General features: G+C 48.1%; 1 protein-coding gene and 2 pseudogenes across 1 annotated transcript; 2 read left to right on the top strand and 1 right to left on the bottom strand.

Annotated features, from left to right (window-relative positions):
- Positions 1-3,882: 3,882 nt before the first annotated feature.
- On the bottom strand, positions 3,883-13,704 carry LOC110306282 (coiled-coil-helix-coiled-coil-helix domain-containing protein 2 pseudogene; annotated as a pseudogene).
- On the top strand, positions 13,671-33,307 carry Ramp3 (receptor activity modifying protein 3). The gene is made up of 3 exons (XM_021178454.3): positions 13,671-13,770; positions 30,608-30,740; positions 32,312-33,307. The coding sequence occupies exons 1-3, from the start codon at positions 13,716-13,718 to the stop codon at positions 32,565-32,567; spliced, it is 444 nt and encodes a 147-aa protein (XP_021034113.1). The 5' UTR covers positions 13,671-13,715; the 3' UTR covers positions 32,568-33,307.
- An 8,262-nt stretch (positions 33,308-41,569) lies between these two features.
- LOC110306285 (L-lactate dehydrogenase A chain pseudogene) lies at positions 41,570-42,698 on the top strand (annotated as a pseudogene).
- The last annotated feature ends 18,531 nt before the right edge of the window (positions 42,699-61,229 follow it).

The raw sequence follows: 61,229 nt of genomic DNA, 5'->3' as shown, positions 1-61,229 counted from the left end.
TGTTCCAGTCTGCTGAGAATATTCAGGGACTCTGCCACCCTCTACAGAACCAGCTCACTGTGCTTGATACAGAAAAACACATGGGTCAACAGTTAAGAGCACTTGTTGCTCTTGCTGAAGATGCAGGCTTGATTCCCAGAGCCCACATGGTAGCTGAGGATGGTCCTAGGTCCAGTTCTAGGGCACCTGCCTCCTCCTTCTGGTCTTTGTGGGCACTTACATGCAGGTAAAACATTCATAACCTTAAATTACAATTAATTAAATCTTTGAAAAATTATTAGTGCCCCCTCTTCCATTAAAAATTATCTTCAGGGCCTGGAAAGATGGCTCAGTTGTAAAGATTACTTGGTGATCTTGTAGAGGACCAAGTTTGTCTCCAGGGTTCAAATCTGTTGCCTCACAACTACCCGTAGTTCCAACTCTAGAGCAAAGGCCTTCTTCTGCTCTCTCTTCGCACCTGTATATACATGGTATACCTCACACATGCACACACACACACACAAACATGTCTTAATAAATATTAATAAGTTATAAATATTAACAAATACACATGAATAAAACATATTAATAATATTGAATATGTTGATATTTTATGTTTATATTAAATATAATAAATAGATAAATAAATAGTAAATGTTTTCTGTAGATGCTCAATGGCTCATGGCTGGTCCTCAGATGGAGAGATCAAGACTGGCTTGGTGAAGTGAAGATTGAGAAAAAGTGAAGGGTGAAAATGAAACCACAGCAACAAGAGGAAAAGATTGACATCAGAAGTTGAAGATGGTGGAAATTATGCCACTAGGAAGCAGCATATCTGCAGATGGCTGGCTCAGTGGTTAGAAGCTCTGGCTGCGTTTGCAGAGGACCTTGGCTTGGTCCCCAGCACCCACATGGTGGCTTACAACTATCTGTAACTCCAGTTCCTGGGGATCCACCAGTTGGTTCTTCTAGTCTCTTGCAGAAAGCCTGTATCATGACCCTAGAACACCAGTACAGGCTAGACACAGCACATTCTGATTTCCAGTGGATGTTAGAAAGTGAAAGGGGCTGGAGAGGTGGCTTAGTATATAACATTGGCTTCTCGTCCAGAGGAATGGGGTTTGATTCCCAACACCTACATGGTGGTATCCATGGGTTCCAGAGGATCCACTGCCCTTTTCTGGCCTCTGGGGGAACCAGGCAAAACACCCATACATGTTAAAAAAAAAAAAAAAAGAAAGAAAGAAAGAAAGAGAAAAAGACTCAGGAGAAGACGAGGACCGTAGAACCCCTGTGTAGTCTGGAGTCAGTGAAGCTAGAAGCTAGAAGCCAGAAAGTTCCCTGGATAGGGTTTTGTGTGTGTGTGTGTGTGTGAATCCCAGAGACCACTCTACAGCCCACTATTTAGACACTGCTGTTAGTACACTTGGGGCGTCCGAGTCTGCCCTCGGTCAGCCGCCTCTCCTCAGTAAACCAACCTAAAGGGCCAGCTTTAACAAAGGGGATTTATTCAAGGTAGCCACAATGGGAAGGACAAAGAGTCCCAGCAACCCTTCCCTCCCCAGGTCCATCCTCAGGGACTGAAGCTCGAGCCTCTGGCCAACGGTGAACACATCTGCGCAGTTCCCTAGAAGGAATGGCCCCGCCCACCATCAACTTTCCTTTGCTTCCTGGTATGAGAATAAACAAAGACCATTCAAATGAATACAGGGTCCAGCCACCTCCATCCAGTGACAGAGTCCCAGGCAGCCCGGGGAGATGACAGCAGCTGCTTGGGGAGGCTGGAGACAGTCTTCTCTGATTGGCCTAGAAAACAGGAAGCTGTTAGTTACCAGTCAAGCTGGTCAAGCTCTGGTTACTTGGGGTCGAGGAGTTGTTTGGTTTCATGCTCTTTGTTATATTGACGGTGTGGCCTCCTGCAAGTGTGCCTTCCAAGCCTGTGACTGGCCTGGGTGGAATCCCCTTCTCAGCCATGTTCTGAACATGGCTTGCATGATATACAGGCTCTTCCTGGGTTCTAATAAGTCAGAAGTCAGCCAGTTTGGATCAGTGGCTTGTTTGGGAACCATCTAGAAGCCAAGCTGCTGGTGAGATGAGAAAGACAGGAACGCGGAGGGCATCTTTAGCTTGCAACCCTGGAGAAGAGCTGCTGTTTCCTGCCTCCTTGTTGGGCAGGCCCAGGAAAGCAGGGCAGAAGTCAGGCCATCTTCTTGCCGGATAGCTCTTGCCAGGTGTTTCTTCTGCTGAGAATGACGAGCGGCCCTGACACCTCAAAGCCGCTTTGCTCTTTTGCACATGGATCTCAGACAAAGCCTCTGAGTTTGCCATATGAACTCAGGAAACCCAACCCAACCCAACCCAACCCAACCCAACCCAACCCAACCCAACCCAACCCAAACACCCAAACGGAGAGAAATTACAAAACGGCTAACAGCTCCCTCTGCTGGCCCATATGAGTTACTGCAGTTGCTTTTATCAAAAAACAGCTTCTGGGTCCCAGCACCAGCCTCCATCCACAGCAGAGCCAGGCTTTCTTCCAACCTTTCTAAGTCAAAGCCAAGTCCTGAGCTCCCAGTTCTTTTCCTTGCTTTCTCCATGATACGTGTCGTTCCTGTTGACCCAGCTTGTTCAGGCACACCGGTTTCCTGATGGCCCTCTCCTGCAGGAACCTCTCGCTGAGGTCAAGTGACTACATCTTTATGGCACTTTTTGTTTTGTTTTGTTTTGTTTTTTTTGAGAATATAGCTGAGATTGTGTGAATATCCTTGTTCTACCGAAAGCTGTGTGCATTTTAGCCAATGCTGGCGGCTCTCAGCTCACCTCTCCACACTCTGGACTGTTCTTGTTAGCTTTGTTCCCTTCTTCTGAGTATTTGCATGACTCCAGGCCTGGTGAGAATTTGGTGTTTCTGGGCTCTGGCCCCATTGGAACCAAAGCTGCTTCTCTTTCTAGGTTCCTCTGGAGCTGACAGTACAGTTTGTCCCCAGCTCATGGGGCTCCCCAGCTTGAGAGGTGCAGCTGGGGGACTGCCTTTTGATCTCCTTCTGCTTTAGAAATATATTTATATGTGTGTGAGTGTTGTGTGTGTGAGTGTGTATGTGTGAGTGTGTGCATGTGTATGTGAGTATGTATGTGTATTTGTGTGTGTGCATGTGTATGTGTGTGTAGGTATGTGAGTGAGCATGTATATGTGTGTGTATGAAAGTGTATGTGTGATTGTATTTGTGTATGAGTGTATATGTGTGTATGTGTGTGAGTGTGTGTATGAATGTGTATGTGTGTGTGAGTGTGTATGTGTGTATATGTGTATGAATGTGTATGTGTGTGTGATTGTATTTATGTGTCTATATGTGTGATTGTATTTGTGTGTGAGTGTGTATACCTGTGTGTATGTGTGTGAGTGTGTGCATGTGTGTATAAATGTATATGTGTGTGTGTGTGTGTGTGTATGTGTGTATAAGTGTATGAATGTGTATGTGTGTGTGATTGTATTTGTGTGTGTGTATGTGTGATTGTATTTGTGTGTGAATGTGTATACCTGTGTGTATGTATGAGTGTGTATGTGTGTGTGTGAGTGTGAAGGGGAGAGAACCTTCTAAAGCTGCTTCTCTTTTACTATGTGATTCCTAGGACTCTAACTCAGGTCACCAGGCCTGGTGTCTTTACTCTCAGAACCATCTCCCTGCCCCTCTCCCTGTTTTAGACAGGGTGTTTCTTTGTAGCCTGCGCTGGTCTCACATGCATGATCCCTCTGCTTCTGCTTCCCAAGTGCTGGCATGCAGGCTGGAGCATGAGTCTGGTTATTTATTTATTTATTTATTTATTATTTTTGTTTTTGTTTTTTGGTTTTTTTTAAACTCACAATCATAATACAGTTAGTTCAAGGAGGCCAAACACCGCAAGCCTCAGTAAGCATCCACAGTTAGATCTCTTTCATGGCCATTCCAAAGCACTGGAGCTGTTAGAAATAAGGGTCCACACTTGTACTATCAATTACACAGAACCAATTTTGCATCTCTTCAGCTTGAATTTCTTGGTTAGATTAAACCATTTGCAACTCTGCCCTGTCGCAAGCAGCTCGGTGAAGCCCTCCCAGAGCCTGACATCACTCTGGTTCTGAGCACACTCCAGAAACTGCTTGATCTCTAGAGAGCAAGGTCCAAAAGACTGCTGGTCCTGCCGCTGGGCTCCCTGAGGCTCCTGGTAAGTGATGGTGGGCTTTGCAGGTTCAGCATTACAGCCTCCCCTGAAGCCCCCAGTGATGGCGTGACCCAGGGTGTGCAGAGCCCACAGCCACACCGGCTGCAGTGGAAGCCATCTGGGCCATCAGGCCTGGCTGCTGGGGCACAGTGGCAGGTGAGCCAACTGGAGATGGTGCAGCTGCAGCTGCTGCTGGAGGCTGAGCTGCAGGTGCCCTTCTGGGAGCGTCCCTCATCTGAGGGACCTGGCTGGACTGGCTGGAGTAGTCACCCAGGAGGTGTGGCTTCTGCTTCCACATCTTGGAGTCTTAGATGCTTGCAGTCTCAGCGTTCAGTGAAGACAAACTGCCCTACTTTTTCAACTATAAATTAAACAAACAAACAAACAAACAAACAAACAAAACTAAGACTGGTCCAGGAAGTACTATCTGAATTGAAGTGAATTTTAAATGTCAAAGACAAAGCAAAATTTAAAGACATTGTGAAAGAGTGATGTAGAGTATCTCATTAAGGATTTTGCATACTGATTACACATTGGAGGAATACTCACCAAAAAGAGAAGGAAAGGTAGTCTTTCAGGTGTAATGAATTAGGTGATGTTTGGTTAAAACTTGAAATTTCAGATTCAGGGTTGCAACTCAACGGTAGAGAGCTTGCTTGGTACTTCCTGGACCTTGCATTTGCTGCAGAACAAATTTAAAATTTTACCTGTTATTTTGCTTTCTCCCATTGGTTGCAGGATTTATGTACACGTGTGCTAACCCAGAAGCCCACATCATAGTCTTCCCTGAGGGATGCTGAGGGAATCACCCGGGGCACCAACCTTTTTCAGGAGATGGAAAATCTGGGCCTGAAGGAACAGCTCCGAGCTTGCATTGTGCTGTTCATTCAGGCCTGCTGCATGACACTATTCCTGGGGAGATACGAACAATTGCCTACTGATTCCAGAAAGACGGAAGGAAGGGTATTACCAAAGTCCATCTTGATGAAGCAGTGAGTTCTATCATACTTACATGAGCAGAAATGACCCAAAGATAACTGCATCAGTACCAGCATAGGGGACAATTTACAAAAAGCTGGAAACCCGGAACACCCGCACAACCTGCAGGCAGCTCAAAAGCTTGGAGCGTGTCCTTTCCAGGTAGCCCAGTTGGTTTGGGCCTCTGCTCAGCAGCTCAGTTTATTGAGAGTGTGTTTCAGATCTTTACTGCTTATGTCTGCTTGGGGAGGGAGGGGTCAGCTTCAAGGGCTTCCCGGAGCTACTGAGTTGTTTAACATCTGAGCTTAGTGAGCTGCCTTGCAGGGTAGAATGTGTGTCATCTCCCCTTACAAAAATGGTTTTCAGTCTTAATGCTGCGACCCTTTGGTACAGTTCCTCATGGTATGCTGAACCCCGACCATAAAGTTAGTTTTGTTAATACTTCACAACTATAATTTTGCTACTGTTGGTACTTTCAGGTTGCTGACATCAGATAGGGGAAGGATCTGTTGAGGACCACAGGTAGGCTCCAGATGCCAGCTCTGACTCTGCACAGGCACCTGGCAGGAGCAGGGTCAGTAAGCTAAAGGTCATATTGTGTAGAGAAGGGAAAGAGGTCATGGGAGATGAAAGAAAGTGATTGCTAATTTTGTCCTAAGGCCAGTGAGGCTGTCTGCACACTTACATATTGTTAGCATTTCTTCTAGACTCTGCCCACAGTTTTGATGATCTCTAGTTCTGCTGAATTTATCATTCTTTTGAATCCTTTAACAGGCAGTTTCCCCTTGGAGGCATCATGGTGCCCCCTTGCCTTCTCCCTCTCCTTGTATCCCTGTATTGGTGTCTGTGTGTCAGCTAGGTCAGTTGCCCTTAAGTCTTTTAACTCTGCCTCCCGAGTAATGGGATTAAAGACACGCACACCACCACTTCTGGACCATCTTTACCAGTTTAGTAGTGTGTTTTATATAGTAAAAGTAAAAGGTATTGGAGATGTGTCTCAGCTGTTGGTAGGCTATGCAGTGCGAACTTTGGTTCCAGGTTGGAGGCCCAGTATAACACACACAGCGTTCCTCATCGTTCAGTGAGACTTGGCAACGTCTGAGAGCCACGTGAACACCTATCAGTTTTGAGGGCTGTGTGGGTGAGTACACTGGTCTTCTGTAGCATAAAGACATGCCAGCCAGAAACCCTGTAGCTAAAGACCTCCATAAATAAAAACAATATGAAAATAAAAAATAAAACTAACACAGTGGAGAGCCCCAAGAATCCAGTTGATTAGGCTGAAGAATTTCTGAGCTTGAAGGCAGATCTTTTGAAATAACACACAGGCACACACACATGCCCAGGACACAGGAAAAAAGGATAAAGAGCCTTTGAGCTTGGATACCTTCCTCCTCCTCCTCCTTCTCCTTTTTCTTCCTGGAACTCACTCTGTAGACCAGGCTGGCCTCAAACCCAGAAACCCACCTGCCTCTGCCTCCCAAGTGCTGGGATTAAAGGCGTGTGCCACCACTGCCCGGCCCAGGTTTGTTTTTCAGGACCCTCTTGGTGGCTCACAACTTTCTGGAACTCATAGTTGCAAGGGGATCTGACATCCTCTTCTGGTGGGCACAGGTACTGCATGCACGTGGTACACTGTCATACATGTAGACAATTCAACCAGATACATAAGTTAGAAATGAAGAAACCTACAACTAACATAAAGAGTGGTCTAGAAGGAGGAGGGACATGGCATAGAAAACCTATTCAGTGACCTAACTGCTGAAAACTATTTTTGGGGAATGACAAGATACCAAGAAGCTTTAGGGGACCTGCAACAGATTCAATAAGAAAGATCCTCTTTGAGGCCTGTCATTGCTGAAAGCATGATGAGAAGAGACTCATCAAGTAGCAAGCTGAAGACTCATATGTGACAGAATCCTCACAAAGAGCAGACTGCTCAGCAGAAACCTTACAGGAAGGGAGTGGGGTGATGCATTCCTTCCATGCATCCATCCATCCATCCGTGTATCCATCCATGTATCCATCTATGCATCCATCCATCCATCCATCCATCCATCCATCCATCCATCCATCCATCCGTGTATCCATCTATGCATCCATCCATCCATCCATCCATCCATCCATCCATCCATCCATCCATCCATCCGTGTATCCATCCATCCATGCATCCATCCATCCATCCATCCATCCATCTATCAATTGAAGGGTCTCATGAGGTATCCTTGGATGGTCTGGAACTCTTGATATAGACCAGGCTGGCCTTGAACTCAAACTCACAGAGATCTACCCGCTTTTGCCTCCTGAGTGGGATTAAAGGTGTACACCATATGATATATTCATTCCAGATAATACAAATTACTAAAATTAAGACACAAAGTCAGAAAACTGGTAAACAGGATGGAATAAGGAATAAAAGGCTCCTAGCAAAGAAAATCCTGAGGCTAGGGGGTGTCCATACTGAGTCTGCCCAAACTTTAAAAGAAGAACTGACATAAAATCTTTTATTGTTTTTTAAAGATTTATTTATTTATTTTATGTATGTGAGTACACTGTAGCTGAACAGATGGTTGTGAGCCTTCATGTGGTTGTTGGGAATTGAATTTTTAGGACCTCTGCTCGCTCTAGTCGGCCCTGCTCGCTCCGGCCCAACACTGTAGCTGTCTTCAGATGTGCCAGAAGAGGGCATCAGATCTCATGGTGGTTGTGAGCCACCATGTGGTTGCTGGGATTTGAACTCAGGACCTTTGGAAGAGCAGTCAGTGCTCTTACCCACTGAACCATCTCACCAGCCCGGCATAAAATCTTTTAAAGGCTTTCCAAAGATCTAAACCACAGGAGGAAGCCCTTCCAAACACTTTTATATGACATCAGCATTGCTTTGATTCCCAAAACCAGACATACAGAGAAAAAGAGAAAACTACAGACCAACCTCCCTTATAAGCATGATATCAATAAATCACTAGATACACAATGTGATTCACAATAATACAAAGAAGCTTCTAAAGCTCTTTGTCTCTGTCTCCCCCTCTCTCTGTGTGTGTGTCTCTCTCTCTGTCTCTCTCTCTCTCTCTCCCCCTCTCTCTGTGTCGCTCTCTCTCTCTCTCCCTCTCTCTCTGTGTCTCTCTCTCTGTCTGTCTCTGTCTCTGTGTCTGTCTGTCTGTCTGTCTGTCTGTCTCTCTCTTTGTGTGTGTGTGTAAAATGCTTCAAGACTTTGCTCTAGGAAAAGGCTTTTTCATTATGACCCCAAACACAAGAAACAAAAGTAATTTGACAGAGGAGGAGATAATATTAAATTAGCAAAAGGGACTAATTCAGAGAATCGGAGAAAATATCTCCTATTATCTTTCAAGGGATTAATTTCAGGAATTACGGAACTCAACAGCAAAATTCAAATAGCATGATTTAAAAATAGACAAGTGACCTGAATAAAAGACATTGTTTTCCAAAAAAAAGATAGACAATTAGCCAAAAAGTGTAAAAACATCCCAAATTATAAACAAACAAACAAACAAATACCAGCCCCCCCCCTGCTGTTTTAATATCTGATGTTTGCTAGTATGTTAGAAAGGACAGACTCCATGCTTTCTGTGGGAATGTGAATTAGTTCAGCCGTGGAAAGCTGCCTGGATCTTCCTCAAAAAGCTAGAAATGAGCTATCGCATGATCCAACGATTCCGCTCGTGGGCCTGTCCAGCAGAACTGCAAGCAGTCAGACGAAGGGAGCTTGCACTTGTATGCTCACCCATCACTTTTTACAGCAGTCAGGATAAGGAATCAGTCACCAACGCAGAAATAAAGGAAATTTGGTTTATCTATCCAACAGACTAGTATTCAGCTACAGGAGGGTGAGGTCCTGCAGCTCCAGCAGCAGGGATGGAACGGTGTGTGTGTGTGTGTGTGTGTGTGTGTGTGTGTGTGTGTGTGTGACACTAAGCAGAATAATGTTGCTCTCAGAGAACTAGAGACTAGACTAGTGTTTCCTAGAGTGGCTGGCTAATGTGTGTGTGTGTGCACATGGATGGCAGAGATCTAGTTTGCTTGTCTGTGGCTGTGGTAAACACCATGACTAACAGCAACACGGGCGGGAGCGGGGAGGGGGAGGAGGAGGAGAGGGAGGGTTTATTTCATTTTACAAGATTACAGTCCACCATCAAGAGAAGTCAAGGCAGAAGCTCAGGCAGGAGCATGAGGCAGAAACCACGGAGGAACACTGCTCAGTAGCTTGCTCAGTGCCTTGATTCTTATGTCACCGAGGCACACCTGCCCAGGGGTGGCATCAGTCACAGTGTGCTGGGCTCTTCCACACCAGTCAGCAAGAAAATGCTCCACGGACAAGTCCACAGGCCATTCTGATGGAGGCAGCTCAATCCCTCAGCCAAGAGTCCCTCTTCCCTGGCGTGTCCAGGTTCTGACATTTACGAAACTATGAGGGACAGGAAGGATAAGCTTTCTAATGCTCTACTACAATTTTAAGGGATGCTTATTTTATAGGCATGAGTATTTTGTCTGCATGTACATGCCTGGTGCTTGCAGAGGTCAAAAGAGGGTGTCGGATCCCCTGGAACTGGATCTGGTGGGTGCTGGGAACAAACCCACCTCCTCTGCAAGAGCAGCCAGCACTCTTAACCACTGAGCCATCTCTCCAGTCTCTTCAAAACGTTTTATAGCATAGAATTACTGTGATTGACAGTGATTTAAAATGAATACTTTAATGTAGTCAGTAGAGTGGGTTGAAAAGGTTCTCAACAGAAAGAAAGGATGTCTGTCTGAGACAATAGGCCGGTTCCCTGACTGGGTATGCATCGTATTGAAGAGCCTCATTGGACCTTATAAATATATATTATTACTATGCATTAATTAAAATACATTTTAAAAAGAAGACAAAATTGGATAGTGAGTTGTAGGCTGGGTCAGAAACATTCCTTTATGTAATTCTCCCTTCTGCAGATATGTTAAGTTTACCTCAGACTGAGTTACTTAAATGTTGTTCCAGAAGGGGGCGCCAAATCATCAGGAATGCCTCTGAGGCAGTCTCGTTGGATGGGAGAAGAAACTTTGTAATCTCTGATGCATCTTGAGTGTGTGTGTGTGTGGTGTGATAGGTGTGGTTAGTATATCTGTGTGTGGTTTGTGTATGTGTCTCATATGTGTGTGGTTGTGTGTATTATGTGTAAATGTGTATGTGTGTTGTATATGTGTGTACATACATACATACGTGCGTGCTGTATGTGCAACGTGCATGTGTGTGTGTGCACACGCGCACGCACACATTGCATGCACATGTGCCTCTGTGTGCAGCTATATGGCAGAAGTGTCCAGTTCAGGGAGAGGGCCAGGCAAGATACTGTGCATTTCTGTCAGGTGGAAATGGGGTGCTATCTGATCACAATGTCCTCTTAGAAACCGAGCGTGGAGGGGAACTCCTTAAACATTTAAGAGGAAGATTAATTGACTGGCCACAGTGCCTTGAATTGGGAAGTTGGTCTAAGGGCTTGTGAACGATGTCGGGGTAAGAGAACCCTAGAGCACAAGATGCAGGCTCTAGACGGCTCAGCCTGACGAGCCTGAGAATATAGATGCGTGCACACATGTGTGGGAAGAGTGGCCATTCCTGTTGTAGATGGAAAAACAGCAAAGATCAACAGCTGGACTCCTTGGCAACCTCACTGGCGGGCTGAGAGGTGTACGAGGGATGCAGTGGCTATTGTGGGGCCTCCTGACCCACGGTGGCTCCAGGAGTTCCAAGGCTCATCAATTAATATGCTCTTGTCCTCAGAGTGATGGGCCCAGCACATGGCCAGCATTCCTGACTTTTACAGAGCATCCAGCTCACGGACATTCTGACTTTAGGCACCAGCTGAGTGGTCTCACTCCAGCCCCATGCTTCACTTCCTCAGGTGCTGTTCTGCCAGGACAACCCATCTTCATCTCTAGGGTGTTCATCACCTCACCTGCTGAAAACCCTAGGGCAGGGGAATTTGTCCTGCCCTAGTGTGTGGGGCAGGTTGGGTTGGCATTGCTCAAGCCCTATCCTCAACCATGTTCCTGTCGGGTCTGGACCATCAGGTAAGCTCTCTACCCTAGGGATGCCATACACAGCTTGGGTTTTCCCCCAAGCCAGCCCTACTGAGTGCTGAGCAAGGAAATCAGTGCTCCACGTTATTCATCACTTACTGCCACTGAGTCTGAGAGTCACAGCCATCAGAGACAGATGCCTGCTTCAGGCCAGGAGTCAGGATCTTGTGGAAGAGCAATGGGAGTCTGTGACAGCCATGAGTCCCTTGTCATGTCCCCAGAGGCTTCTCCACAGTGGCTGCTATCTTCCAAGAGGGAATTCTGTCTCTCAGCCCCGTATCCCTATGGTTACAGGATCTCTGTGGTGGGCAGACTGCCAAAGGCAGCTTGGCTCTGACCAGCCCTGGCTCACACTGTCCTGGGTAGCTTGCTTGACACCGCTAGGGTCCCAGGGGTCAGTCAGTCATTATGTAGAATAGAGAGCAGGATCTGGACAGGTCTGGAGAGAGGAGCTGTGACTCTGAGTGGAGGAGACAGTTCTGTACAGATGGCCACACGTGCAGCCTAGCCAGGGCACGGGGCTGGGAGGGAGGGGAATGGGAAGAGCGGGCGGTCCCTACGTCAGGAAGGCTGAATGGTGGCTGTGGCACTGACCTCCCTTTGGTACCGTCCTTCCTCACAACTTGTGTTAGGTGAACCTGCAGTAGTAGAACCTGTCACTGGGAGGCCATGGGCTGAGAAGGAAGGCGAAGGCTCTGCTTTGAAGGTGTGACATAGACTGCGGTTCAGCAGGATTAGAGGCCCTTGGGGCATACCAGGGGCATGGGCAGCCCTGTGTAGCTGAGGTGTTGGGACTCACCTCTGTGGACTGAGTGAGGTTTCTCCACAGCAGAGCCAGTGAGCACATCCTGCACTCAGCTGCCCGAGTGGTGCCCACCCGAGGCGTGTGTTCGTCATTGCTGACGACAGCCAAGGTGGTACAGAGTCTGCCTTCCCGTTTCTGACTTCAGGTTGTGGGACAATCAACCCTCTATAAGAGCGACCTGCTGGCTTAACCTTTTTGTCCTGATTAGCGCCCCCTCCCCTTAGCACAGGGGCAGGGATTATGGCCTAGATGTTGGCCCCTCTTGAAGGAGGATGACTGACCAAGTTAAATCAGTTTTACTTTTAATTAGACTCCTTTGTTGTTGCTGCAGCAAGCCCAGGCTTCCTAGGTTCTCTTTGCTAACTGGTTTTTAAAAATGCTATTTTTTTTAATCTTTAAGATTTCTTTGGTTTATATGTATGGGTGTGCACAATTGCGTGCGGCACCCTCAGAGGCCAGAACGAACTGGGTCTCATGGAGCTGGCGTTACAGATGATCACGTGCTACCTCCACTACCTGTGGGAACCAAATCCAGGTCCCCTGTAAGTGCCCTTAACCACTGTGACATCTCCTCAGCCCCACAGTAGTTACAGGTTTTTGTTTGTTTATTTGCTTGTTTGTTTTTGTTTCTCGCTTCGACCAGAATTTTCTCAGTGAAAATTCACAGAAAGTTGTAGTGAGCCTTTCCAGGTCAGGAAAGGTGAGCTGGGCTCAGTGATGGGGCGTGGGAGACGGAAGTGCTTGTTTAGGTGGGGAAAGCCATCTTCCCAGGTCTGGGCCTTAGCTCTCAGACCAGCATGTGCTTTCCTGAGGGACAATAAGCTTTGGAGGACAAAGGGGTCTGCTTTTCTCTTTCTGAGGAATGGTCCCAACATTGGGAACAGGAAGGTGTCCTGGGCTTGAGGGACAGATGTATTCTATGGTGGGAGAAATTGAGGCCTTTTCTTTTCTTTCTACCTGCTGATTCCAGAAGCCAGGTCCTTGGAGGCCCCGGTCACTGACCTGCCTGCCCTCAGATAGCTTCAGACTTAGCCATTTGTGTTTGCATGTGTGCACACCCAAGCTCCCCTCCCCAGTGCCTCAGTCTGGAAGAATGCCTCCCTGCCCCCATCTGCTCAGCAACCCACTTCATGCCCTTCCCTGTCCCTTGGAGACAGGAAGGACTCTCAAACTTGTCTCTGCTTAAATTTATGTGCCTGGCTTAGAGGGGTCCCACAGGGACCTGCAAGGATGAACCCTGGCTTTCTCTGAGTTCAGCCTCTTGTCTGTCTTCTGCCTGGCTCCCCTCTATCAACCTGTACTACATACCTCCCTTCATTTCTCCAGCTTGCTTCCCAGTTTGACACTGAGGTTAATCCGGCTCATCCCCGGTCCAAACCTGCAGTCTTCCGGTTAGAACCCCTTCCCCATTCCCGCCACGCTGGACTGGCTCTCGCACCCGACTGCACTTTCCCTTCCTCTGTTCCAGTCCATATCCCAACGTGACCCCCACCTCCTGCCCCCACCACCTGCCCCTCCAGAGAGAAGCTGAGGATTCTAGGCAACGGCCGGAGTCAGGGGCGGGGTGGGGGCGTGGCCTGGGTTGGGGCTCTCCGAGGTCCCGCCCTGGTTCCGCCCCAAGCCTCTTACCTCCGAATGTCGCTGTTGCTGCAAGCCGGCTGCATCTTAGTTGGCCATGAAGACCCCAGCACAGCGGCTGCACCTTCTCCCACTGTTGTTGCTGCTTTGTGGTAAGGAGACATTTGGGTCGGGGTACTCCATCTCCTCGGGTCCTTGGGACCCACGCGGACTCTCTCCTTCCCGCGTCCAGCCTAGGCTGCGCTCTTTTTTTCCCCCCCAGAGTTTGGAAAGGACACAGGCACGCTGACTCCAGTACATCCTGCAGGTTTTGTGGAGGGTCTTCATAACTCCTCCAACCTTAGAAGTGCCGAAGGAAAAGGCTTTGAGCTGCAAGGGATGCACAGTTCCCTGTGGGGTAGTGATATTCTGGGGTCCAGGGAAAGGTCTTTGGTGAGATAGTGAGCTTCTTTCCCATCCTGCCCTGGGCACATGGCACACAGGTGCAGGTAGCTAGAATCCTTTTCCAGTGAGAAAATCGGACTCAGGGAGAAACATTGCTTTCACAAGATAGAAATGGGATAAATATTAAGCTTGTTTTGAAAGGGGTGTGGAGGGCATAAAGTTAGTAGGGAGACATATTAAAGGAGCCTGAGGGAGTTTAATGGGGTGGGGAGAGTAGGAGTGGATATGCTCAAAATACTTTGTATATATATGTAAAATTTCAAAGAATAAAAATATTAGAAAAGAAATACTACAAAAGAAAAAAAAAGTGCAGTATCTTACTGAAGAAGTTACCCAAGGATAAATAAGAGGATACATGTATGTATACGTGTATGTGTATATGCTTGTGTACACACATGTATGCATGTACCTGTGCCTCTGGGTGTGCCTGTGTGTGCATGCGTGTGCATGCGTGCCTGTGGAAGGGTTTGATGGGAGAGGGCTTGCTGGGCAAGGCCCGTGCCTGGCCAGAACTGTGAGGGAAGCTGTTGGCAGGAGGGGGCTCTGTCCTCCAGGTGGAGGGGCTCTGTCCTCCAGGGCCATGGCCCCGAGCTTTCCTTACTCTCCTGGTTCAGCCTCCTTGGCTGTAAGATGAAGTTGGACCTGTTTGTAGTGTCTTCCTCAGTGTTGATGACTTGGGATGCGGTCTGGGAGTTGGGACAGAGGTGGGCCAGACTCAACAATTAGTTCTCTCTCTTTGAAGAGGTCTCTGCTTACAGAGTGAAGCCATGTTTCGTGTTCTACAGTGGGCACTCAGGGTGGGGTAGAGTTTTATGTTGAAGGCTGGGACTGTGACCACCTCCAGAAGGCAGTGAGCTGTTTTGGGATTTCAGCAAGCCTCCAGTGCAAGGCTCCCCTGGTGAGGAGTGTGGTTTCTAGAGGAAGGAGGTCCAGAGTTTATCTGGAAGGAACCATGTCTCTCCTGACTGTTTCTAGTATGGAACCGGGAAGCAACACAGACAGAAACCTCATGAAATTGTAGCAATCCTGGTCCCCAATGGCTACCTCCCCATCCTACCATGGAAGTCCCCACAGTCCCCAACAGCCACCTCCCCATTCTACTGTGGAAGTCCCCACTGTCCTCCTCACCCAGGGGACCAGGCTTCTTAGTGGCTGGTCAGGTTCAGCCTTCTCACAGACCTGGCTGCCGTGAGTCTGGCCAGCCCAGGAGTCAGAGATGAAACATATACTGTCACACGCAGTCTGGCCAAGGTGGGGTCTGAGCTCTGCAAGGGAGGAGCTGAGCGTCCTAGCTCCTAGGAACGCTGACTGCCACCTGTGCTTTGTTGACACTGTGATGCCTGGAACTCTAGATTCTGAGCCTAGTCACTGTAGAGAACAGCATCAGGAGAGCCTTCGTTTCCAAACAATAAAGGTCTCGGCCTCTGGGGCTTCCTTGAAATTCTAACGTACTCTACAGGGACACTTTGATGCTACTCAGGGTCTTGGGATCAGGAGTCCAGCAGGTAGCCACCTGTTGGCTCTTAACTTCAGTTTCCCTGTTGTCGGCCTGAGTGCAGCTGTGGAGTGCTGCTGTACTGACTGGTTTGAGTCAGTTGAGTTTGGCCCAGTCACTCTGTGGTGGAGTCAAAATGCTCATGGAAAAGCAGAGGTCACTCCTGGTACATGTGTTCCTATCACCATGAGTAAGAGCACCCGGGATCTGTGTGTGCACGCATGTGTGCACGTGTGTGCCCGCATGTGTGTCCGGGAATGTGAACACGGTGCCCCAATTTTTATCATGAGTTATATAGTAATGTGCTCTGCCACTGTGTCACCTGTCACACTCACCTTGAGCCAAGCAGGTGGCAAGCAGTGCTGGAGACCTAAGGTCCTGAAGAAGGTGGTTTGTTAAACAGAATCTTTAGTACTGGAGCTGCCTTGTAGGTCATTTGGCCCATTTCCCGTATGGGGATTCAGGTGAAGGGAGAGAACTGCCCTGAGTATAAGCTCAGGGCACAGAACAGCCTAGAGACCGCAGCCCCCAGGGCCAGCGTCCATGGCCTTTGCGCCCTAGAAACCGCAGCCCCCAGTGCCAACCATCCACACCTTTGCGCCCTAGTCTGTTCATGCTTATTTCCACAGAGGATGAAAGCGCCTGGGTTCATTTCCAGATGACTGAAGACAAAGGGCCGTTCTCTAGGAAATGCATCTGTCTGGCTGTTTATCATCTCTCGGCATCTGGAAGTCACTGAGACAAAAGATGCCCAGGGCTGAGTGTTCTTTGTTTCAGAACGGAGCCATCCAGAATGGATTTCTACATTGATTTAGTTCCTGAGAACTTTACAGGTCAGCCAGTAGCTTGAGTGGTGGTGACCCACTTTCATGGAGCCCCAGGGGTCAAAAAGTCAGCAGGTCTGCTTGAGGGTGGCACTCGGTCCTCAATGGCACCTCACACCTGCATGGGACAGACTCTTGCTGGGTCATGCCCTGAGGGGCTCAGGGGTAAACAAGGCTTCTGGGAACAGGCAAAGATTCTAGCGGTCACTGGAATCTGGGGATCCTTGGAGATCCTGGGATTGTCAGAGATCTGGGGCACATGGAGATTTTGGGGTGCATGTAGATTCTGGAGCATCTGAACATTATGGGGGCACGGAGGGGTCCAGGGCACATAGGGGTTTTGGTGGTGTGGGGTTTCTGGGGCACATGGAAGTTCTGGAGTATGTGGGGCTTCTGGGGCACATCAAAATGCTGGAAAAATGTGAAAACTGGGGCACATGGGGGTTAAGGCGGAGCTGGGCGGCAGGAGTATGGTGAGAGACTCCCCACCCCTTCTTAGGTAGCTGGGTTCATATGGCTGAGGGTGGTAAAGTTATGGAGGAAGGACTGACCAAGATCTGGGATTCTGACCGACCTGGTGTGTGTGATGGAGGTGTGTGTGTGTGTGTGTGTATGTGTGTGTGTGTGTGAGATGGAGGTGTGTATGTGTGTGTGTGTGATGGAGGTGTGTGTGAGATGGAGGTGTGTATGTGTGTGTGTGAGATGGAGGTGTGTATGTGTGTGTGTGAGATGGAGGTGTGTGTGTGATGGAGGTGTGTGTGTGTGATGGAGGTGTGTATGTGTGTGTGTGAGATGGAGGTGTGTATGTGTGTGTGTGTGATGGAGGTGTGTGTGAGATGGAGGTGTGTATGTGTGTGTGTGTGATGGAGGTGTGTATGTGTGTGTGTGATGGAGGTGTGTGTGTGATGGAGGTGTGTGTGAGATGGAGGTGTGTATGTGTGTGTGTGTGATGGAGGTGTGTGTGTGAGATGGAGGTGTGTATGTGTGTGTGTGTGATGGAGGTGTGTGTGAGATGGAGGTGTGTATGTGTGTGTGTGATGGAGGTGTGTGTGTGATGGAGGTGTGTGTGAGATGGAGGTGTGTATGTGTGTGTGTGTGTGAGATGGAGGTGTGTATGTGTGTGTGTGTGATGGAGGTGTGCGTGTGTGTGATGGAGGTGTGTATGTGTGTGTGTGTGATGGAGGTGTGTGTGAGATGGAGGTGTGTGTGTGTGAGATGGAGGTGTGTGTGTGTGTGAGATGGAGGTGTGTGTGTGTGATGGAGGTGTGTGTGTGTGTGATGGAGGTGTGTGTGTGTGTGATGGGGGTGTGTATGTGTGTGTGTGTGATGGAGGTGTGTGTGAGATGGAGGTGTGTATGTGTGTGTGTGAGATGGAGGTGTGTATGTGTGTGTGTGTGATGGAGGTGTGTGTGTGATGGAGGTGTGTGTGTGAGATGGAGGTGTGTATGTGTGTGTGTGTGATGGAGGTGTGTGTGAGATGGAGGTGTGTATGTGTGTGTGTGTGATGGAGGTGTGTGTGAGATGGAGGTGTGTATGTGTGTGTGTGTGATGGAGGTGTGTGTGAGATAGAGGTGTGTATGTGTGTGTGTGTGTGTGTGATGGAGGTGTGTATGTGTGTGTGTGTGATGGAGGTGTGTGTGAGATGGAGGTGTGTATGTGTGTGTGTGTGATGGAGGTGTGTGTGAGATGGAGGTGTGTATGTGTGTGTGTGTGATGGAGGTGTGTGTGAGATGGAGGTGTGTATGTGTGTGTGTGTGATGGAGGTGTGTGTGTGTGTGTGATGGAGGTGTGTGTGTGTGTGATGGAGGTGTGTATGAGATGGAGGTGTGTATGTGTGTGTATGTGATGGAGGTGTGTGTGAGATGGAGGTGTGTATGTGTGTGTGTGTGATGGAGGTGTGTATGTGTGTGTGTGATGGAGGTGTGTGTGAGATGGAGGTGTGTATGTGTGTGTGTGTGATGGAGGTGTGTGTGAGATGGAGGTGTGTGTGTGTGTGTGAGATGGAGGTGTGTGTGTGTGTGTGTGATGGAGGTGTGGAGGAAATCTGTCATCTTTCATCTGCCTCCTAGGATTCTGATTCTCTTTGACTTCCAGGGTGAAGAGAAGAAAAGGAAGATGGAGAGGGAAGATGATCAAGGGGCATAATGGAAAAGGAAGTGGGGGAGGGGGAGAGGGGAGGGAGCCTTGGTGGTCTGGCAGCTGGTCGGCTGGGCAGGCTGACGGGGCTGTTTAGGCCCAGGTCCAGGAGGACAAGAGTGGGAATGTGGGTCACTAGAGCGTGTGACTGGTGGGGCTTGTCTGGCTGGCATCTATCTGTTCAGTTGTTGGGTGGAGGTCGGGTACCTCTGCTACAGTACTGAGAGGATCCCAGCAGGGACCGACAAAGCCTGATCTGGGAATGAAGAGATGGTAAGCATTGAGTGACCTTCAGAGCCCAGGGTAGGGAGATGCAACATGGAACAAGGAGGCCTGTGGGAGAAAGGAACATAGTGTGTCTTCACCATCATCTGCCTGCATACAGTCCCTAAGGGACGATCCTGGCATGAACCAGGGCCACCTTTCCACCTCTGCCCTATCAGGCGTGGCAAGTGCTGCTGAGCAGGGGACAGCTGGCACCTCAGATGCCCCTAGCTCAGACACTCACTCTGTGTTTGGTCATGGGTGAGCAGCTTTACTTCTGGGGTTTGGCCTTCCTATCATCTAACTCAAGGGGGCAAGAAGAATAATGCTTTCTTGAGATTGACTGAGAGAGGAAGGTGAGGAATAGGCCCTTGGTCCAGAAACATTGAGGCTCAGTGGTCAAGTGTGTAGAGGCCCAAGTGACTGGACAGGGGGTTGCTCTCTGCTCTTTTATGCCTTACACCTACATCATGGCCCGAGTATGATCCGAGTATGTTGGCGGAGAATGAGCTTGGCATGAGGCTTGCACACCTGAACGCACATGCACTCTCTCTTGCTCATTCTTAGCTTGCTGTGTACATTACAGTAGACACATTGGGGATTTTAACAAACAGGGACCCTCCAGTCCTCACCTCACCCATTCAGCAGGCCTGGGATGTGGCCTGGATGGCTTTAGTGTGACACCCTGTCAGCTGTTCCGTTCTATATCATGTGCTTATCCTCAGAGATAGAATTATCTGGAAGGATTGGGTTTAGAGCTCTTAGCTTTTGTGTTTCTGAGTGGGCCCATTATGGGGGCCCCCACTTAAATCAGGGAGGAGAATCTTTGCCTCACCTTCCAAAGGCTGTCTTTCTTTCTGATCTTGGTTGTCAACTTGACACACCTGGGACGAAGGAGCCACAGCTGAGGAATGGCTTCCATCAGACTGACCTGTCTTGATCACCAATTGATGTAGGAGGACCTAGCCCACCATGAGCTGTGCCACCCTTGGATAGGTGGGCCTCGGGTGTATGAATGAGGTCACTAGCCAGCAGAGGAAGCAAGCCATGAGCAGCTTTCTCCATGGTTTCTGCCTCCAGGTTCCTTGCTGCTGTCCCTTCCCCGTGAGCTCAACTGAACCATTTCCTCCTCTAAAGTTGGTTTTGGACGGTGATTAGCACAGCAACAGACCAGCAAACTAGGACACCTGTGTAATTATTCCCTTTGAAGTACTTCAGAGCCTAGAGGCAGGTTAAAGGAGAACTTGGTGTCAGCACCCTGAGGTGCACAGAGAAGACAGCAGTGTGAGGGAACAGTCTGCAGCCTCGGGCCCTGTAGGGGTGACTGAGGTTGGGAGCAGAGACTCTGTGGGAGCAGAGAATAGGAAGCTGGGCTCCAGTGGTATAAAGTCTTTCTTTTTTCTTTTGTCTTTTATCGAGACAGGATTTCTCTGTGTAGTCCTAGAACTTTCTCTGTAGACCAGGCTGGCCTCAAATTCACAGAGATCAGCTTTCTTCTGCCTCCGGAGTGCTGGTATTAAAGGTGTGTACCACCGCCTTCCTGGCTCAGCTCTCAAAGGAGGTTTTGTAAGTAGACGCCTATGAAAACATCAGAGTTATCTAAATCTTGATGTATTTTTTCAAATTCTGTTTCTGGGGACACAGAGATGGCTCAGAAGTTAAAAGTTAAGAGAGCTTCCTGCTCCTCTAGAGGACCTGAATTCCATTCTCGGCACCCACATGAGAGCAGCTCAAAATCCCTGGTGATTGATTTTGGAGGATCCAAGACCTGGCCTCTGAGGGCACCTAGACACAGGTAGCATATGCTCATACAGACACAACACATGCCTGTAAAATATAAAATACAATCTTTATATAAATCCATTTCTTCTTTAAATTATGAAGAGAAAAGCATCAGATTCCTGCCCCCTTCGTTTTTCGTATTTTTCGTGTATTTTGATGCTATTGGTAGAAAGATGATGCTTCGGACTGTTGAATCCTCTTATTGAATTGAGTCCTTATTGTGTCTTAGCTGGGCTTCTATAGCTGTGATAAAATACTATGAACATAAGGCACTTGGGGTGAGAAGGGTTTATATATTTGTCCTAATCATGAGGGGAAGTCAAGGCAAGACCTCAAGGCAGGAGTCTGAAGGCAGGAACTAAGGCAGAGACCATGGAGGGATGCTGCCTCCTGACCTTTTGCTCAGCTTGCTTTCTTATAGGCAGAACCTTTTCCTGCCCAGGGTTGGCATCACCCACTGTGGGCTGAGCCTTACCACATCAGTCAAGAAAATGCTCCACAGCTTGCCCGCACATCAATCTAATGGAGATATTTTCTCACCTGAGGTTTCCTCTTTCCAGGTGACCTTGGCTTGGGTCAAGTTGACAAAAACCAACTACGATGGTTGTTAAAGGTCTTCTTGATCTCTGGAGATAAATTTTGTTGCAAAGTATCCCTTGTCTGATAGAACTTCTGGAACTAGAATTATGGTGGATTGTGACCTACAACGTGGGTGTTGGGAATTGAACCCAGGTCCTCTGGAAGAAGAACCAGTGCTTTTCACTACTAAGCCATCTCTTCAGCTCTCTACCCTGTCTTTTTGAGGCATGGCTTCTCACTGAAACCACTATTTGGTTAGACTGATTGGCCAGCAATATCCAGAAACTCACCTTTCCCAGCTGTAGTGCCAGGGTTACAGGTGCACAAGACCATTCCCCACCCCCACTCTTTGTTTCTTTCTTTTTTCCTTCGTTTGTTCTTTGAGATAGGCTCTCTCTCTCTCTCTAACTCTGGCTATCCTGGAACTCACTGTGTGGCCCAGGCTGGCCTTGAACTCACAGAGATCTACCTGCTCTTGTCTCCCAAGTGCTGGGATCAAAGACATGCCATTCCACCTGGCTTCCCATGCCGGGCTTCTCTGTGGCTGCTGAGGATCCAAACTCAGCTTCTCATGTCTGCATGGCAGATGCTCTGCCAGCTGAGCCAGCTTCCCTGTCCTCCTCCCCCCCTTCACTTCCTGTGTGCACACAGGAAGTGTATATGGAGGTCAGAGGTTAATATGGAGTGTCTCTCCTAGTTGCTTCTTTCCCTGAGACTGAATGAATGGCTGGCAACGCTGAGGGATCTTCCTGTGTCCACATCCCAACTCTGGGAGCATAGGCACAGGTCACTGTGATGCTTTTTAAAAAAGATTTATTTTATGTCTAAAGTTGTATATATGTGGGTATGTGTGTGAAGAGGCTACTGGGGTGCCTTAGCTGGAGTTACGAGCAGTCCTGGGCTGCCACATGTAGGTGCTGAGAACTGAACTCTCAGGCCCTCTGCAAGAGCAGCATGTGAGTCCAACTGTTGAGATGTTGAGCCATCTCTCTAGTCACTTGCTTAAAAAAAGAAAAAAAGAAGAAAAAAAAAAAAGGCCAAAAAACCCATTGGTGCTGAGGGTCTGAGGACTGAAACTGGTCTTCACGCTGACTCCATAGCACTTTGCTGAGTCAACTTTCCAGCCTGTTCTTGCTGAGTCATCTTTCTAGCCTGTTCTTGGCTGGCCGTACACTCACTGTGTAGCTGAAAATGGCCTTGAGCCACAGTCTTCCTGCCTCTACCTTCCAAGTGCTGAGATTCTAGCCGGGTCCCACTACTCCCAACTGTCACTTGGTTGAACTTTAAGGTCAGTTTATCAGTTACTCCAAGGGACTTGTGTGATCTTTATAGTGATTGCATTGGATCTGGAGATCACTCGGTAACTGACTTAGGGTTCTCAAGAGGAACAAAGCTGATTGGACGAATAGATACTAAAAAGAGGATTTGTTAGACTGGCAATAGGATAAGGACTGGGCAGTCCAACAGCCGATGACATCATACTGAAGATGCTGAGAGCCTGGCAGCTGCTCCGCCATGAGGTTAGACACCCCAGTACTCGCAATCGGGCAGTGGGTGATTGCTGGAGAGCCATTAGTTTTCAGTTCATGTTAAAGACTGAAGAATCTGAGTTCTGATGGCAGCAAAGGATGGCGGCCACAGTGACAACAGCGATATAGCAGAAAACTCAGCAAGTGGGAAGCAAAAGCAAGCAGGCAAAAAGCAAAGTGCCCCCTGGTCCTCTACCGAAAGGTGCTGCCCACATCTAAGATGGCTGTTCTTCATTCAGTTAACGGAATCAAGAAAATCCATCTCAAGAGTGTCAGAGGCTTTCTCATAGAGGATACTAGATCTTGTCAGGTTGAAGTCAATGGTAATCACGACAGTAGTATTGACATCCTATTATTAAATTCATCAAATATAAATTGATGAACATGGGCTAACTTTCCATGTATATAGATCCCAGATTTTTATAGCTTTCAGAGTACAGGTTTTAGCCTTGTGAACAGATACCATGACCAAAGCAACATTATAAGGACAACATTTAATTGGGACTGGCTTACATGTTCAGAGACTCAGTCCATTATCATCAAGGCAGGAACATGGCAGCATCCAGGCAGTCATGGTGCAGGAGGAGCTGAGAGTTCTATATCTTCATCTGAAGGCTGCTGGCAGAATATTAGTTTCCAGGCAGCTAGGATTAGGGTCCCATACCCACAGTGACACATCTATTCCAACAAGGCCATACCTACTCCAACAGGGCCACACCTTCTAATAGTGCCATTCCCTGGGCTGAGCATATGCAAATGATTAGAATTGGTAAATTGAATACCAAGGATTTAATTACTTTTGACTGTATTATTACCAAATTTATTTCCTTTATTTTTGGATGTTTATTGATACTTTAAAAAGACTTATTATTGCTTTTATATGTCTGAGTGTTTTGCCTGCATTTGTGTATGTCTGTGCACCACATCATGCATGTCTGATCCCCAGAGAGACCAGGATGGGTGTGGGTCTCCAGGTCCTGGGCTTACAGCTGGTTCTGAGTACCATGCGGTGCTAGGAACCAAACCCAGGTCCTCTGCAGAAGCAGCCAGTGCTGTCTGCCGCTGAGCCGTCTCTCCAGCCCAACTTAACTTCGATAATGTCTTGGTTTGTCCCTGTTTCTCTTGAGAGCTTGTGACTCACACTTTGAGTGCTTGTGTGGCTCCTTTGGAGCTGTGTGCATGGAGGACCATTCCTTTCAAAGTTCAGATACTTTCCGCTCTTCCTTCCCAATTTGGATCTTTTGTTTCTTTCCTGCCAACTGCTCTGGTTGGAACCTCCAGCTCTGTGTTGAATAGAAGTGCTAAAAACAGACATCCTTGTCTTTTCCTGGTCTCAGGAGAAAATATTTCAGCCTTTTAACCCTGAGTGTGATATTAACTCTGAGATTTTTCCTACATAGCCTTGAATGTATTAAGGATGTTGCATTCTCTTTCAAGTTTTGTGTGTGTGTGTGTGTGTGTGCGCGCGCGCGCGCGCGCGTATGAATACCAAAAATACGTTTTATTTTTTTCCAATGCTTTTTCTGAGCTTCATAGTCCCCTTGTTCTCCCTTCTGCATGGTGCCCTGCACTGGGCTCTGTCCCCTTGGCCATGGTGTGCACTTACTTTTGTGAGTTGCTGTACTCACACGGCAGGTGTTTATGGGGGCTTTTGCATCCATATGCCCAAGAGTTATCACTTTATTCCTAAGAGTGACTTTGGCTTTTGCTAGCAAGATAAAAGCAGCCTCACAGAGCGAGTAAGAAAGCAGAAAAGTCTGGATTTCCTGTTCTGTTATCTGAAGAGATGTGGACGATGTCTGTTAATTCTTTATATACTTGGTAGAGTTTGCCAGTTCAGCCTTCTGGGCCGGGGGTTATTTTTATAGACGGTTTTAGTTAGTCTCACTTCACACTGCGATTCTTTTCAGGGTTCCTGTCCCTTCTTGAGTGAATTTCAGTCATTTATATCTTTAATAGTGTGCTGCAGCTGTCACTGAGAATCAGAAACCAAGTGACTGGACACAGTGGGCGTTTCTCTTAACAGCTCTGTAACCCCGATGGGGACATGCTCTTTCATTGTGTCTGCCTGGCTTCTGGTGCCCCGAGCATTCCTCGCACTGTGATGGCGCTATTCTGACCTCTGACTCTGCCTTCATAGGACTGACTTCTCTCAGTGTGATTCTATGTGATCTCACCTCACTTCCCCTCTGTGTGTTTGTCCCTGTGCCCCAGCGTCTCTTTTTGTGAGAATAATGCGCACATGAATCAGGGCCCACCCAAATGGACTCATTATAAGTTGAATGAATACTTCTGCAAAGATTCGATTTTTTTGTTTGGAACCAAGACTTCAACATACTTTGCCCCCCTCCAGGGGACACATGTATGGAGGTCTGAGGAAAACTTGCACAAGTCAGCTCTCTCTCTTTCTCTCCCATGTGGATCTCAGAAACTGAGCTTAGATTGTTGGACTTGGCGGCTAGTGCCTGTACCCACTGAGCCATCTCAACGGCTCACTTTTCCCTAACCTTCTCAGCCTCAATGGCCCATCAGTGTAACCCTGTTGTTTTTGACACCTATTGGAGTAGACCTCTGCTCTGTTCCACATTGTAACTCATCTATCTCCACTGCCAGAACTCTGGAGATTTCTGTGCCCTAACAGCCTGCTGCTCTCTCTAGGTGGGACCTCAGTGTTACTCTCCTGGATAGTGAGGTGTCACAGTGACTTGATTCTATCACAGAGGCCTCTCTGGCCTAGGGGCAGACATTGGCAAAGGGGACTGCAGCTCCTGGCATTCTTAGCTTTCTTCTCTCAGTGTACAGTCTCCTCCCGACCTGCCAGCTCAGTGGAGAACCAATCTTATTGGCTGATCATGCTTGCACATAGCATTTGCAGAAGTGGGGCTGGGTGGAGAAGGAGCCTCTGTCCTTCTGGATTCATTGTCCAAAATGGACAGAGCTCCTACAGTATGTGGCTCAGGGAATGTGATGTATCTGTTCCTCACAGAGGAAAGCTGTAGGCACAGACTGGGAGCTGGTGTTGAAGGGAGGATACTTCCCCCTTGAGGTTGAATGGGGTAGGGTTTCTGTAACTGGAGCTGGGGCAGGGGGATCAGTTTGTGGCTCAGTGTTACAGACTCACTGCTCCAAGATGTTCTCTCTCTCTCTCTCTCTCTCTCTCTCTCTCTCTCTCTGCACACATGTGTGCACATGCATGTATGTGTTTGTATGTGTGCTTGGGTGTATGTAAGTAAGTGTGTGGGCATGTGTGTGCGCATATGCACATGTGCATGTGCATACAGAGACCCAAGGTCCTGTATGCACTTTCCACTTCTCCACTTTATTTACTGAGACGAGTCTGTCACTGAAGCCAGAACACCTCAGTCCCAGCTACTGTAGCTGGGAATCTGCTGTCCTTGCCTCTAGAATTTTGGGGTTACAGGAGGCTGCTATGCCTGCTTAGCTTTTTATGTGGGTCCTGGGGATGCCAACTCAGGCCTTCATGCAAGTGCCTTGCTCACCAAGCTCTCTTCTCCGCCATGTTCTCTTTTGTGTGTGTGCTGCTTTCCTTGGTGGCTCTTTGTACTGAGGCTGACTGTGAGGTGCCCAACTTCCTTGGAGGAGGGACGATGGAAGTCTAATGAGGGCTGCCATCATGGTGCACCTTCCCAGAGAGGACCTAGCTTTGCCTCTGCTCCGGGATGCCTGCCTGAGGTCACCTTCCACAGGACGTAACTTGGGGTTTCTATGGATGGACTGAGTTCACTCCAAGCCTGCCATGGGTGCAGCTCTTTCTGGTTCATTTCCTACAGAGTGTCTGTCTCCTGAGGATTTTGCACTGCACCTTGTCCTGGGCTTCATCTGCCTGTGGCATTTCTAGGCTGGGGTGATACTTTGAGGGCAAAATCAGTCCAAGGCTCAATGTTCTGCTCCATGTAGCCTTTGGCTTTCTAATTCCTTGCTCCAAGCTGTAGGATTTTGGTAGGATTTGTGTGGTAGGTGTCAGAGGCCCCTGGAACTTCTGCGAGGCCAGCGATAACCATTCCCTCCAACTGGCTGGTGTTATTTTCTTGTCTTCCATCCACAATTAGTGTTTACCGATGCCTTAGAGCTTTGGATGCCTGGCCTTATCTTCTTGTTGCTCTAAGCTGTCTGCCACCTGGACAACGCACATCGACGTGAATAACCCTGTCAGAGCCCACCTCTTCCTGAAACCTCAGCTTTTGCACCAGGCCTTACTGTGGCCTAGGAGCAGCTCTGGCTGTCCCTTCTACTGCCATTATCCCGAGCATGGGTCTTGGGACAGTGGTTGCCTGCCTCTACAGGTCAGATTTCCTGGTTGTCAGGCTTCCCCTATCTAACACCCTGGCTTACGTTTCTTCCATTTCAGAGCTTGGATCCTTGTGTTTTCCTTCTTGCTTCCTGGATAGCAGGTCACCTGAAATTAGGGGCTAATTCCCCTTTTCTTTACTTCTAAGTACCCAGCACAGTTCTTCACACAAATGCTCAGGGTCTTTGCTAAACGTCCAAGTGAGGGGGCTGGAGAGATGGCTCAGCAGTTCAGAGCACTGCCTGCTCTCATGGAGGTTCTGTGCCCAGTCCCTGGTATCCACATGGTGGCTTGCACTCTGCACCTCCAGTCCCAGCAGTTCTGGTACTCATCCGGCCTCAATGGGCACTGTACACACATGGTACAGCAGCAACGAAGGCAGGCAAAATGCCCAAACGCACAAGATGAAAAGAAAGCCTTTCCATTGTTTACACTTGTGGATGAAATGCTTTGCAGTGAGAAGTGGCCCTCAACTTTATGTGCAGACTTGGGACCAGACAGGGTCCTGTTCTACAGGTGGAAAAGGGACAGCAGCACACTAAGTATGTGGCCGTTCTGTGTAAAAGAGAACACAGGGACACAGACAGGGGCCAGGCCCCGGGTGTGATATTTTGAGTTCTCAGATGAGCCAGACCCAGAGTGTACGTGTGGACAGGCCAGTGCAAAGGTGTAGGAAACCAGGGGGAGGGGTCAGGAGGCTGTGGATTGCTACTTTGGGAGAGATAGGTCACTGATACCTGTTTCCAGGGACTGTCCTGGAAGAAATGTGGTCACCCTCTATCCCACTGTCTCTAATGTGTGTGGAGGGTCCAATGTAGAGCCCTGTCCTCCTGCTGTCACAGTTCCCTGGGGGCTTCGGAGTGCTCTCAGGGGACAAGTGAGGGAACACACGTTGGGTCCTGTCTGCACTACCTCTCTACTGAGTCCTGGTGACATCCGATGTGCTCAGCCTGGGTTCAGATGTCTAGGTTTGGATAGGCACAGGAGGAAGAAGGCAGTCTAGGTGTGAGCATCCAGTGCCGGGCAGCTGGGAGGCCCCTTTGTGTCCTGTTCTCTGGCCTGCAGGCGGCATGGCTCTCTCCAGTTCCCTGTGTACAGAGGAAGGCAGCTTTGCTTGCTGCAGGCATGTGGCATGTCCTTTTGCCAGGGGAATGTCAAGGTGGACACCTGAGGGACTCGCCCCTGCTCACTCTAAAATTCACTCTTGTCCATCTGTTCATTGTCAGCCATTGTTTGTCCCTTGTCACTCATCTGTCCCTTGTCCTTTATCTGACCCTTGTCCCTCATCTGTCATTTTCCCTTATCTGTCCCTTGTCCCTCATCTGTCCTTGACACTCATCTGTACCTTGTCTGTCATCTGTCCCTCGTCCCTCATCTGTGCCTTGCCACTTATCTGTCTCTTGACCCTCATCTGTCCTTGTCCCTCATCTGCCTTTGACCCTCATCTGTCTCTTGTCAGTCATCTGTCTTTGACCCTCATCTGTCCCTTGTCCCTCATCTCTTCTTGTCCCTCATCTCTTCTTGTCCCTCATCTGTCCTTGTCCCTCATCTGTCCCTTGTCCCTCATCTGCCTTTGACCCTCATCTGTCTCTTGTCAGTCATCTGTCTTTGACCCTCATCTGTTCCTTGGCCCTCATCTCTTCTTGTCCCTCATCTCTTCTTGTCCCTCATCTGTCCTTGTCCCTCATCTGTCCCTTGTCCCTCATTTGTCCCTTGTCCCTCATCTGTCCTTTGTCCCTCATCTGTCCCTTGTCCCTCATCTCTTCTTGTCCCTCATCTGTCCCTTGTCCCTCATCTGTCCCTTGTCAGTCATCTGTCCCTTGTCCCTCATCTGTCCTTGTCCCTCATCTGTCCCTTGTCAGTCATCTGTCCCTTGTCAGTCATCTGTCTTTATCCCTCATCTGTCCCTTGTCCCTCATCTGTCCCTTGTCAGTCATCTGACTTTGTTCCTCATCTGTCCCTTGTTCCTCATCTGTCCCTTGTCCCTCATCTGTCCTTGTCAGTCACCTGTCCTTGTCCCTCATCTTTTCTTGTCCCTCATCTGTCCCTTGTCCCTCATCTGTCCCTTCTCAGTCATCTGTCCTTTGTCCCTCATCTGTTCCTTGTTCCTCATCTGTCCCTTGTCCCTCATCTGTCCTTGTCAGTCACCTGTCCTTGTCCCTCATTTGTCCTTATCAGTCATCTGTCCTTAGAAGGAAACTGTGTGGTCTGAGGCTATCCACAAAGTGAGCCACAGAGCCTGACCTGAGCTGGGTCCCCAGGTTTCCTGTCATAGTTGGGGTGGGCTGGACCTCAGGCTTTTGTCTGTGAACATCTGGCCTCATGGGGATTCTTTCTGAGGAGTCAGAGGGCTGTGGCCTCTCACCTGAAATCTGGTAGCCCACTGCACCAGAACGTGCTTAGATCCAAACTCACTGTTCCTTTACATGGTTTAATTAGCAGCTCTCAGTGCCCAGTGTGAGCCTGACTGCCCATAGAGTATACATGCATCGATTCATCCCACAAGGTTTTGTTAAATGAGGGCAGCGAGCAAGCGTTTGCCACCACCTGCAAAAAACCTTAAACATGGCTGCTGTGGACACAGCTCAAGAGCCCTGTGGACATTTACCTTGCTTAGAGACTCGAACACTGAGGCTGAGCTCATAATTGGTGTGGCTAAGTCTGTCCCATTCCAAGGAGGGACTTCTCTCCTGTCTCTTCCAGCCCTTCACTGGCTCCCAGCATATAGAGAACTGGGCCACACCCCACATCCCAGGATGTAGACAGCAGGGCTCTACACCTCCCCAACACAACCCTCTCACATGCACATGCACAGACGGACATATAGAGACAAACACACAGGGACACACACACGGATACACACACCCAGACATAGATAGTAGGGCTGTGAACCTCCCACCCCTCCCATACTCTCTTCAAGACACAGCAGGACTGTACACACCAGGACACAGTTGTTGGTGATCTGTACATCCACCCACCATGCCACACGAGCTGTGTTCCCATTGGTTACTTGATGGGAGCAACATAGAGCCCAGGGGAAGGAAGTAGTTGTGCCATCTGAAACAGGATGGCCATGCATGCACTGAGCTCTGGAGAACAAGATGGCCTTGAGTGGTGGGAAGTAAGGCATTCCTGGTCTCTACTAGGAAACGTGTGTAGAATGAAGGCATGAGGGAGAGGGGATAGTATGTTGAAATCCCGGGTGATAAGTAGTGTCAGGTCTCAGGATTCTATGAACTTTCTCATTGCTTCAAACATGAATCCCAGTGGGCCCCAGCCTCAGACCTCCAAGAATCCAGGCAGGTTATGACAGGGCTGGGAGATCTGCTCCAGCTCACATCCTTTCTCAGGACTGCTGCAGGTACCCTGAGCCACTGGATTGAGTTGGGGACTCCTGGATATTCCCAGGACCTCTGCCCACTTCTGAGCTCCTGACGACTCTGGCCCAGGGCCTCCCTGTGGCTTTCTCTCCTGTGTCATTGCTGTTGTCCAGTGGCCAGGGTTGAGGGTGAACTCTGGCTGGTGATGGCCTATCAGTGGGAGGGGCTATGCTTACATCAGCAAGGGATGGGGCTGTGCTAGTCAGAGTTTCCTGGACATCCCTCTTCTCACTGTTGTCCCTCGTAGGTGAGTGTGCCCAGGTGTGCGGCTGCAACGAGACAGGCATGCTGGAGAGGCTGCCTCGCTGTGGGAAAGCCTTCGCTGACATGATGCAGAAGGTGGCTGTCTGGAAGTGGTGCAACCTGTCGGAGTTCATCGTGTGAGTGCCCAGCTGGTCACGGGACCCAGCCATTGTGCCGCTAGCACATGCCTAGCCCTGTACCTTGCCCCCTCCCATACTTCTGCTCACGATCCTGGGCACACTCACCCTCACGCCTCCCATAATCCCCACCCATCTCTGCCCACACACTGCTCTGGGCTGCAGGGGTGCCTGGGGTCTGTTTGGCTTAGCCACATAGAGCTGTGAGAACGGTTGTGGGCAGTGTTTCTGGGCAGTTCAGTGGAAAGGTCTTGGACACATGGGAGGAGGGGGTGTCACAGTACATGCATCTTAACACACATGGAGATGAGGGGGCCTTTGAGGCAAAAGGTTTTTCTGGGGTCTTTATGACTCCCTGTCCCAGATGCCCTGAGAACCGGGTCATCTCCAGGGCTGCATCAGAATTGAAGCTCAGAGCGGGCTCTGAGTCTGGACAATGATTCTGGGCCCTTGCTTCTGGTTCTTCCTTGTAAAGGTCACCTGTGAGGTCACAGGTCTGTGGTTTAGGCTTAGAGAACCAGCTTAGAGTGAGTGGGAAATCTGGTTGAGTGACTGCCCGGGCAGAGTGGACACAGAGGACTTGGGACGCCGGTACTATGTCCCTCCCACCTTTCATCCTGAGTCTGATGCTTCTGGCAATTCAGATCGCAGTGACACTTTTGAAGCTACTTGTTGGGAGCAGCTCTTTCCTGTGAATGGGCAGGTCCCCACTCCTGCCTGGACCAGCACAGGAAGGAAGAGGTGGGTCCACGTCCTGGCCCCATGGGACTCTGGGTCAGGATCCTCTTTCTCCTGAGTTTGTCCTTCATCTGAACAGGCCTGGGGAAGTACCATCCTGGGCAGAGATGCTGGCTATGGGCAGACATTCATCCTCTCAGTTTCCTCCTGAGCCTCTTAGGTGACCTCAGCCTGAAAGACCCCAACAGCAGGGAGGTCACAACCTCCAGAGGGTGCTCGCTGCATCCTGGACTAGGGGGCTACTTGGAAGTCCTTATACACATCAGACTGAACTCTGGATCCTGGTGGCTGTGGTCCTTGCCAGCCTACTGAACCTCTGAAAGTCTGGTAGAGTAGATGAGGCAGATCATAAGAGATTCCCCGGGAGCCTTTCCACATTTGCTCAGACGAACAGTTGTCTTGTGCCGTTCTGTCCGATGGGGCAGAGGGGCAACTTTTCAGGGGCAGAGACTGGAGCTCCTAGGCCCAGGCTCTCACCTGGCTTGTGAGAGCAGACTGATTTGGTTGGGAGGAAGCTAGCCCCGGCCTCAGGCAGACTCTTTTCTCAGACCTTCAGCATGCCGTGAGGATGAGGGCTTTACAGGTCCGTGTGGCTGTGCGTTCCGGGCTCCATGTCTTTTGGGGAAACCTATCTATCTGGTGTTGGGGAGGTCTGTTGAAGAACAGACATCATAGACCCAGGGAGCTTATAGCTTCAAGGGAGTGGGTGATGGCCGCAGGTGTAGGAAATGGCCAAGTGGGACTGAGCTTAGACCATTCTTTACCTGTCTGTTGGGTCCTGGGCCAGGGCAGGTGTGAGGGGTGTTGGGAGAGCTATGTTTCTGCCTCTGCAGGTATTATGAGAGCTTCACTAACTGCACCGAGATGGAGACCAACATCGTGGGCTGCTACTGGCCCAACCCGCTGGCCCAGAGCTTCATCACTGGAATCCACAGGCAGTTCTTTTCCAACTGCACGGTGGACCGGAGCCACTGGGAAGACCCCCCGGACGAAGTACTCATCCCACTGATTGCGGTTCCTGTCGTGCTGACGGTGGCTATGGCTGGCCTGGTGGTGTGGCGCAGCAAGCACACTGACCGGCTGCTGTGAGGGTCTGCTGGATGGAGGGCCATGTCTGTCAGGCTGGGAGAATGTTGCTCAGAGCTCTGAGAGCTGGCAGACTCGGCGTCTGTCTGGTCTGCTTTGGTCACACCCTACCTGGCCATGCCAAAGTCCTCCTGACCAGGCTGGTGTGGCCCTTGCTGTCTACCCTGCCGCCTGCTGGGGTTCAGATTGTCCATACTTTGCTCTTTCTTGGGCTAGTGGAAGAAAGTGACAAATCCCAAGTTTGTGGACCAGGCATGGAAATCAGCTGTTGCTGAGCCCCGCTCCCCAGGCTCGGTTCCCTAGTTTCTAGCTGTTTCTTGGCAGAGTCTTGCTCAGCCTGAACCCCAGCCCAGGTCCTGACCCATTTCTAGCCCTGACCCTGACCCCTGCTACACTTGGCCAGAGAGGGCAGGCAAGGTCATCTGGAAGATGTGGACCCCCCACCCCCTGCTCTTCTGTTTGAGAGACTGAGCGCATCCTTTGTCGGACATGAAGGATAGCCTGGGGTCATTAGGAGCCACGTGTAACCTACTGACCCACCTGCCTGTCCTCTCTGTGATCCGTCATGATTCTGTGTCCAGTGTGGGCTGGAGCCGTGGCTTGTTTATCCCTTCAAAGACACCTACCCTGCAGGTAGAGTGTGAACCTCCTTCTTGAGGGGTACTCCTGGGAGTGAGGTGCGCTCTGAGTGTACTCAAGGGTTCTGTCTGCCGATGTCAGTTCTTTTTGATTAAAGTGTCTCCTTACACGTGGTATTTCTCATTTTATTTCAGAGAATTCAGGGTTAGTTGGTGGGTCTCTCAGGTGCTCAGGTAATGTCACACACAGGGGACTTAGCCTCACAGGAGAGGGTCCGGATGTTCTGCTCCAGTGCCCTCACTCCTTTTCCCTTTCCTGGTTTGCCAGATGCCCTGCCTGTGGGTTTCGGGAAGGAGAGGCCCTGGTCAGATGTGGCCAGGCAGATGCTGGTCAGTAGATGGTGCTGTACCCCTTCAGGCTCCGTCTGTGCTCCCGCTGGAGGACCTGCATCACTGGGTATAGGCTGCTGACCTCGATAGTGCCGTGCTCTGCCCGGGGTGTCCTGACTGCCCAGAGAAGGCAGAGCAAAGGCCGGGGTAGGGGTGGGGGTGGGGTTCATAATCCATGTTTCCCTTTGGGGCATCAGATGCCGCTACAGGCTGGACCTGAAGGGGAACACTGGGGGCTGGAATGAATGCTGTGGTTCCTGGTCTCCGCTCTGGGTCCCCAGGCACTGCCAGTGGTACCCTGGAGAGGAAGTCAGGGATGACAGTCCACAGTCTATGTTCCCCCTCTGGGAGGCAGGGAGGGGGAAGTGGGAGCCAGAGAAGAACCAGGTCTGATCCAATGGGGAGTGAGTGCCCAGGAGCAGCAGAAGAGAAAAGCCTTCTTAGGGAGTCTTAGGCACGGATCTCTTAGGAGAAGGCCTTTCCTGTGGTGATCTCTAATGAAGCAGCTTTCTTAGAGGATCCTTGCTCATTCACGTTACTTTATTGGGGGTGGACATGAGTGTACACACTTTATTCTGGGTGAACCATGTACCTCTTGGGGGAAGAGTGTGAGACTATCCAGGAAGGGAAGGTTATTGGCTGAAGGCTAAGGCTATCTAGGTACCTCTTAAGCATGGAAAAGAACTCCGGTTGCCATAGCACCTGACATGACTGAGTGCCTGTGGTCCTCTTGATTGGGTGCTATGGTTATGTGTTGCAGAGATGGTACAGAGACAGGTAGGAAGTGGCTCGACTCCTGCGGTTCTCAAATCTCAAATCTGCTGGGGTTTCAGCTTATTCAACCTTACCAGTTCTTGTACCTGTCGCTCCCAAGGCATCCTTCTCAGAGCCTTGGAGATGATGCAGGGGACAGACGAGGCTGTTCCCTGGAGAGGCAGGAGAAGGGGTCCTGCAGAGCAGGGTTAGGTCCACTCTGCATCATTCACCACAGAAGTAGTTGTGCTCCAGCTGACTGTCAGCGGAGGATGGGAATGGAAGCAGAGGAACAGCTGCGAGATGGCACAGCCTCCAGGAGCTCTAGGGCTAGAAATTCTGAGATGTAAGGGAAGTCAGCAGATCACAATCATTATGGTTTGAGCAGATCTAACATACGCAAAGAAGAAAGAGTGTGTGCACAGGCTTTCAATAACAGTTAACAAGGTTGGTATTATATGTATTTTTATTATCTATCTATCTATCTATTTGTCTGTCTGTCTAATCCATCCATCCATCCATCTGCTCATCTTCCAGCTTTCCATCAAAGTAACAAAATACACGAGCTAATCACTTTAAAAAGAAAAAAGGTTTAATTAGCTCATGTTTTTGGATCATGGTTATCTGTCACAGTGGCAGCCTAGTACAGCATGCCAGGACAGTGTGGTAGAGGCCCTGGCAACAGGATAGCAAAGAGGAAGAAGCAGTGCCCCAGTGACCTAACTTCCTTTATTGGATACTATCTCCTAAAGGTTCCACTATTTTCCATTAGTGCTACAGGATGAGAAAGAAGCTTTGAATACGTGGGTGGGTGTGGGAAAACCCCAGCCTCACTCTTTCTTTCCTTCCTTTCTTAAGAATATCCAGGTTTTTAGTATTCATGTGAAATGGGTAACAAGGGAAGTCATGCCAGCTGCACATTTGGACTAAAAAAAAAATTCAAAAGAAAAACCATCCTGTATAGTTTTGGCTAAGAGAGGTAAACTATGAATTTATAACAATAAACTATGAATTTATAACAATAAAAAGCAGAGTGGGCTCAGGGAGCTGGGGAAAAAGGGTGGGTCAGGCAAGACAGAGTATGTAGGAAAATTCCATGTGGAAACCTAATTTATCCTAAGTAAAGAAAAGATAACAGCAAGAGAATCATTTATATATCAAAATCCACCAGATATGTTCACACACACACACACACACACACACACACACACACACACACACGACAGGGGCAAGAAGGCAAAACTTGCGCCCTCAGCATGACCCTATGTGAGCACGGTCTACTCCATGGCATCGGTGGAGATTGTCTTACCGTTGGCTGAAGAAAACAAATGCTGAGATGCTTCCTGGGGAGTACGCCATAACAGCCCCGCCCCCCATGTGATGTGGGTGCCTCAGATGCAATCAGGAAGCAAAATGAAAGACAGCATTCAGCTCAACAGCAGCAGCAACAACAAGAAGAACAACAACAAGAACAACAACAACAACAAAATAGTACAGAAACTCCCAAAAGAATAGGAGGAAATCAATTACGATAAAGTGACGAAATGGGAGAGAAGGAGACCTGGTTAGGGAAATGCGCTTCTGTAGAGAGCCAGAATGAGGTCAGTGAGACGACGTTGTGCGTCACTGAGCTCCACCACCGAGCTCTATCTTGAACCCACAGGATGAAAGGGGAGAATCTGATCTCCACATGTAAAACCACACTCTGTGTGTGTGTGTGTGTGTGTGTTGGGGAAGGGCCCGACGTGGGAACAGGATGGTGGCAGTTTCTGTAGCCAGAAATTGAAACATTTCCTGACAACAACGGAGAAGCTGCTAAGGGAGAAGTGTGGACATCCAGCCCCCGACACACAGCAGATCCTTCCTGAGTGTCTGCTGCCTCTCCGGAGCCAGCTTTGAGATCAGCACATCCTGTGACCCACAGGTCCGCACCCTCTGAGGCGGCTGCTCTTCCCTGATCTTTTGCAGAGGAAACTGAGGCCCTGGCACTGCTCTGTTATGTTCTCAATGGCACACAGCCATGAACACTGTGGAGACTGCTAGAACAGAGGCCTGCATCTTTAGGCCAAATCCCACGGCTTGAGTCAGGCCACGCCTCCCTGCCCCTCCCTCTGGGACTCTGTGCTGTGCCTTGACAGCTCTTGATTTATGATACCTGGTTCTTCTCCGTGCTCCTTGCCAAAGAAGCGGTGATGAACTAAATCATGTGATGGGAAACTTTCTGCCACTCCTAAAAGTTATAAAAAAGTTAAACCTTTTCTTAGTTCTGGGAGTTTAGTCCTGAGAGAATTCTGAGGGAGATTTGTTCAGGGAGATTGCTTTGAAGGGGTTCCTCTGGCCCCTTCCTTGCTAACCCAACATTCTTGTGTGCTTCTCTCTCTCTCTCTCTGTCTCTCTGTCTCTCTGTCTCTCTGTCTCTCTCTGTCTCTCTCTGTCTCTGTCTCTCTCTGTCTCTCTCTCTCTCTGTCTCTCTCTCTCTCTCTCTCTCTCTCTCTCTCTCCCCTCTCTCTGTCTCTCTCTCTCTCTCCCCACCTCTGTCTCTCTCTGTCTCCCCCACATCCTCTCTCATTTAAGCCCCTTTCCAGACTTTCAAGGGAAGCCCATCCTTCCATTTAGCACAACATCATGTATAGATCTCCATATATTGTATTGCTTCTGTATAATCACCCCCACTCCCCGTCAACACTTCCTCCTTCTAATAAACCTTACTGCAGGCTGTAAGGAACTGTGTTAGCTTCCTTTGCGGGCTGGCTGTGGCTGTCTTGCTTCTTTTTTACATAGAAAAGATTAGCCATGGACTTATATGACACCAAACACCGGTGCTTTGGACCAGTCCCTCGTTGATTTGGATGTGAGAGAACTGTAGCCTCTGGACTGACCCGGGCTTGTCCTTGCTTCTGTCTGGATTTCTGTCCTGCAGAGACATTCTCCCCAGCAGTCAAGGGGTCCTGTCCCTAACTAGGGTTGTCTATGAATTTCTGGGGACTCATTGGGGTGTACACCTGAATGGTTGCTCTCATCTAGTCCCACATCACATCACTAGGGTTCCACCTTTACCACTCATGACCAGTGGGGACATCAAAGTACAGAGGATAAGACCTGGCCTAGGTCACCTAAGAGCAGGGATAATTAGAGCCTGTCCCCATTCCTGCTTCCACCATTCTGTCCCCAAATCCTGATCTATTTGTGATGGATTTCTTCTTCTTGTTTTGAGTGAGAATGGCCCCAGAGACTCATATGCTTGAATGCTGGATCCCCAGTTAATGGAACTATTTGGGAAGGATTAGAAGGCGCATCCTTGCTGGAGGAGGGGTGTCACTGGGAGTGGACTTTGAGGTTTCAAAAGCCCACTCTCCCTCTCATCCTGCCTGTGTTGCCATATAACTTGCCTTCTATAAGTGTAGCAAGCCCCTATTAGACGATTTCTTTGATAAGAGTTGCCTTGTCATGGCCTTCACAGTAACAGAAGAATAACTTAGACAGAAGTTGGTACCTGGGGTTGGGTATTGCTGTGACAGGTTTAACTATGCTGTTTCTTGGAAAAATATGGAAGACGTTGGGATTTTGGGCTAGGAAAGTCGTGGAATGCTTTAATCAGGACTTAAAACAGCCATCCTAGTAGGAGCTTGGAAGACGTAAAAGCAGCTCAGAGTATGAAGGCCCAGCTCAAGAGGTTTCAGAGGGGATGACCATTGCCAAGTGGCCTAAAGAGCATACTTGCCATATTTTGGGGAAAAAAATGTGCCTTCTTTCTGCCCTTGTTCAAAAGCCTTGCCTGAGGCTAAACTATGGAGTTTTAGATTACTATTGCTGGCAGAGGAGATGTCAAGACAGCCTAGTCTCGGCTGGTGACTCATGTGTTTGAGTGGTTGGTTCTTTCACAGGGAGTTGCACTATTAAGGGGTGTGGCCTGGCTGTAGTAGGCGTGGCTTTGTGTCACTAGGGGATGGGTTTTGCGTTCTCAGAAATTCAAAACCAGGCCTTGTAGCTTAAAGTTTCTCTTCTTGCTGCCTAGAACTCTCAGCTTCTTCTCCAGCACCATGTCTACATGTGTTCCATATGATAATAGTGAACTAAACTTCTGAAACTGTAAGCCAGCCCCAGTGAAATTGTTTCCTTCATAAGAGTTGCTGTGGTCGTGGTGTCTCTTCACAGCAGTGGAACCCTCTACCTATGACACAGGATTATGATCTTATGAATGATCTTATGATCTTTCTTATGAATGATCTACAGTGAAAACTTGAGGCAAAAGAAATACAAAATGCACACTTTGAGAAGAAAAGGGACACTGGGAAATGTAACGCTGGATCCAAATTTATGCTCAAAGGGATGAGAAGGTTAAAAAAAAGTCTGATGCTAAATGGAATAAAGGGAGTGGTGGCCTCAGGGTAGGAACCAGGTAATCCTGAAATCTGTGAAAGGAAAACCCTGGAGGGATTTCCTCCACCTAAGCACCACCATGTGTCTAAAGGTCGTGGAGAAGGGGCTTGCTTGTGCGTCAGTCTGCTTGCAGGTTTCTTGAAGTGTGTCCAGCACTCTCACAGAGACTTCTGTTCTGGCTGAGTGGCTGGGTTTAAGTCTTTGTTCATTGAGTTTTTGAAAAAGTCCTGTTTGGGTTATTGTGTTTACCACTTTTCTTCCTGCTCTGACACAGTTCCTTGTAGGAAGGCTGTGGTCGTTTGGATGAGAAATGTCCCCTAAAGGTTTGGGTATTTGAACACCTAGTCCCCAGTTGGTGGCACTGTTTGGGGAGATGGTGTGGCCTTGCTGGAGGTGGTGGATCCCTTGGCCGTGCTTTGAGCTGATACGGGCTTGCTTTCCCCATTAACTCCCTCCGCTTTTGCTTGAGGTTGACGATGTGATTTCTTGGCTCCCCACTTCGTTACCGCCTGCTGCTTGCTGCAATGGTTCTCTGCCATCCTGGATTCTTATCCCCCTGGAACTGTAGGCCCCTCAACACTCCCCCTTCCTCAAGTTTTTTTTTTGGTCATGGTGTTTTATCACAGCAACAGAAAAATAACCAGTACAGATGGCTTATTTGGGTTTAGAGTTTGTGAAGGAACACAGTCCATCATAATGGGAAGGCATAGTGACTGGAACGTGAGACACATGTGGTCACATTGTGTCCACAGGCAGGAAGCACCAGCAGACAATAAGGTCAGGCTGAAAAACCCCAAGGCCTGCTGTCCATGTAGCTACATCTTGTTCTAGTGTCTAAAGGTCTGACAACCTTTTAAAACAGCACCACCTGCTGGAGACCAAGTGTTCCAACACTTAACCCATGGGGAATACTTTGCATGTGAACTATAACAGTTGTTATTCATATCTTGCTTTGTGGTTTGTTATAAAAGGCATGAGGTCAATCTAATTTTTTCCTATAAATTTGTTTGCTTTTTGTGACTGGAAGCCATAAAGATTTTATCTTCATTCTTAATAGTGATATTTAGTTAAGTGTTTATGAATACTAGTAAATAATTTATTAAAATGTCTTGCCTTTGCTTGAGGCCATCAGGCTCCAATGATAGCTCTAAACCCAGGGTCAGAGCTGGCCTGGGTTAATCTTGGAGCATCACAAAAGACAACAAGCAGACCTGAACCCAAGAGAGATGTTTGTGGGGAGGGGAGCAGACGGAGGGTGTGGTTGGGAGGTGGAGGTGGAGGTGTCAGTGTACAAGGTGCACACATATAAAATTAAAAAAAATGCAATTTAAAAAGGGATATTCTTGAAGCTGGGTTGTTTTGGGTTAATCTTATTTCTCACAAATGCTCATATCTTCTCTGATTTATAGTCTTTGTTTTAGAGTATGGTTTTGGACACTGGTTAGCTTCTTCAGGGACTTCCGCAGTACGGGTATTATTCCTCCTTTGTTTGGCTTCTATCTTTACTTCTTCCTGTCTGGTCACTTTCATTTCTTTCATCATGTTATTCTTTTCTTTTTTTTTTTTTTAATCCTTCTGGCTCCCTCACTGCCTTTCTCTGACAGACTTTATTAAAATTGCATTTGAGCTTATTTTGCTCTGGCTGCTTTTTGATTTATTTTTCAGCTATAAGGTAATTTTGTGTTTTCCTTCCATTTCTTTTCTGAGTCCCATGAATTCTTTCCCTGTTTGGTCCAGCTTTGCTCTTGATATTTAAATCTCAGGCCTGGTGGTTTTATTTATTTTTTCACCTTTAAGATGGCTTTCTAGAAGACTTGGTTTATGTATCTGCAGCGCAGCAATGTATTTGTCAGAAAGGTTTTAAACTATGTCTATCGATCCATTTATAGAAAAGATGCTTGTCATTTAAGAATCGATGCTTGTGGAAAGAAACTATACAATTGCCATTGTGGACATTTTGCTACTAGACTGCCCCAAGGGGTGGTTGGGGTTTTTGCTGTTCTTGTGTTTCACTAATAAGACTCCCTAGTGATGGTCTCCTGTTTTCTTGCATTGTAAGGCTGGTGCTTATCGGTCTGTTCCCCTTGCATGGCTGGCCTCCTTTGGTCTCACAGTCACGGGATAGGTTCTCAGTGAGCAGCTGGTGGGATTGAGGGAAGGAATAGCCTTCCTTTTTTAAAGGGCACTTTCAAATAACTGCTCACTAGAAATTACTCCTGTATGTATTTCAGAAAAACAAAACAAAACAAAACAACCCCACAAAACAACAAACCCACAAAACCCCAGAGGGGACTCATGTGCAAGATTTGTTTTTTAAAGAGAGGGTTTCACTATGTCGCCCCTGCTGCAGTAAAGCCTCACAGGCCTTCTGCCTCAGCCTCTGAAATTCTGGACACTTATCACCCAGATCAGACTTTAAAAAACTATATTTAACTGTTTTTGGAGTGTAGACATACAGCTTTTCTGATTCATTTCTTTCAAAGAAGGGAGTGTGAGTTTCTTCACTTGATTTGTACAACATTTCTCCCTCGTGTATTTTTTTTTTTGCCTCAGTTTTCTGTGGGTTTATTTTTCCTGATTTATTTTTGTAGTACTGGAATATTCTGTAGGATTTTAAATTAATGATGAAGCTTCCTGTCAACCTATCATTGTACCAGAGCTTGGATCAGGACACGTGTGGTTTGGACGTGGGAGGTGCTGTGGTCCAGATTTTCTGGTTTCCTTTGTCATTCGGAGTCTCACATCTCTGATTCTCACTTTCCCTTTCATCGTTCAATATAATTTCTTTTTTTTTTAATAATAAAAACAATTACCAGTGCTGGAGTCACTGTCACTGAGCCCAGACATGCTGCTACCCTCTTGTCGCCCCCAAGACTAGCAGACCCAAAAGATTCAAAGTCCAAGATGGCAACCCCCAAGGACCAGCTAATTGTGAATCCTCTTAAAAGAACAGATGCCCCAGAACAGGATTACAGTTGTTGGGGTAGGTGCTGTTGGCATAGCTTGTGCCATCAGTATCTTAAAGAAGGACTTGTCAGATGACTTGCCTTGTTGATGTTATGGAAGACAAGTTAAAGGGAGTGATGATGGATCTCCAGCATGGCAGCCTTATCCTTAGAATGCTAAAAGTTGTCTCCAGCAAAGACTGTAATGTGACTGCAAACTCTAAGCTGGTCATTATCACAGCGGGGACCTGTCAACAAGAGGGAGAGAGCCTGTCAGCAAGAGGGAGAGAACCAACTCAATTTGGTCCACTGAAATGTAAACACCTTCAAGTTCATCATTTCATCAAGTACAGTCCATGCTGCAAACTGCTGACTGTCTCCAATCCAGTGGATATCTGACCTACATGGCTTGGAAAGTCAGTGGCTTTCCCCAAAGCCGACTTATTGGAAGTGGTTGCTATCTGGATTCAGCTCAGTTCCATTACCTGATGGGAGAAAGGCTTGGGGTTCACCCACTGAGGTGTCACGGGTGGGTCCTGGGAGAACATGGTGACTTCAATATGCCTGTGTGGCATGGTGTGAACGTTGCTGGCATCCCCCTGAGTCTCTGAACCTGGAACTGGGCACTGATGCAGACAAGGAGCAGTGGAAGGACGTTCACAAGCAGGTGGTTGACAGTGCGTATGAGGTGATGGAGTGGAGAGGCTACACATCCTGGGCCATTGGCCTCTCCTTGGCAGACTTGGCTGAGAGCATAATGAAGAACGCATTTCCACCTGACTAAGGGTCTCTATGGGATCAGTGATGGTCTCTTCCTCAGTGTTCCTTGTATCCTGGGACAAAATGGAACCTCAGATGTTGGAAAGGTGGCTCTGTCTCCTCAGGAGAAGGCCTGCCCTCTGGGGAATCTAGAAGGAGCTGCACTTCTAAAGTCTTCCTGGTGTCCTAGAACTTCACTGTCCAGGCTGCAGCAGGGTTTCTATGGAGACCACACATTGTCTCCTTCCTACCTGAGCTGTGACCAGTGCAGTTGTGTTGAGGTGGTCTGGGAGAAAGCCTCAGTTCCCACAGCTCTACCCTGCTGCTAAGTGGTATTTGTGTAGTAGTAACTTGGTTAGCGCGACAGTCCCACTGTTTCCGAGACACACTGCCAACTGTGTGCAGGCTTCGGTTATCCTGTGAGCCTGCTGCACTGCTGAGCTGCACACCCACACCAAAACAGGCCTAGGCCAACAAGTTCCCAGCTAGTCATAACCTGGCTCCAGTGTGTAAGTCCATTGTGCATATCTTGTGCATAGCTGTTCTACCGGATACTTTGTGTACTATATGTGTCGGTGGTGTACATTGCAGTATTATGTGAAATGTAAGATCTGCCTGTGGATGGAACCATCCAAGTGTCATGCCAAGGAAAACACCAAATAAACCTTGAACAATGAAAAAAAACCCAATTACCTTCACTTACTTATTCTTGTATGGGTGGAGGTGCATCACAGTACCGGGGAGGCTATGGGTGTCGCTTTTCTTCGTCCACCACAAGAGCTCCAGGGACCTAGCTCAGGTCATGAGATTGGTACTAGCTGCCTTTTCTTGCTGGGCCATCTCTCCAGTCTACTTACTCATCACTTAATTTTCTGTTTTTTTTTTTTTTTTTTTTTTTCCAAGACAGGGTTTCTCTGTGTACCTCTGACTGTTCCGGCACTCACTAGAGCAGGCTAACCTCAAACTCAGAAATCTGCCTGCCTCTGCCTTCCGAGTGCAGGGATTAATGGTATGTACCACTATGCTTAGCTTAATCTTCAAAGACTTTCTTTCTTATTACAGTTTCCTTCCTCAGAGGCCAAGTGTTTATAGTATACTCCATTGTGTCCTGGTTGCATCCATTCTTAGTCTCAGCCAGTGGGGCCACACAATGAGATTCTTCTTCAAAACCAAAAACAAGACCAAAAACAGCCCCCAAATCCTCTGACTGATTGTTGTTATAAGTTTCCTCTGGGGTCAAAACCTTTAGGAAAGAAAACAACTCAAAATAGCTCCAGGAAGTCCCTGAAACTAAGTAGAATCAGGAGGCCCCTCCCTGCTAGAGTAAGCTATCAAAGCTCAGAGTTCCCCTTGAAAGATCAGAGCCAAGCTTCAAGGAAGATGCTCAGATCAGACCAACTGCCTTGAAGAAGCAGAAACCGGCTGAGCTGCCTGCAGGCTGTGCAGTGTGCTCCAGGGCTGTCACCAGTGCTGGGGTGGGCCTTGGTGCTGTAGCTGTCATCTCTGCTCTCATAACTAAACCCCCATTCATTAGTTCACCCAGTTGGGCTTTGGTGGTCTGCCATGGGTTCCCTATCAGGGGCGAGTAGATGTGTGCGTGCATCTCCCTAGGAAAACCTTTGTTAAGTGACGCTAATTGAAAAAGGAGCACAGCTAAAAAGCAATTGATGTCAAGAGAATACGGAACTCATCTCCATAACCAGGAAACAAATCACTCAAGCAAGAACTGGGCAAAGGAGCTGAGCACAAGGGCACAAGTTTAATCTCAGCACCTGAGAGACTGAGGCAGGAAGGCCATGTGTTTGAGCCCAGCATAGGTTACCTAGGATGCTAAAACACACACACACACACACACACACACACACACACACACACACACACACACACAGAGAGAGAGAGAGAGAGAGGAAGAGAGAGAGAGGAAGAGAGAGAGAGGGAGAGAGACAGAGAGAGAGAGACAGAGAGAGAGAGACAGAGAATAAAGAACTGAATATTTCATAAACAGCATACAAATGGCCAACAGGTATATGAAAAAATTCTCAGCATCACTAATGAAGAGTGAAAAACCTTCAAACTAACAGGAGGTATAACCTCATGCCTGTTACAATGCTAGTATTAAAAAGACAAGAGGGGTTGGAGAGATGGCTCAAAGGCTGCTCTTCCTGAGAGGACTTGGGTTCGATTCTCAGCATCCACATCGTGGCTCACAACCGTCTGTAACTTCAGTCTCAGGCTGTCTGATGCCCTCCTCTGCCTGGCAGGATCTCGTGAAAAAGTTCCTGGCATAAAGGAGAGTGGACAGACTTCTTTTGGTTTTTGCTTTCAGGCCAGGTTGGCTGCTTCCATTACCTGAGGTGAGGCAGAATGTTATAGCAGTGGGAAGGTGTGACTGACCTCTGGTTGTAAAGAACCCGTGGACTAAAGGCATACTGCCTCCAAGGATGCACCCATTTTACCTCCTCCGTCTGTGCTCCCACCCCCAAAGTTTCTAGTGTCTCCCCAAAAGCAGTCCCGAGAACAAGCCTTTATTACTCCAGCCCGTGGGGAATACTTTATATTCAAACCATTATTAGCACAATGGATTAATTCCTTGAAAGCCATTTACCAAATGGATACAAGAAGTAGCAATGGAACAGAATAGTTATATAGCTATTTGCATGCCTGAGTGCAAGGGTCTGAGCTGGTGCAGTGAGTCTGTCTTTGCCTCTCCAGCAGGGCTTATGTGCAGAGTCCCACACATGTAAATGCCCATTATAGGCTAAAGGAGAGAGTTCATGTATGTGTGAAAAATAAAATGTGAAGAGCTGCTCACAATGAAAAGAGAAAGAGAGAGAGAGAGAGAGAGAGAGAGAGAGAGAGAGAGAGAGAGAGAGGGAGGGAGGGAGGGAGGGAGGGAGGGAGGGAGGGAGGGAGGGAGGGAGGGAGAGAGAGAGAGAGAGAGAGAGAGAGAGAGAGAGAGAGAGGGAGGGAGGGAGGGAGGGAGGGAGAGAGGGAGAGAGGGAGAGAGAGAGAGAGAGAGAGAGAGAGAGAGAGAGAGAGAGAGAGAGAGAGAGAGAGACACAGGCTAGAGCTCCCTTGAGGTAGAAGGCAGCAGTCTTCCCCATGTTCTAGGGCCAGAGGCCTCTATGAGCCAGCCTGTTGGCTACAGACCCTGTCCACTCAGCAGGCCATAACTTGGCTGTTGCACATTTTGTCTACATCCATGGCCCAGAGACCCATCTGAAAGTCCATTCTTCCTGATTGGGGTGTGGGAAATGGCTTGTGACTTTGTCAGGAGGAAAAGGCCACAGCGCTCAGGGGCTGCTTCTGGTCACCTGGCCCCTTCAGGGTCACCTGGTTCTTATCCTTCATTCTCTAAACCGACACCTAAGCTTTCTGAGAAGATGGCTGACAAGGTGACTGTTCTTTTCTAAGTTTAAAGAACTGGACATTGTTGGAGCTGGAAGGTGCTGACTCATTGACTCGGTCACCCCACAAGCCATGGATGGGGAGGTAGAACTAGGTCCTGGGAAGTCAGAGATCAGACACGCCTTTAAATCTTACATAGTTTAGAAAAAGCAGCCAGTTGCTGGGATGGGAAAGCATGGTCTGAACTAGCTGCTGGTGAAAGCCATTTTCTGACATTTTGTTGCTCAAGGACCTTGACTCATGGTGATCAGTACTGGGGTCCTAGGCAGAGGAGAAGGCATGTGTTCTGTGTGGCAGTGTTTTCTTCTTTTTAGGGGAGGGGAGGCAGCAGACGTGGTGGAAGAAGATCTGTATCCCCACAGGACTGTGTTGGGCTCTTGCTTGCATCTTGCAATGAACTGGGTGATGTCCTTGTCTGGGTCAGGGTTTTACTGCTGTGAAGAGACACCATGACCAAGGCAACTCTTACAAGGACAACATTTAATTGGGACTGGCTTACAGGTTCAGAGGCTCAGTCCATTATCATCAAAGCAGGAGCACGGCAGCGTCCAGACAGGCATGGTGCAGGAGGAACTGAGGGTTCTACATCTTCATCTGAAGGCTGCTAGGATACTGATCTTCAGACAGCTAGGATGAGGGTCTTAAAGCCCATGCCCACAGTGACGCACCTACTCCAATAGGGTCACACCTTCTAATAGTGCCACTCCTGAGCCAAGCATATTCAAGCCAAAACAGACCCCAAGGCCAATATCCACCTACAGCTTGCTAATGGGTGGTTGGGTGCTCCCTGCTTAGATGCCCTGAGCTGCTGGCACTTTTGTTTTTTAGCTCTTCCTTTGACCCCCCTGGAGGGTCCAAAGCCCCAGCTCTTTTTCTTCCTTAGGCCTTCTTTTTATGTTATCACCATCATCATCACCACCACTATCATCACCACCACCACCACCATCACCATCATCATCACCATCATCACCACCATCATCACCATCATCATCACCATCATCATCACCATCATCATCACCATCATCACCATCATCATCACCATCATCACCATCATCATCACCATCATCACCATCATCATCACCACCATCATCACCATCGTCATCGTCACCATCATCATTGTCATCATCATCATCATAATTATTGTATGTCTACAAGATATACCCTGTTTATCATGGCATGCATATGGAGGTCAGGGACAATTTGTAGGGATTGATTCTCTCATCTACCATGTATGTGGTGGGTTCTAAGCATTGAACTCATGGCATCAGGCTTGCCTTAAGGCCCTTGTACCTACGGAACCACCTTGCAGCCCCTCAAGCCTTCTTTACTCAGACTATTGCTCTCTCCAGCAGCCCCTCTGGGAAATCACCTACCATAGTGACATTTTCTTTGAAGTCAGCAGGCATCCCTATCATGAGCCGCCTGCAAGGGACAGAGTTGGGGTCGGGGGTTGTTTTTTTTTTTCTGTACTTTGAGGGCCTGGCACATGCCTGGAATGAGGACACTCAAAGTTAGGAAAGTGACTTTCAGAGGCCAGCATAGATGGCTACCCCATCTCATCTCTTCTTTTTTAAAGAACACTATTCTTAGAGTATAAGGCAATATATAGACACAAAAAACCAAGGACACGGTATTTCTTCCTAACACAGAGCAGAAGTTTGACCCTTTCCATCATCAAATTGGTCCTCTGGGGATGAGCAAGCAGCAATCAGCTTCTTGTGCATGGGTGTCAGCAGGAAATAGCCTTTCAGATGTGAGCAGTCAGGGTCAGACTGAGAGGGGAGTCAGACAGTTGCAAATAAAAGCAGCCAGTTGTCTGAAGGCCTTAGAGGAGGGAGTGAAACACACACACACACACACACACACACACACACACACACACACACACACACACACACACATGAACCACCAAGTCAGAAGAGCTCTGGGCATGGTAGAGCACACATGCTGTCCTGTGGCTATGCCTGGCTTGGTGTTTTGGTACCATTGGTTGATGAGAGCTCTCATTCCAAGCATCTCATGGCTTTTGAATATAATCCTGCCTTTCTGCTGTGTGGTGGTGTTTGTGTGGAGCTTGGATCACTGCACGCATTTGCTGTTTTTACAGAAGCCAAGCCATGGGCCTCTTCCACGGTATCTGGGACACATGGAGGATGGAGGATGGGTCATAGAGGGTGGGCAGAAAGAAGAGAGGGAGAGAGAGAGAGAGAGAGAGAGAGAGAGAGAGAGAGAGAGAGAGAGAGAGAGAGAGAGAGAGAGAGAGAGAGGTGATTACGTACTCTCCCCCTCCCCTCCCCCTCTCCCCCTCTGCATGTGTGTTAGGTCAGAAGTTGGCACCAGGAAGGGTGATCTCCTCTATCTGTACTGCGTCTCCACTTGTCTTTGAGATGAGTTTTACATTGAACTTGGGGCCCACAGATTTGGGCCCACTGTCTGGCCAGCAAACTCCTGGGATCCCCTGTCTTCACCTCCCTGGCACTGTGGTTACAGGCTCAAGCCACTGCGGCTGGCTTCTACTTGGGAACCTGAGCTCTAAACTCAGGCTCTCATGCTTCACAGTAGGCACTCTGCCCACTGAGGCCCCCTCCCCAGTCTCGAAGAGTCCTTTTTGATGGCTGCAGGTAAGCCTCGTCTCCTACTGCTTTCTGACTGGCTTTCCATAACATGGTTATTCCAGAAAACTTTAGGTCAGCCTGTGCCTCACTGGTGGGTTGCATGGGTAGGGCTGTGCCTGAACCCACGTGAATCTTCCCTCCAGGTGAGTGGTAAGCGATTTGGGGGCAGAGCTCTCTGTAGGCCCCATGAGAAGTGAGAAATCTAGGCCTTTGTCCCTGTCTTGGGCCTCCCTGGAGAGACACCAGGAGAAAGATGACTGTCCCTGTGGGTCCCAGTGAAAGGATGACATAAACCTCATTTGTCTCCATTTGAGGACCAGGCCTGATTTCAAAAAGAAGGCCCTAAGGCACCAGCTCTGGGAACAGACCATAAAATCCAGAACAAGATCATAAAAACCCCTCCCAAAGAACAGCTTGGGGATAATCACAAAAATGGGGAAATATCCTATCTCACAATGGGACATCTGCACTGGGCAGCCTTATCTCATCCTATGGTTAATTGGTCATGACATAGGACCACTGACCACTGACCACCTGTGACCTCCCCAGCATCCACTAATGAAATTTTAGATTACCTAATCCTTGTAGAGATTCCACCCCCCCCCCAGTTCCCTATAAGAAGTCTGGTCACCATTTCAAAAAATGGTTGACCCCCGCATGCTGGTTGTTTCTGCGAAGTAACTAACGCTCCTTGTCTTTGCACACTGTCTGAGTCTGGGCTCTTCCTTCAGTGACTTTCAGACCCTTAAACCAGCTCTGCCTCAGCCTTCCCTTTGCGCCCAAGGGTTCAGGAGGCTAAGGTATAGGAGAATAGTGAGTGGTCACAGCAGTAGCTTGAACAGCCAGGTATAGTGACACACATTTGGAATTTTAGCATTCGGGGGTGGGGGCGAGGCAAGAAGATCCCGAGTTTCAGAGCAGTCTGGGCTACACAGCAAGATCTTCCACTCCATACTCCAACATTTAGCTTGATCGAGAAAGAAGGTTAGAAAATTAAGGGACATGCTACGTGCAAAGGATGTAGTGAAATTCAAGCCTGGGATATGTTTTTTAAAAACTGGGCAACAGATTCTGTGTTTCTGAAAGTTGTCAGGAAAGCTGGCTTTCAGGACACAGGAGGTGGATTGCCTGCAGAACTTAAGTCTTGGATGAGCAGGGTCTCATGGATCTGCATACGTCACAGGTATCAAACGCGGAGGCCAGAGTACTGAGAAGAAGGGACAGCAGCAATGACGGATTAGACATGCCCTCAGCTTAAACGCCTTCCCAGTGAGAGGTGGAGACATCAGTGTTAGGTTTTCTCAGGTTCTCTGACCATGGAGGCATAAAAAGCTCGTTTATATGCAAAAGGCGGTTGCTTAGCACCAGTTTGTGTGCTCTGGGCACTGAGCTCTTGCTGCATAAGACTCTTCTTCAGGCTGCTGAGAGCTGCAGGGGTTTAGGACGAACTGAAGCAGGCACAGAAAGAAAGGAAAGCCTTGGGAGGGCCTGGAAGGAGACTCCACCAAAGAGAAGTTAAGACGCACTAATTAAGTCCAAGGAAAGTAATGAGCTGCCCAAACAGTAAAGTCCTGGCTGAGCAGTGAGTCTCAGGACCTGCCCAGGGATCCTCAGAGAATCCCTCATCCCTTCCTGGTCACCCTCCATTCCTTCCTGTTGATGTGGTCTGCTTCACACTGGATTTCAGCTACGAGATTAATGAGACCACACTCAGCTACAGTCTTGCAGATTCTAGCAGACACCTTGCTGGAACTATGCCTGAGTCTGTGAGAGGTTCCCTGGGTGAACCTGACTTTCAGGAAAGAAATACCAAACCGCAGAGATGGGATAGCTCTCTATTTCTCAGTCTTGGGTGGGGACTTGCTTCTCGGAGTTGACAGTCTGAGTCTGCAGCCTTCCTAGGGGTCTGGATCCAAGGAAAATGAGTGACAGGTGCAAGGAGAATGAACTTAGGGGCCTCAGACATAAAAGGCTGAGGGATGTCCCCCGCACATCCAGCGGAGACACCTAAGATGCTTTCCCACGTAGCTCTCTCATGTCTTCTGAATTCATTCTTCATTTCACACAGTGCAATTTTACCCATGCCTTAAAGTAGATGTCTTTGCTTTCCCCCCTCTCCCTCCAGACCAGCCACATTCTCTGGCTTAAATGAATCTTGTAGTCTCAAGGAACAATTACTGTGTCAAGGTCCTCTCATGACTCGGACTTTGTATTTTAAATTTGCATTTTTGTTTTCAAAATCTTTCAAGACTGAAGGAAGGGCTTCTCCTTTCTTGCCCAGGACCCTTTTTTTGTGCCTTAAATAGGTATTTTTTGTAAATATATATATATATATATATGTGTATATATATATATATAATAACTCAGTACGGGGTGGGGGAAGGCAGGGTGGAAGGGGAGGGAATTACTCCCAGGTGCCATCTTTTTCCTTCCATTTTAGCTTGAACTCAGGTCACCAGGCAAGTGCTTTTATTCAATGAGCTATCTTGGTGGCCCAAGTGTTTATTTTTAAAGTATATTTTAGAATTTTCTTTGTGTTTTTTTTCCTGAGGCTTATATATGCACCTTAACATGAAAGTACTTCAGATTTATGTTGACTGGATTCCAATAAGATACAGAACTGTGGCCCTGTGTTGCTCCCTTCCTGGCCTCTATGTGTGTGTGCTGATCATTATACGTATTGCAGACACACATGGTACAAACCCTACGATGTGCCATCCTACCTGGATGAACTGGCTCCGCATCTCCACTCCCAGGTCTCCAGTCCCATCTCTGTAAGGCTCCAGCTGCGACACTTCTCTTTCTCACCCATCTGTCACCACAGATTCACACATTGTGACGGCTCCCACAGCAGGCTGGCCCTGTGGCTGGTGGGCCCCTGGGTGGCATCCTCCATCCACACTACATGGTGTGGCAGCAAGTGGGTGCCTATGGCTGGCCTGTGCTGTGTACTGGAGGGCAGGGCTGTGGATGGCACAGTGGTCTGCGGGTCTCTGGGTCTTCATCCTCCTGAGCTGTTCTTCCTGGACTTGATTTGATTTAAGTTCTGGCCATCAAGGCAGTCCTCCATTTCATCAGGTTAGGCTGAACTAAGGGCCGTTCTTCTCTGCACCCCCCCCCCCCCACACACACAACTGATTGATATGAGAACAACACCAACCACAGGATTTCTTTTTGCCCATTGCCCAAGGATGGAGGATGGGGTAGGGTGGGGGTGGATGGGGTGGGTGCATGCAAGGCGGCATTGGGTGGCTTGCTGGAGCAGTGCTAGAGAGCTGGCCCTGGTGGTTCAGATAAGGGAGAACTGCTGGGCTAACCATGAGCAGCTCAGCTACTACCCAGGCCCAGATTCAAGGCTCTGAGTTGATCCACCCCCAAATCTCTATCATCTACAAATGGTTGGGACTCGTGAAAGGACCAGTCCTGTTGTCCCAAAGCTGCAGAATCACCATGACACAGGACAGTCCTGATGAGGATCCAGTATTGGTGATGTCAAAGAACCCAGAGATCTCAAACCAGACCAATGACTCTTGTGAAGATGTGAGGACAGAGGGGTGTTCTGTGGGACACACTGTGACACACTATAGCTTCCTCAGTGAGATGCATTCTATGCTGTTTTGTTCTTTATTGTTTGGGTGTGTTTTATTTGTGTGGGGGGGATGGAGGTTGAAAGGGTGGATACAAGGGGACGGAGAGATGAGCGGGGCTGGGGTACATGATGTGAAACTCACAGAAAATCAAAAAGAGTTAAAAAGTCACTTTATTTGACTTCATGACTATCAAAGAAGTTAGGAGGCAGGATGGGAACACAGAGGTTTTTTTTTTTTTTTTTTTTTCCTGATTGTCATTGTTATTTGTGGTTTGTTCCTGACTTAGACCTGAGCCTCCCCCCCCCCCCCCGCTCTCATTTCCTCATGCTTCAGTTCCACCCGCTCTGTGTTGTTAGTGTCAGATATTTTACCTCAGTCTTCCTTCATCATGATGTGAGTTGCGGTGGTCAGCCTCGGCTTTAAAACAGTGCACGCATGGGAAGTTCCAGGAGAACAAGTCATAGGTTCCCAAATGGGCACCGCTCCAAGCAGTGCGACAAAGCTCTGTGCTGCCCTGTCACGTAGGATGTCCTGCGTAGGATGTGAGTCACCCCTCACCCACCATGTCCACACTGTACTCCTCTGGCTCCCTTAGGAGTCCCCAAGGTTTTCAGAGCCACTGTCATAGTGAGAGTAGTGACACGGACAGTGTAGACACACCAAAGTGAAATTATGAAGTACTTACCTAAGTGCCACCCTTCATCACCCCAGGAGGAAAAGAAGTACAGCCTAATGAGATGGGGCTGAGAGGGAGGAGGGGGGAGGGAGGGGGAGGGGGAGGGGGAGGGGAAGGGGAGAGGGGGAGGGGAGGGGGAGGGAGGAATATGATATTCACACACGTTTCATAGTATAGTCTTATAGTGGTTCTTGGTTTATCATTGGCTAGTGTTATTCTGTTACTGTGCTTAATTTATACATTTAACTTACTTTATCCTAGGAATATGTGTAGGGAAGAAGCTGTGACACACATACTGGTACATTTCTTGTACCCTCCACGGATCAGAGGAGGAAGTCAACTGTACGTTCATTCTCTACAGGGATAACAATGTAATTTCACACATACTACCTTTTGCATCTTTTCATTAGCAAAAAGAAAAAAAAGAAAAAGAAGGCACTTAATTGCACCGTACTTGCTATTTCCCAGGCGAGTGCCTTTCGTGGAGTGCCTTGATTCTTTCTGAGTGTTCAAATTACTTCCCAGTCAAGAACGTCTATGAGTCTTTGCAGAGGACCTGATATCAGTTTCTAGCATCCATGTTGGGCAGCTCGTAGCTGCCTGTAACTCCAGCTCCAGGGGGTGAAATCCACCGCCTGGCTTCTGCAGGCACTTGCATGAACTTGCGTAAACCCTGCCCCTGTACACATCATTAAAAGAAATAGCATTGAATATTTAAGCTACTCCTGGTGCTAATTCTTTTCAGTTTAAAGAATATTCTTTGCCCAGGTTGACCTTCAACGCCCTCTCTTTAAGATGTATGTATTTTGCTTTATGTGCACGGGTGTTTTGCCTGCGTATACACATGGGCACCACATGCGTGGGCGCCCATTGGATTCCTTGGAACTACAGATGGTTGTGAGCCACCACCGGTGCCTGGAACGGAACCTAGTTTCTCAGCAGGAACAGTAAGTACTCTTGGTTGCTGAGCCGTCTTTTCAGCTCCGGGCATTGAGTTCTTGTTTTTCCACCTTGGGTTCGTGAGCACTTGACCTGACTCACAGATGTGCACCTCTGCCTCAGCTTCATTTTAAAAAATAGCTTTGCTCCACGAGAGAGTCTTAGTAGTCTCTCCCTGGGCTTTGAACATATCATCCTGCCGCTGCCTTCTGACCTCGATTGCGTCTGATGCAAACGCAGCACTGTTGATCTTGTTGGAGATTTCTTTGTCTGTGAGCAGTCATTTTTAAACCTGTTTTCTCACTTTCACTTGTCATTGTCTCTTTTCTTTCACCAGTTTGCTTATGCAAATGGTCTCAGCTTTGTTTTGGTTGGAGTCTTGGTTTTGTTTGTTTGTTTATTTACTTATTTATTTATTTGACACAGTGTCTCAATGAGCCGCTGTACCTGGTCTGGAACTTGCTACATAGACCAGGGTGGTTTTGAACTCACAGAGATCCACCTGCCTCTGCCTCTTCAGTGCAATCAAAGGTGTGCACTAGCATACTTGACAGAAGTCTTAGTTTTTTAAACAATGTGTATAGATTAATACTTTCATTCAATGTGTATAGATTAATACTTTCATTCAATGTGTATAGATTAATACTTTCATTAAACTCAGAAAGCTTAGCTATTAGTTCTTCAAATACATTTTTTGTTTTATAACCTTTCAATTATATTTATTATAGTGTTATTGCCTGATTATACACACAGAATTTTCTAATTTGAAAATGAAAAGTAAACAATATAAAGAACATTTGTATGAAAAATTGGCATATATAAAGATACTAAATTTCTATATTCTTGTGGTCTTAACATAGGGCTGGGAGTTTGACCATGCTCCAGTGAGTATACGACAATGAGAACTTGGCATTTATCTGTATCTCTATATCCATCTCTCTCTCTCTATATCTATCTCTATCATTATATCCATCTCTCCTATATATATCTTATTGTTCTTTTTTTTGGGGGTAGGGGGATGCCACAGGGTAGAGGGTAGGGCAAACCTGGGAGAACTGGGAAGTGAGTATAATTGGTGTGCCTTATAGAAACTCCCAAACAGTCAATAAAAATACTATGTTGGAAAAATATTATACATGGGGGAAGTTTCTGTTCCTCTTGTTTTAGGCATGACATCCAAGCACAATTCAGGGCACGATAAAGAAAGGCGTTGCCAGCTTTTGTCCTTGGAGCACACAGTGCTTGCACTGCAGGGTGTGGGAAGGCAAGCAGCCGGCGGGTAAGCCTTACCATCAGGTTCTGCTTATGTGAGAAGTAAGTTTTAACTTTACAGAGCCATTAGGAATTCAGATCCTGCTAATACTGCAGTCATCTACGTTGTGTAAACAATCGTCACCTGCTTTATCACAGCTGATGCCGGAGGCGGTTACTAGAGGCAGGCAGGATCCTGCAAAAGATGGCCAAAGGCGTTTGTAGATTTTGGGAGTCTTGAACTATGAGGAGCTTCTGGTGTCAGTTCTTTTCAGCTTAAAGACCGTTCTTTGACTGGGCTAGCCTCGAACTCTCTCTTTTAAGATTTACTTATATTACTTCATGTATATGAAAGTATACATATTCTGTATACATTCTGAGGCAGCTCTCAAAACAAGATTTTGGGAAGAACATACTTCTGCCGTAGCTAACGCCAATCTGTTTTCTTCTCAAGTCACCTTTTACAACCCCGAGCTATGACACAAACACAGGAACGGTGCACCGAACATAAACACCGTTAGTGACACATCACTGAGTGAATAGACCTGCCAAACTCTCACTGAGTCAGGAGAACCTTGCCAACACCGGAGTGAGTCACACCCTCAAGGTTCCCTGAGAGCTGCTCAGCTTTGCCTTAGGAGCAACTGAAACAATGAGCCCCTGCTGGGGACGCTGAGGCACAAAAGACCAGAAAGCAAGGGGAGAGCTGAAGAGCACAGCCACAGATGAGGGGTGCTCCGTCTGATGGACGTCCACAGAACAAAAGTGAACCTGAGTCTGTCCTCTCTTGAAGCACAAGGGGCAGGCTTTGGTGTGCCCACCAGGCACCACTCAGGGTCTTGATTGAGAACAGGAGCATAGCTTCCCAGGCAAGATGCTCCCATTTGGCAAAGGACTGGGGCAAAAACTGTGAAGCGTACAGGCGGCCACCTTATGCAGAAGGCCGGTTAGTTTTGTTTGGTTGTTTCTTCCACCTCCTCTTCTTCCTCTTTCTCTTCTTCTTCCCTTTCCTCTTCCTCCTTCCTCCTTCCTCTTGTTTCCTCCTCCTCTTCCTTCTCCTCCTTTCTTCTTCTGTCGACTCTCAAGCCAGGGTCACCTGGGCAGAGGGATCTTTAATTGAGAAAGTATCTCCTGCAGGCAAGTGTGCAGGAGAGTCCAGCTCATTGTTTGCAGCGCTACCCCTGTGCAGGTGGCCCTGGTTTTTATAAGAAAGCAGGCAGAGCAAGCCACAGACACAAGCCAGTAAGCAGCATCCTCCATGGGCTCTGCTTCAGCTCCTGCCTCCAGGTTCCTGCCTTGAGTTTCTGCCTTGTCTTGCTCTGATGATGGGTGGTAGCCTGGAAGCTGAATAAACTCCTCCCACTCCCAGTTGCTTTGCACTGTGGTGTTTATCACAACAGGAGAAAGCAGGAGGAGCAGAGGAATGCCCATGTGCTAAAGAGGATCGGAGGTGCACGCCAGCAGCTGCCGCCATTCAGCTTGTTTCCCGAAGACACCCACTGCGCTGGATGACTGACACCTTTGGCTGTGCTTACCAACTCTGAAACTAAATTGGACCAGGCATGTATTTTCTTAGATGTAAACTTCAAGCTTTTGCATTTCATCCACCATTGATGGGCTTTGGTTGTTCTCCTATGTGGGGTTTTATAAATAGTACCTACCCCACGGAGTCACTTTCCTTGACTACATGACCAGGATGCATTGCTCAAATGTAAAGCTTTCCAGTGTGTGTGTGTGTGTGTGTGTGTGCCTGTGTGTAATGTGTGTGATGTGTTTGTGTGTCTGTGTTTGTGTGTGATGTGTGTGTGTGACGTGTGCATGTGCATGTGTGTGCATCTGTGTGTGTGATGTGTTTGTGTGATGTGTGCATCCGTGTGTGTGACATGTGTGTGTGTGTGTGTGCTTGTTCGTATGTGTGTGTGTGTGTATTTATTTATTTTTTTGGCAGATTTGTATTCAGTCTTATCTGTCTTTCATCCAGTCTACAGTGGGGTGACAGGTTCTGGGTGGATCTGAACTGGCTTCTGTCAGGCCTATGCAATATGCTTCCTGCTTCCAGGTCTAATATTCATATCTCTGTGATTTTTCTCTTCCAGAAAACTTGCAGTCTGGTTGCTCCATGTTGGGGTGCAGGCAAACAGAGTGGTACGGGTGCTCACAGGGATCCCCATGATCCTGGGTTCAACCCCTAACATGTGTTTTAGAGACTAGGAAGTCCAAGAAGATGCTGGGCCTGGCTAGGTCCTCCTTGGAGAATGAATTATTTGTTCACAGAGAACAATGAGATGATGTTTTTGGTCTGGTATCTTTATGTTAAGACCAGATCTTTGTCGTCAGATGGAAAGAATCAAGGAGATAAAGTCTGAGAATAGTCACCTCAGTGCCCAGTGGGCAGCTGTGCACACCTCTCTGTCTAGAGAGCATCCAAGAAGCCGATTCTCCCATCTCAGCAGAACACACCTGCTCCCTTGCAACGAGTTTCTGCAGTATTCTAATTTCATGATTGCTGTGGTTTATTTTAATTCTAAAATATGTTTTTAAAATGAAAATTTAATCACATCACTTCTTCCTTTCCTATCTTCTTCCTATTCCTTCCACATCTCCTTCCCACTTCTGAAAATGATGCTCTCTTTCCTTGTTTATTACTGTTACACACACACACACACACACATGTATACACGCATACTCTCTCTCTCTCTCTCACACACACACACAGAGAGACACACACACACACACACAGACACACACACACACACACACACATGCACACACACATGTATACACGCATACTCTCTCTCACTCTCTCTCACACACACACACACAGACACACACACACACACACACACACATGCACACACACATGTATACACGCATACTCTCTCTCACTCTCTCTCTCTCTCACACACACACACACACACACACACACACACACATACACATTGTTGAGATCTGTTTTAGGTGCTCACAAAGGGGAAGACATGGAGATAGAAGGTTAGATGGTGGCAGAAGTTGTACTCATGGACCCTGACCTCACATCGTGGTGGAGCAGAAAGTAAAGCTCTTCAACTAATTTTCGGGCAAGTTGACCTCTTTCTTCCCCTTCCGACTCCCAGAGTTTGTGTTTATAGATGTGTACAATGCGTGCTATACTTCCTGAGGCAGTTGGTTTGTTTTTCTTCTGTTCTTTAGATTGTGTGTAAACTGTATTGACCTGTTTTTAACTTCCCTGATCTTTATCTTCATCAGCTCACAGCACTGAGCTGTCACTCACACTGCTGAGCTGTCACTCACACTGTTGAGCTGTCATTCATACTGTTGTTATTCACACTGTTGAGTTGTCACTTATACTGTTGAGCTGTCACTCATACTGTTGAGCTGTCATTCACACTGTTGAGCTGTCACACTGCTGTCACTCACACTGCTGAGCTGTCACTCACACTGCTGAGCTGTCACTCACACTGTTGAGCTGTCACACACTGCTGAGCTGTCACTCACACTGTTGAGCTGTCACTCACACTGCTGAGCTGTCACTCACACTGCTAAGCTGTCACAGTGTTGAGCTGTCACTCATACTGCTGAGTTGTCACTCACACTGTTGAGCTGTCACTCACACTGCTGAGCTGTCACTCACACTGCTAAGCTGTCACAGTGTTGAGCTGTCACTCATACTGCTGAGCTGTCACTCACACTGTTGAGCTGTCATTCATACTGTTGAGCTGCCACTCACACTGTTGAGCTGTCACTCACACTGCTGAGCTGTCACTCACACTGCTGGACTGTTTCTCACTGATTTCATTTTGGTTACTCTAGCGTTCCATTTTGTTTTTCTCTCAGACTTATGTATGCTCTCTGTCTCTTTGTTGATAGTCTCTGCTCATTCTATTAATTATTGAATCCTCTCTTAGTTCTTGAGAAGTAGATCCCTTTGAATTCATGTGTTTGTGTGTATGCACGCTTGCATGCATGTGTATGTATTTGTGTGTGCAGCAGGGTGGCAGCCAGAAGTTGATGTCAGGTGTCTTCCTTGGTCATCTAGTTGTCTTTTTTGTTGTTGTTGTTGTTTTTTGAAACAAGTTTTCTGATAGAGCCTGGAGCTTACTACTTCAGCTAGATGGCCAGTGAGCCCCAGGGATTCTCCTGCTTTCTCCACATCCCTAGCCTGTGGGTTACAAGCATGCAGTCCTGTGGGGTTCTCGCATGAATGGTAAGGATTGAACTCAACCTTTCAAGCTTGCAGGACTCGCTCAAGCTCTACCAACTGAGTTATCTCCTCAGCCTTCTGATCGGATTTATAATAGCCGCTTGAAGTTTTGCCAAGTCCAACATTTGGGGCCTTCCAAAGGCAAAGTAGGTTTGCTTGTCTCTCCCCTCCCCCAGTGTGTGCTTTCCTGTTTCCTTACATGTTTAGTGTTTGTTTTGTGAAAAAACTGGAAATTTTAGATAAGGTTGTAACACTAAATAGTGATCTGCATTGTTTGATAGATCCCTGTTGCGAGTTCATTGTGCAGTGACTTAGTTTATGTGTTCAAAGTGGCATCTGTACCCTGTGAAAAGTGAGGTCTCTGGTTTTACTGCTCATAAGGCACAGCCTGGGGTACCCTGACCTCTCTCCTCTAGGCTGATGATGGTTTTATGAGGGCTCTCTCTGACCCGTTTCCCTGATGTCTGAGTTACTTGGCAAAACTTCAAGCGGCTAAAAAAAACAAAAACCAAAAAACCCGAAGTCACCCACACTTGGTACTTGTTTAGTCTTCTTGTTTGGATCTTTTAAAAGGAAGACAATTCAGGCCACACAGCCTAAGCACTTGTTTCAAATTCAACATCTTCCTTCTAATTAAAAAACTGCAGAAGACCCAAGTCTGTTGTTTGTTTTCTTCCTGAAGTCAGCAGGATGGCTACATCCTCAGGGCTTTTCTGTGTTGAGTCTGACATGAAGGAAAAGAAAGGCAGTCTTCGCATCCTAAACCACGGAGGTTGAAAGACATCCGCATCTCCCTGGGGAAAGTCATGGGATGGGAGGACCAGGACGCCTCACTGAGCAGTCCACAGGGGAACTCTTGACAAGTCCTGAGTTCGGAATGTTGAGCTGAACCTAAAGGTCAGGAAAATATTCATCTTGTGTGATCAGGTTCCTCACGGTCCAGCACAGTGCCCCGCTTTTCTTGGGAGGTGCCCGGGGCACACCTCACTTGCCATCTTCACTCCTCCTCACCCAGGGTATTCTTGCTTGACTGTTGATCCTCATGAGTGAGGATCCTTGAGTTGCCCACAGTTCCCTGCTCTACAGTGAACCCTGTGATGAGACCTCCAGAGACCTTTCCTGGTCGTCTCAGAGGGCTTCTCTTGGATTCATTCCTAGGATCAGGATTCCTGGATTGCGTGCTGGTCGTTTGTATCCTTAATTAGATGGATGCTAACCTGCTGCTTTCAGAGTCTTGAGAGGGAGGTTCCTTCTTCCCAGCTTAGCCACAGCTTGGCGGTACACAGCTTTCTATATTTGTGTTGATCCTATTGGGTATAAGTGACATTTCACTTTAAAATTTATGCTTTAGCAGTAATGGCTGTCAGTGTGTCTTCAGAGCTGCCACCAGGCTGGCTTTTTCTGTCTGTGGCAGTCTGTTTATAAACCTCCATCTGTTGGCTTTTCTTATTCTCCCTGGATGTGACCTGCAGAGCTCTGGGATTGGTCTGATGGGTTGGGGGTGGGGAATGGAGAAACAGACTCCCCCCCACCCCCAAGGCTGGAATCCCGTGCACCATGCACTCTGATGGAGACACACCAGCAAGCAGTGAAAAAACTCAGCGCATTAATTATATGCAGCATAGTGAGGAGGTGGGCTAGCTAATGTCTGTAGGGGAGAAGTCTCAGGCTGCAGTCACTTCCTGGAGGAGGAAGTCCCTGAGCCTGACCTAGGGAAGGCCTCGTCATTCCCAAAGATCCTCGACATAGCTGTGCCTTCGTCAACAATACACATTCACTCAGGACTTTGTCCTCTTCCGGTCCTGACTCAGCACAGGAGTTCCTAATATGGTCCAGGTGTTCTGTATTCTATTTTCTTGTCCATTTCATGTGGTGGTTTAAAGGGAGACTCTCCCCTGGAGATCAGGTGTTCAAGCACTGGGCCTGCAGATGGTGCTGCTGTGGAAAGGTTATGGAGTTGGTAGGATCTGGAGCCTCACTTGGAGGAAGTATATCACTGGTGGTGGGATCTGAGAGTTTTTATTCATACCCTACTTCCGGTTTGCTTTCTCTGCTTCCCACGTGCCACTGAGACGTGACTTTCAGCTTCCTGCTTTTGTTGCCATACTTTTCCCGCTCTGCCGGACATCCGGCCCTTGGGAACTGTGGCAAAAACTCTTCCAAACGCTTTTGGTCATGAT

This window comes from Mus caroli, unplaced genomic scaffold, assembly GCF_978045245.1.
Source record: "Mus caroli unplaced genomic scaffold, Mus_caroli_1 scaffold_13, whole genome shotgun sequence".
Classification (NCBI taxonomy): Eukaryota; Metazoa; Chordata; class Mammalia; order Rodentia; family Muridae; genus Mus; species Mus caroli.
The sequence above is the reverse complement of the archived record's forward strand: the minus strand, read 5'-3'. Positions and strand labels throughout refer to the sequence as shown.

What these genes read in the sequence shown, in the direction of transcription:
- Ramp3 (XM_021178454.3), top strand. Translation starts at nt 13,716, where the DNA reads ATGAAGACCCCAGCACAGCGGCTGCACCTTCTCCCACTGTTGTTGCTG. An exon ending in ACTGTTGTTGCTGCTTTGTG is followed by an intron (nt 13,771 to 30,607) that starts GTAAGGAGACAT and finishes TGTCCCTCGTAG; the next exon opens with GTGAGTGTGCCCAGGTGTGC. An exon ending in AACCTGTCGGAGTTCATCGT is followed by an intron (nt 30,741 to 32,311) that starts GTGAGTGCCCAG and finishes CTGCCTCTGCAG; the next exon opens with GTATTATGAGAGCTTCACTA.